At 38.4% G+C, this 72,089-nt stretch overlaps 3 protein-coding genes across 13 annotated transcripts in view; 2 read left to right on the plus strand and 1 right to left on the minus strand.

The window, feature by feature from the left end:
* LOC115214346 (myb-like protein D) overlaps positions 1-2,405 on the minus strand; it is a 16,972-nt gene extending 14,567 nt beyond the window's left edge. The window contains exon 1 of one of the 2 annotated variants that reach the window (XM_036505065.1): positions 1,697-2,405. The gene's annotated coding sequence lies outside the window, so the exon portion shown is untranslated. The remainder of the gene's footprint in view (positions 1-1,696) is intronic. The other variant, XM_029783531.2, reaches the window with a different exon arrangement.
* A 14,428-nt stretch (positions 2,406-16,833) lies between these two features.
* LOC115213972 (eukaryotic translation initiation factor 5B) lies at positions 16,834-51,493 on the plus strand. Of its 9 annotated transcripts, XM_036505057.1 has the most exons (21): positions 16,834-16,975; positions 24,341-24,544; positions 26,726-26,809; positions 27,739-27,789; positions 32,316-32,351; positions 33,239-33,286; positions 33,421-33,486; positions 36,064-36,102; positions 37,935-37,991; positions 38,109-38,174; positions 38,892-38,930; positions 39,961-40,008; positions 40,146-40,207; positions 41,846-41,882; positions 42,517-42,573; positions 42,691-42,756; positions 43,644-43,700; positions 46,176-46,235; positions 49,782-49,984; positions 50,540-50,687; positions 51,334-51,493. In XM_036505057.1, exons 2-21 carry the CDS (start codon positions 24,364-24,366, stop codon positions 51,387-51,389), a joined length of 1,461 nt encoding a protein of 486 aa, XP_036360950.1. In that variant the 5' UTR covers positions 16,834-16,975; positions 24,341-24,363; the 3' UTR covers positions 51,390-51,493. The 9 variants fall into 9 exon arrangements, with proteins under 9 accessions (XP_036360950.1, XP_036360952.1, XP_036360951.1 ...); XM_036505059.1 differs by lacking the exon at positions 46,176-46,235; XM_036505058.1 differs by lacking the exon at positions 43,644-43,700.
* Positions 51,494-60,692: 9,199 nt separating this feature from the next.
* The window catches only part of LOC115214504 (transmembrane protein 237-like), a 19,023-nt gene continuing 7,626 nt past the window's right edge, over positions 60,693-72,089 (plus strand). Inside the window, exons 1-3 of one of the 2 annotated variants that reach the window (XM_029783704.2) lie at positions 60,693-60,976; positions 64,636-64,900; positions 66,311-66,635. In XM_029783704.2, the coding sequence (XP_029639564.1) occupies positions 60,728-60,976; positions 64,636-64,900; positions 66,311-66,635 (839 nt within the window). In that variant the 5' untranslated portion in view covers positions 60,693-60,727. The remainder of the gene's footprint in view (positions 60,977-64,635; positions 64,901-66,310; positions 66,636-72,089) is intronic. The other variant, XM_036505066.1, reaches the window with a different exon arrangement.

Consider the following 72,089-nt stretch of genomic DNA (forward strand, 5'->3'; position numbering starts at 1 on the left):
ATGCTCTGGAACCACATCATGTTTTATCCCAAAGAAATGCAAATTCCAAAGATGATCTAAAATAGAAATGGAGAGTTCTTGGCAAGTTGAACCCTGGACATAGGAAGGCACCTGACTGTTGACGATTATGTTGATGATGATGATGATATTAATAATAAGGCAGGTTTATAAATTACTTACAAAGTTGTAATTGTTATTATTAGTATTATTATTAAAGTGGTGAACTGGCAGAATCATTAGCAAGCTGGGCAAAATACTAAATGGCATTTCGTCCGTGTTACATTCTGAGTTCAAATTCCACTGAGGTCAACTTTGCCTTTTATCATTTCGGGGTCAATAAATTAAGTACCAGTGAAATTGTGGGATCGATGTCATTGATTAGTCCCCTTCCCCAAAATTTCAGGCCTTGTGCCTTTAGTAGAAAGGGTTATTGTTATTAAAGCACCATCCGACCGTGGCCGTTTGCCAGCCTCGTCTGGCACCTGTGCCGGTGGCATGTAAAAAGCACCCACTACACTCATGGAGTGGTTGGCGTTAGGAAGGGCATCCAGCCGTAGAAACATTGTCAGATCAGACTGGGCCTGGTGCAGCCTTCTGGCTTCCCAGATCCCAGTTGCACCGTCCAACCCATGCCAGCAAGGAAAGCGGACGCTAAACGACGATGATGATGATGATGATTATTACTGAGTGCATGCCATCAAAGTGACACTGGGGTACAAGTATACAAAGCCCAGTACATCCATCATGACTACCTGTCTGATAAGGGTACACCAGGCACATGCATCACAACCATATGTGCATGACATGGTGATCTCATATCAAGATAAACAGCGCATGACCTTGCAGGTGGGGCCCAGTTAGAATTTTCTTCTGGTCAAGTAACCCATCCCGCTCAAAAGGTCCCTGAATAAGGGTTGTTTAAAGATGTTGAACGAAACACCCATGTTTCCAGAGGTGAATTATTCAAACACCAAAGAATTCCTCTCAACACATGGCTATGATGCTCCCCAACTACTTCTGCTCGTGATCAGAGATGCACATATCGTCAGCCACTAAGGGACATGCCCAACTGGTTAAGGTCAAACAACTGACAAGCAAACCTGGGGTATTAAGCAGAATATTTGCTGTAGCCCATCTTTTATACCAAGACAAAACAATGTACATGATAACACTTCCAACTATTATTATTATTGTTGTTGTTGTTGTTGTTGTTGTTGTCGTTGTTGTCGTCGTCGTTGTTGTTGTCGTTGTTGTTGTTGTTGTTGTTGTTGTTATTATTATTATTATAATTGTTATTATTATTATTATTTCATGGGTAATAGACCAGTTAGAATGTCAGCTATTTACTTAAAATACCTTATGCTTTTCTAAAACCCACGGAGGTGGACTTTGACTTTCCTTCCCGGTTGACATCACTTCTCATCCTTTCTTTTATCATACGTACAACGGTCGATTTAATTGGTGTTTGTACTCTTAGGAACCAAGATTTGCTAAATCTAACCATCACAACTAGTAGAGGGTTAACAGGGTAGTTTCTAAGGAGGGAGTTTGTTGATTCAGTGAAGAGGCTAAACACATGAACAACAACACATCGAATAGAGGAAGAAGAACAACAGCAACAATTATATAAAAACACAAAGATTATGAAAAAAAGAATAATAATAATAATAATTAAATAAAAGAAGACTTTACCTACCCTTTATCTTACAAGACATAATATTTATCAGTTTGTTTTGTTTGAGTTGATTTTGTCCATTCTTCCTGTTGTATATTTTATCTTCAGACTCTCTCCACTCCAAGTAGCTGGCTTATTCATGTCCGCATAACTGGATTTAATCAACTTGTCTTCATATTTTTAAGAATGTAACTTGAGAACAAGTTCGTACTTGAATTCCAACCTTCAGCATTTCCCCTGATTTCTTTTGTGTAATTATAAATGACACAGCTTGATCTCGTTGCAACATTCTTATAGTTAGTTACCAACATTTGACAACAGATTGATATGAATAATTGGTGAACCCATAACGAGCTGTCATCTCTTGTTCTTTATTAGTTTTTCATTAGCTGCACTGCTTCGGGTTTCGAGTAGTGTTTGCCAACAAATACAACAAATCCTCACGTTAGTTTAATTCATCTTGATATATTCATTTACATACAAACACACACAGACATATATATATATGCATGTATGTATGTGTGTGTGTGTGTGTATATTGTGTATGTGTGTATAGAGGTTTATTTTAAGGTAGTGATCCGGCCAATCAGGTTGTTGAATTTGCTGTTCTCAGCAGTAACTGCAGTCTGTATTAATAAATATTGAACAACAGCTTCTGTTGGGAGAGCAGCGAGACTGAGTGAATGTGGCTGTCAATGTATGTGTAGATGTATGAAGGTGGATGTGTATTTATATATGTGTGTGCTCAGGTATATGTATTAAGGTGTATGTGTGTTTGCATGTAGAACAATAGCTGTGGTATATAATAATAATATATATTAAGTAATATGTGCCTGGATGTGTTTAGCTATGAAAACAGTCTTTTAGTAAGGCTTACGGCTGTTTAGCCCCAGGTCAGCCCCGATGTACCATATCTTTGACCAGAAGCATTCCACTTGTGAGTATCAGGCTTTTTGTACATCTGAGGCTAAATTTTCTAGCATGTCCTTCTATTTTAAGATAATAGAGTGCAATCTGAGGAAATATGGCTGCTATTTCTAGAAGATCATGTGGCCAGGTAGAAGCTCCCTTGTAGCAGTGATGGTAGTAACAGTTAGTGTGGTAGAAGTGGTATAATGGTGTAATTAGAAGTTAGTATTGATTTGTTTTATGAGCCACAGATGAATGAGTTGATGGAGTCTCTAAAACAACCAGGCCAGAGATTGAATGGACGTTCATTTCCTGTCCCTGGCATTGAACTGAATCCTTGTCCAGGACTCTTTCTCATAAATGACTCAGTCCATTTAGCTGTAAGTAGGTACCATGGCTCACTGCACTAATCAATTGCTTGATGAAGTCAATGAGAAAGTTTTGTTTGCTTGCTCTATTAGAGGAATGGGGGGGGGGTCTTTCTGTGGGTTTAGGTGAAAAGCACATGGCCTGGTGGTTAGGGTGGTGCACTCATGATTCCTAACCCTAACCCTAAGATCATGGGTTCGGTTCCTGGACTGGGTGGTGCATTGTGTTCTTGAGCAAAACATGTCATTTCACATTGTTCCAGTCCACTCATCAGTAAATGAGGAACCCTGGGTCCAGCTGGTGACCCTTTCAGAGGGAACATTGTGATTTCAGTCACTTATTTGCTATAGAAACCGGATGACAGACTCTGTGAGTCTGAGGACTTGAGACAGTCCAGGAGCGATGATGGTGACGGTGGTGAGCTTAAGCCATGGTAATTGTGCTTATAATGTGACCTTCCCTTCAATTCCATCACCAACACCACCACCACCATCACCACAGCCACCTTCATCCTTAGTAGATCTGATAATAAACTGTTTTTCTTTTGATGAGACAAGGATAATTTTGAAAAAGAAAAAGAAAAAACCCAGTATAACTAATTTTCATGATACCCGTATATTACTGGTATTTGTTTCAACATCCCTGCGAATGAAGAGAAGCAGAACTGTCACTGATGTGATCTGAGAATGGTATATATGAACCATCTGCAAGTGTGTCATGAGTTTTTGAGGTAAGTAGGAAAATGCTGGAATATTTAATAATATAATAGAATATAAAGCAAGACATGACAGAGTCGGCCAGTATTTACATTGGACAATATGTCGGCATTATAAAATCAAAACCGCTGACAAATGGTATAAACACCATCCTGAAGCTGTGACTGAGGGAGAAAATGTGTAAATTCTATGGAACTTCCCCGTACCGACCGACAAGACTATAAAAACTAATAAACTGGATATTATAAAAGATCAGGCAAAAAAGATGTGTTTATTAATTGACATGAGTATCCCTTGTGATCACAATATAGCAGTGAAAGAATTTGACAAGATGAGTAAATATAAAGACCTGCTAATAGAAATTGAAAAAATGTGGCATCTCAAGGTGACTACAGTACCAGTGATTGTAGGATCTCTAGGAATGATAAAAAAAGGTACTGAAACCTATTTGAAAATGATACCAGGCTTACCATCCCTACAAGAAATGCAAAAAATCATGTTAACAGGAACGGCTCATGTACTGAGAAGAGCATTATCGCTGTAAAAACAACATCCATTCATGAATTTATTTATTTATTAATTTTTTTCAATACATATTTTACCTGTGAATTTGCGACAAGCACAGGCAAGGGCGTTCTGGACCAGGGTTGGGGGGTATCCTCAATGCCTGAACAGGTGGGCCAGGTACTGTGAGTGGGTCTCAAAATCCTGGTCACGGCTGCACAAGCGTCGGAGGCGGAGGAACTGGGAGCAGGGGATGGCCCATTTGGTGTGGAAGGGATGGGAGGAGGAGAAGTTGAGGTAGAGGTGGGAATCCATGGGTTTGAAGAAGGCAGAGGTGGTGAGAGAGTGGGAGGGGTGGTCAATGGTAAGAGAGATGTCGAGGAAGTTAACAGAGGTGTCAGAGATAGTAGAAGTGAATTGGAGAGAAGGGTGGAAGTTAGAGAGGAAAGAGATGAAGTGGCAGAGTTGTTTGCGGGAGAGGGAGGTGGCACCTATGCAGTCATTTATGTAGTGACTGTATAGCTCTGGAATCGGCCCGGAGAATTGGGAGAATGCTTGGGCCTCAATGTGGCCAACAAAGAGGTTGGCAAAATTGAGGCCCATTCTCGTTCCCATTGCGACCCCAGACAGCTGTTGGTAGGTATCCCTGGCGAACGTAAAGCAGTTGAGGGTGAGGATGAGCTCTGCCAGGCGGAGAAGGGTGGGGGTGCTGGGTGTGGGCTCAGGGTGATGGTTGAGGAAATATTGGAGGGGGCTAAGAGACCGTCGTGGTGTGGAATCACAGTGTATAGGGATTTGATGTCTAAGGTGAAGAGGAGGTGTGAGGGGCTGGGAGGGAAGGAAAAGGAATTGAAGAGATGAAGGGCGTGATTAGTGTCATGTATGTGGGATGGGAGGGCAGCAACTAAAGGGGACAGGATGCAGTCAAAGTATTTAGAAATGAGTTCGGTGGGACAATTACAGGCAGAAACAATGGGGCGGTCAGGGTTATTGGGTTTATGTATTTTGGGAAGGAAATAGATGGTGAAGGTCCGGGGTGTTTGGACGATGAGGTTGGTGTGGAGAGCAGAAGAAGAGATGAGGTCGTAGATGGTGAAGGACACTCGCTGTTGGTAGGAGGAGGTGGGGTCAGAGGGGAGTAGGCGATAGAAGAGGGGATTTTGAAGTTGGCTGAGCGCTTCCTCTCTGTATAGGTCTGTGCGCCACACCACTCCACCTTTATCTGCCAGCTTCATGACAATGTCGTTGCGGTGACGGAGGTTGCAAAGGGCAATCGATTCAACACGAGTGAGGTTGTCTTGGAGAGATCTTTTTTTGAAATTGAATCGGTTGACCAATGCACTGCATTCGTACACAAACAAATCTAGGCTACTGAATTGGCCTGGAGGTGGCGTCCAGTTGGATAGGCGATATATATATATATATATATATATATATATGTATATATAAAAGAAGAAAAAGAAAATGGAGATTGGGCAGTTAACAATTGTTTACTATTAACAGCAAATTAATCATCGTTTGCAGCTGTTTCAATTAATACTCAGTAATTAATATTAAGTAAAATTAAATTTATGTGACCTGAGCATAATATCTTCAGAGGGAAAAAATATATCTTTGAATGTTTTATATGTGTTTATGGATTCATTATAGCAAACTGACTGATACGGTTTATGATTTGTACTGTTATATGTTCAGGTGAGGGGTTTACAGGTTGATTAGAGATAAGATAGAGTGGTAAATAGAATTAGAACTATGAATCTTTTCCTTTTGAACGGCAGATGTCAACACAATTTCTAGTTAACTAAACACTTTTAAACTTCGTATACTGGTAGAATGTGTTTATAAAACATCATTTTCTCTTGGTTTTATTTAGAAAATTCTATAGTTTGTAAGATATTTCGTCTGAAAATCTAAGCATTTCGGCAATTTTAACCAATCGATTACCTCCATTCAACTAAAATCATTTGCTGCGTCTAAAACTGAGACAACATCCTGTAACTAACCCTGAACCTCCCCCCTAACCCTAACCCTAAGCCTTTTTTTTTTCTTAATTGTTAAATTAATTTAATTCCATTGCTTTAGTTTTTTTACACGCGTAACAATTAAATTAATTTAACAATTAAGAAAAAAAAATTTAGGGTTAGGGTTAGAGTTAGGGGGGAGGTTTAGGGTTAGTTACAGGATGTTGTCTCAGTTTTAGACGCAGCAAATGATTTTAGCTCAAAAGAGAGCATAGGATTGGTTAAAATTCGAAAAATTAAACTACATTAAACAAACAAATTACAGTTTTCTCAAGAAAGCCAAGAGAAAAAAATGTTTTATTTTGACACATTCTACCAGTATACGAAGTTTTAAAGTGTTTAGTTAACTAGAAATTGTCTGCCGTTCAAAAGGAAAAGATCCAGAACAATAAATGAACAAATTAAATAGAGATGAAAGAGGAAATTTAAATATAAATAAGTTAAGTTTATAGTTAACTAACAGCAGCTAATCCTGGTTTCACCTGGTTACTTTGGATGATGCGGCTGTAAAACCTGGTCTGTGTAAGCATTCGACTTGTTTGGGCATGCTTAAATTAAAAGACAATTTTAGAATGACTTTTTTCTGTCAAAACGCTAAAAATAACTGACTAACAAAAGAAAAAACCTACCGAGATTCAACCAAATCAAAAACTAAACCCAAATACTAAGCAAACAAAGATGAACCATCCCACTTCCATGGCGCACGCATACACACACACACACGTTCACACCCCCTTCCCTTTACATACACACATATATTCACACAGAGTTGAAACGCTGTTTGATTTATTTTTCATTGCACAATTTTCATCATCCCACCACCAAGTATGACATCACCCCTTCCTTCCTTATTCATCTATCACTCCTTCTTTTCTCATTCATAAACACAAGAGTATTATTATAGTAGATTATCTTGGTAACCATGGGAGCTTTGGAAAAATACAAAGTCTGGCAACAGTGCAATTCCACCCAGCCATTTGACCATGAATCCCAAGACATGTATAGATAAAAGAATGGAATATTCGTTTATAAGGTATAAATAAAGAGAAGAGCAGAGAGTATTTTTTGTCTTGCGTTTTAGCGTTTCACCGTTAGAATCAACATCAAAAAGAAACACAAGTAATAAAATGGAAGCTTATTAGTTTTAAAAATATCAGTGAAAATCAATATCCTATGGAGGGCATAGGGACACAGCATGAGATGCAACCTTTTCCCAACATCTCTTTTGGTCATCAGCCAAACTTCAGGTTTCGCACCATCTGCCTGTCTGTCCAATTTTTGAGGTTGTTCAACCATTCACTTCATGCTCTTTTAATGATGGTTTGTCCATGCATGACCATCAAATATGTACAGCGATTTCTTACTTTGGCACAGTGCCACTAATTCAGAAAGCATAGTGAATTGGTACTTCCACTGAAGGAATGAAATGTAAAGTCAGCTGAGTAGGACTGGTACTCAAACCCTAAAGAAAATTGGTTATAGACTGCAAAACTTTTCCAGCTTGTTCTCTATTGGCAAGAAGCCTTGTAATTAGACTGAACAATCACATACATACTTAGGACCTACATGGACAGAGGGGAAAAGGTATGTACTGTCATAGAGGTCAGCTGTCCGGCAGATATAAAAATCTCTTTGAAAATCAAAGAAAAAGAGGATAGGCGCAGGAGTGGCTGTGTGGTAAGTAGCTTGTCTACCAACCGCATGGTTCCGGGTTCAGTCCCACTGCGTGGCACCTTGGGTAAGTGTCTTCTACTATAGCCTTGGGCCGACCAAAGCCTTGTGAGTGGATTTGGTAGACGGAAACTGAAAGAAGCCCGTCGTATATATGTATATATATATATGTGTGTGTGTGTGTGTGTCTGTGTTTGTCCCCCTAGCATTGCTTGACAACCGATGCTGGTGTGTTTATGTCCCCGTCACTTAGCGGTTCGGCAAAAGAGACCGATAGAATAAGTACTGGGCTTACAAAAGAATAAGTCCCGGGGTCGATTTGCTCGATTGAAGGCAGTGCTCCAGCATGGCCGCAGTCAAATGACTGAAACAAGTAAAAGAGTAAAAGAGAGAGAGTTATGAACAACTGCTTTGAAACTTCCAGCTTCTATATCCAGACTATGAATTCATATTCATACCAATAATTGGAGCACTAGGTTTTGTTAGTGAAATGCTTAAAGGAGAATCTGGATAAACTGGGATTTTCAGAGAGAGAAACAGACCTAATTCGTACATTTCAAGTGCAATCTGTGAGTGGAACAATAAAAATATGCAAGACTTTTCTAAAGTTCCAAATGTGAATTTGTCTGTGTTAACTACATCCCAAAGCTGGAGCCGTGCATCTTTGTTGGAAACCGGCTCCCTCCTCAGATAGTGTATCTGATACACTATCTGAAATAAAAATGAGGTAGTCTTGGCTGGAATGTCTTTTACCATAAGTTTTCTGATCATTTAACTGGAGCTAACCAACAAACCAGAACTTATACTGTTTCCTCTGGAGGTTTAAATAAATGCCACAACAACAATAATAACTAAAACAGCACTAGTTTTCATCCAACCATGCCGAACAGTTGCTACAAATAGCACGCAGTCTGTTCTGTAAAGTGGTTGGCCCATAGGAAGGGTACCATGCCAAAGCAGACAGAGCCAGGCACATTCGTCTGGTTTGCAAGATCCTGTCAAACCATCTAACCCATGCCAACATAGAAGGAGGACATTAAACAATGATGATGATGATGATGATGTATATCTATTTCAACAGTAAAGTAATAGATATACATCATTATCATCACCATCATCATCATTGTTTAATGTCCTCCTTCCATGTTGGCATGGGTTTAGATGGTTTGACAGGATCTTGCAAGCCAGACGAATGTGCCTGGCTCTGTCTGCTTTGGCATGGTACCCTTCCTATGGGCCAACCACTTTACAGAACAGACTGCATGCTATTTGTAGCAACTGTTAGGCATGGTTAGATGATGATCATCATCATTGATGATAAGCCCTACCCCATCTGCAACAATCCCTTGCTCTTCCCATATACCCTTACATCTACCCATTCACCCTTAGTATTCTTTTACTCCCAGGGTCCTCCCTTACAAACCACCACTGCCATCTTTATCTCTTTTCAGCTGCTCTTGCAGAATATGAGTAGCCATGTCACTTCTCATGGAGTAAGAAATCTTTTCTCACAAACCACCACACACACACAGATGCACACGCACACACGTACATACACACACACACAGGTGCACACGCACACATGTACACACACACATATGCACAAAGAAATATGTTGGAGCAATGGACAACTCATTTAAGGCCAGGCTAAATGACCTTCTTTTAGGATCTCAGAGAAGCTCAACATTACCACATTAGCTAGCTATATATGACAACTAAAAGGAGTGAATGCCATATAAAGTTAGCAGGAAGCTGCTGGAACAACCTGAGTCTGACCTGAATAGAAGCAGACAGTGCAAACTTTACTTAGCTGAAAATACAATGACACAAAAAAATTCACACAATCCAGTTGTCTTCCTGAATTCAAAGAGTGAAACGTTTAGCCACTGCCCCTATGACAAAAAATTCATGGTGAAAAAGTGGTTTACTTGTTTGTGGTCTTGAGAATGGAAAAATCGTATGCAAGCACAGTAGACCCATTTTGACCACAGCTGGAACTGTACAAAGGGAGGTAATTCTTCTTTCCCTTTCAGTATTTTTCACCATCAAACTGACCAAGACTGCATATTTGCCTCCATCATAGAGTGACCAATGGTTCCACATCTATAATGCGCTAAACATAATAGACGATTTCTCAGACTCCATTAGCCATGGACCTATAACCGCTTCTCAAACTGGAGATAGAAAACCGTTATGGTCAGTTAATTTTATAAGCAAAAATATAAATTTTGTTTGAGCCTTAAATCGGACGGGTTATTGTACTTAGACCAGTCCAGATCAACAAATTTTTACAGTCCTAAACGACGAAGGGGGATCACCACCCTTAGGTTGGTTCCTGTCCACGACTATTTTTTATATGACCCTAATCAATGAACGGGAAATCACACACCTGCATTAGGTAGCGTTTATGATTCAGACAAGGACTGTAGATCTCATTTCTGGAGTTTGAAATGATCCTATGAGACTCGTTTGACCCAACGACCCTTTTAAACTCCAGAAATGAGATCTACATCCCTTGTCCACATCTTAAACGTTACCTACTGCTAGTGTGTGATTTCCCGTTCATTGATTAGGGTCATATAAAAAATAGTTGCAGATAGGAACCAACCTAAGGGTGGTAATCTCCCTTCGTCGTTTAGGGCCATAAAAATTTGCTGTTTCAGACCGGTCTAAGGGCAGTAACGCGTCCCATTTAAGGCTCAAACAATATATTTTTTGTTCACAAAATTAACTGACTGTAACGGTTTTCTATCTCCAGTTTGAAAAGAGGTTGTATGTCCGTGGCTATTGCAATCTGAAGAGTCATCTGTTAGGCTTAGCACTTTATAGATGTGGAACCATTGGTCACTCTATGATGGAGGTAAATATACAATCTTGGTCAGTTTGATGGTGAAAAATACTGAAAGGGAAAGAATTGCCTCCCCTTGTACAGTTCCAGCTTTGGTCAAAATGGGTCAACTGTGCCTGCATACAACTTTTCCATTCTCAATTCCACAAACAAGTAAACCACTTTTTCAAAATTAGTTTTCTGTCATAGGGGCAGTGGTTAGATATCTCACTCTTTGAATTCAAGAAAACACCTAGATCATGTGAATATTTTTGTGTCATTGTCCTTTCAGCTAGGTAAAGTTTGCACTGTCTGCTTCCATTCAGGTAAGAATGTTCTAGCAGCTTCCTGTTAATTTTATATGGCATTCACTCTTTTTAATTGCCATATATAGCTAGCTAATATTGTAATATTGTGCTTCTCTAAGATCCTAAAAGACCTGTGATTATTTAGCCTGGCCTTAAATGGGTTGTCCATTGCTCCAATATATTTTTGTGTGTGTTTGTGCGTGCGTGTGTGTATGAGTCCTTTGTTTAATGCTGCTACTTTTGGACACCATCTCTGCTTCATAGATCGCAGCCTCAGTGTTGCATTGACCATTCACAGAGCACTCACTGCTAGCCCTACATGAGCATCTTGCTTCTATACAGGGTGAGGGATGTTCACTAATATCCTTTCTGTATGTGAGAGAGAGAGAATGTGTGTGTGTGTGCATTGTCATCATGATCTTTTAAGATTTTTCTTCCATGCTGGTAAGGCCTGGATGGATTGACAGAATTTGATAGGTTGGAGGACTATCTCATACTCAAACAATTGCTTTGGCATAGTTTCTGTGGTAGGAGGTCCTTCCTATTTATTTCTTTATTGCCCACAGGGGGCTAAACATAGAGGGGACAAACAAGGACAGACAAAGGGTTTTAAGCTGATTACATCGACCCCAGTGCATAACTGGTACTTAATTTATCTACTCCGAAAGGATGAAAGGCAAAGTCGACCTCGGTGGGGTTTGAACTCAGAACATGACGGCAGATGAAATACCACTAAATATTTCACCTGGCATGGTAATGGTTCTGCCAGCTCACCACCCTGAGGGAGACCCTTCCTTTTGCCAACCCCCTTATATCATATACAGGTTGCTTTTTTTCATGGCACCAGCATGAGTGACATCACCAAGCAGCTTGTGAGACTATGATCTCCTTCAAGTGGGTCGGATGAAAGATGAGAAGGAGGCAGATTAAAGCTTGATGATGACTGGTTAAAATATGAAGGTGTGAGAAAAGGTTTCTTACTCAATGAGAAGGGACATGGCAACTCACACTCTGCAAGAGAAGCTGAAAGTAATCAAAGCGGAGCTGGGAAAAGAGATAAAGATGGCAGTGGTGGTTTGTAAGGGAGGACCCTGGGAGCAAAAGAATACTAAGGGTGAATGGCTAGAAGATGTAAGGGTATATGAGAAGAGGGAGGGATTGTTGGAGATGGAGTAGGGGTTGTCATCAATGATGATGATGATGATGATGATATATATATATACATATATATATATACATACATCATCATCGTTTAATGTCCTCCTTCCATGTTGGCATGGGTTAGATGGTTTGACAGGAGCTGGCAAATCAGAAAAATGTGCCTAGTTCTGTCTGCTTTGGCATGGTTTCTACAGCTGGATACTCTTCCTAATGCCAATCACTTTACACACACATACACATGCATATATATATATATATATATATATATATATATTCTATATATAAAAGGCAGTTTGTCTGTCTGTGTGTCTATCAGGTTGTACCCTCACCCTGACCATGGCTTTCAACTGATTCTGATGAAACTTGACACACACATAGCCCAATATCATAATTCAAAACTAACGCAGCGAAAATTTTGAAAAGTTCCCCCAGTTCTGAAAAAAAATCGATAAATTCGACATGGGGTCGAGAATCTAAGCTTATCATATGCAACACATTTTCTGTTGTAGTTTTCGCAACTTGCAATCGATTTTCACCAAACTCATGGTGAAGCTTAATGTTACCCTAAGGAACTTAATTCTGACGTTAGTTTTTCATGCAATACCTTACCATCAGAAAAAATCGATAAAATCATGCCATTTTGGGAAATCACGTTCAAATTCAAGATGATATATTTTCGACAATATCTTTACCAAATTGGCAGGAATTTTTTTTGAAATTCACAGCGAGCATCATGTCTGCTCCAAGGAGCTATATGGCCCTTTTGATTCCAATAGGATACCTTATTACTGGAAAAAATTGGTTATTTACATCATATGTGGCACACATAGCAAACCGATTTTTCTGCGATATTTTTTGAAAGTTCATAGATTTTCCCTACACCGATGTTGGACATCAAGTTTGCATTAAATGTCAAACTAACGACCTTTTGTCAATGCAGTTAACACGTATTGGGAGAAATCGACAAAACCATATCACTTTGAGACCGACCATGATTATACAAAATAACGGTTCAATGAGTACAAAAAAGGGTAAAAAGGTAAAGGGCATTGCTTATTGACAAAGTTTCTTACATACCCGGGCTATGCTGCTAGTATATATATACAGAAGGTCTGATCGAAAGGTATTGGGACTGGTGCCTTAAAAATAAAACTTCAACACATTTCGATTTGGCATTTAACTACCTTTGAAGTTGTTCCCCTTCTGAAGCTGCACATTTTATCCAGCATCTTTTTAATTGATGGAAACATTCCTGGAACTTTTTTGTTCATCACATTCTCTTGTACTTCCTCAATGTCTTAAAAATCTTGTTGGTGCGAGGGGGGGTGTCTTCCACTGTGAAGGCTGAGCCTTGGTTACGGATCATAGCCATTGACACCTGACACCGTTTGTCACCTGTTATGACCATTTTCAAAAGTTTCCATCTTCCTTGACACAATCAAAGAGATCCATCGCAGCTGTAGCCTGATCTTCATCTTGAGACAACCACTCGCTACACACTTCATTTCCATGCACTGCTATAAACAATGGAAATGAGTGAAAATGTTATAACTTAATGTATTCGTGTGGCAGAGTTCAAGGTCAATCTGTGCCAAGTAGTTTCACTCTGCATATTTTACCTCTGTTACCATAGAAACAGTCTCACTACTTTTTGATCTATATCATCCTCATCCACATCATTTAATGACTGTTTTCTATGCTGGCATGGGTGAGACGGTTTGACTGGAGCTGGAAAGCTGCACCAAGCACAAGATGTATATTTTGTCTTGCTTTCTTTGGATGGGTGCCCTGCCTAACATGCCAACCACTTTATAGAGTATAGTGGGTGCCTTCTACATGTTACTGGCATTGGTACCTTTCATGTGTCACTGGCATGGGTGCCTTTTACGTGTCACTGACATAGGTGCCATTTATATGTCACCAGCATAGGTGCCTCTTACGTGTCACCAGCACAAGTGCCCTTTTATGTGTCACCAGCACTGGTCAGGTAGATAAACAGACAGACTGACAGAAAGAAAGAAAAACAGATAGACAGAGACAGATAGATAAACAGATAAATAGATAGATAAACAGACAGAGACAGACAGATAGCTAGATAGATGGATGGATGGACGGATGGACGGAGGGACAGACAGACAGACAAATAGATAGATAGATGGTTAAATAGATAGATAAATAGACAAACAAACAATAAATAGATAGATTGACAGACAGACAGATGGCTAGCTAGACAGACAGACAGACAGATAGATAGATAGATAGATAGATAGATAGATAGATAGATAGATAGATAGATAGATGATAGATAGATAGATGGTTAAATAGATAGATAAATAGACAAACAAACAGATAAATAGATAGATTGACAGACAGACAGATGGCTAGCTAGACAGACAGACAGATAGATAGATAGATAGATAGATAGATAGATAGATAGATATAGATAGATAGATAGATAGATAGATAAATAGATAGACAGATAGATAGATAAATAGATAGTTAGATAGATAGATAGACAGACAGACAGACAGATAGATAGATAGATAGATATATAGATAGATAGATAGACAGATAGATAGACAGACAGACAGACAGACAGACAGACAGACAGACAGACAGACAGACAGACAGATAGATAGACAGATAGATAGATAGATAGATAGATAGATAGATATACAGACAGACAGATAGATAGATAGACAGACAGACAGACAGACAGATATATAGATAGATAGATAGACAGACAGACAGATAGATAGACAGACAGACAGACAGACAGATAGATAGATAGATAGATAGATAGATAGATAGATAGATAGATAGATAGATAGATAGATAGATAGATAGACAGATAGATAGATCAATATGTACTTCACCAGGCATGAGATAACTTATCTAAAAATTCCTTGTAGTACCGAACAAATAGTTAGAGATTTATTAGTGCTATGACAACAATGTCTGTATGAAGGAAATAGAATAAGATGCAGGACCCTTGAATTTATCATAAAAAAAGCGGACATAGAAGTTTGTCTGTATGAAAATATACGTGTACGTAGATATATGTGTGAAAGTGTGCGCGTATGCATGTGTGTATGTGTGCACGCACACATGCATATATGATGTCTTGCAAACAACTTGCACATGCAAGTGCTACCAGTCAAAAGCTCCGTATACCGGAAGCCAGCAAGTGTATGGGGTCATCAGGAGAAAATGCGCGCCGTTTCGGGGCCTACCTCTCGACGGCATCAATGCGCACCGGCCCCCCTCACTGATATGAAGCCCTGCTTGCTAGATCAGCTGGTTATCAAATAAAGCTCAATATTCTTCTAGCCATCGCTCATCGTCTCTTTTTAACCAAATCCAGTGGCTAGCCTTCTCCACTGTAGATTGGATATCAGTCATGGTGGTATTGACTTTACGATGAGTTAGGCCTAGCGATAACATATATATATATATGCAAGTTTGGTTTCCCTCAAAAAATGAAAAAAATGGAAAGATGGTCAGAGTAATAAAATCATTCCACAATGCTAAGATGTTTTCCATGATGAAAAGTGGTTCAGTTGCTGATTATTTCCATATAAAGAATGGAACCAAGCAGGGTTCTGTAATGGTCCTTAACTTATTTGCAATCTATTTCTCAGCCTTGCTGCAAACTGCATCCAGGAATATCGATGAAATTGTGCATATCCAATTTAGATCAGATGGCAATCCACAACACCCCAGGACCAGAACCAAATTCAGGGAACAACTTCTGTGAGAGTTTGCGTTTGTAGATGGTTGCGCTTTGATAGCATTTTCTCTACAGGACATCCAAGTATCAGTTGACTGTTTTGTTAATTCTGCCAAATTCTTTGGTTAAACCATCAGCTTGAAGAAGACTGAGGTATTGCACTAACCAGCGCCTGGTCGCCTTAACACGATCCTATTGTCCTAAATGCTGTGCCAAAATTTTGCTACTTAGAAAGCATTCTGTCAAACAATATCTCTGAGAAACCATATTAAAATTTGTTGGAAACCATTATGCTTAAAATTTGTATAATTTATTAAGTTCTACTGTCTAATTAATGCTGTTAATGACCTAACACTTGAACTAGGATCATTATTTTTAAAATACGGATTTTGTCTTTAGGCGCGTTCTATAAATAAGCTCGTGAAAAGGGCGTAACGCTTACATATTTTGTAATTAACGAAATAATATGGATTACATAGGGACATAACTACAGATGTGTGTCCTTTTATGCACTTTGTTTCTTTATGACTTTCTGAAAAATGCATATTTTTTATGAAATTTTCAACAAACATGTTGTGGATTACGATTATGTCTGAATTTGATGTAGAAAAAAAAAAAAAAAGATTGAGGTGGGGTCAGAAAAATCACACACCTAGTCTTTATTTGCTCATACGTTCTAATGGGATGTAGGAATAACCCGATCCCTTTTTGTTTCTCCATTAAAATCCGATATACACTATCTGAAACTGTATTTTTAAAAAATATTCATTTTCCCGTAAGTTATGAGAAATCAAAGTCGAAGATGGGCAAGGCACACAACTGTACTAATGCCGATTTTATTTAGCTTTAATAACGTAATTAGCTTATCAAAAACGAATGGTCGTTCTTTTCTGCTCGTTTTTGCACTATTTCGATTCCCTGAAAAGGCAAGTGCTCGAAAATCTAATTTGAGTTTTTCGAACTCTCGGGTGTCACTGTGCACGCTTATCTCCCTTGCTGTCAAGCCGCTGACAAGTTGTGTCCCTTTATACTGATTCACTGCAAACGTGTAGCAGCTCTTCCTTGGCTCCTCGCTTCCAACAAAGTAAGTCGATTCTTGCACGTTTTTTTCTCATTTTTAAACAAATTCTTTTATCTTAATCCAGCCAAAATTAAGTTTTTAAAACTATATTTGTTCCAAAGTCATAATTCATAAAATTGCTCATGTGAAACTATGCTATCTACATAGAAATATATCCTGATGTGTGCAGGAGTTTCCATTTGAATATTAATTTGAAATGGAAATGTGAAGTATTTCAAAATCTAGGTCGAAATTATTATTTAAGAAATTTGCAATATTGTATCTTAATTATTGATAATTCGAATACATCGATACGGTTCCTGGCTGTAGTCACGTGTAACTGTTTTATAACCAGAAACTAGAACAGAACAAAAGGGGTTTAAACCACAAATGATAAAATATTTGTGGTTAATTATTTAGGTTAATTAAGAATATTTAGTTTGTTTCTCAGGTTGGAATTAACTTTTATTGAAAATATTGAAACTGTTTCAGTAGTTGGTTTGCTCTGAATCGAAAATTATTAAACTTTATATCCTCTCAGATAAGAACTTAATGCAAAAGGCTTTTAAAAAAACTGATCTCTCTTCATGAGGCAGCGTTATGATGAGAGAGAGTCTCTTGACATATTTAGTTACATGGAGAGGTGGAAAGGGTTAGTAGGATGAGAGTTAGGTGGAATTTCGACAGCTCTCTCTCTCACCGAAACTCTGCCGAATATGGTATTAGATAGGATTGACTGATTTTTAATTAAGCACTTGTTAAATGACCGTTTAAGTTTAAAATTGGAGAATCCAGTGAGGTAGATTTCTAAGCGATCACTCTATCTGCTAGAAATAACAGCCAGATTTCCCCCTCGATGATATCCTATTGTCTTAAAGTAAGGGAAGTACGTTGAAACGTTGAACTTATCCAGTTTAACAGTAGCAGCTGGTCATTGGATGTTTTTAGCAACATCTATTGTTGCAAATATTCAAAGTGTCTGATCTCATCTGTCTCTTCCACCATCCTTCCCGCTGTCTCTGAGACCCCATTAAAAAGGTCATGGGCCTGTCCTTCCTCATGTGACTTTAATGAAATAATATAAAGACTCCAGTCACGCTGCGTTCTGGCAGAGTCACACAAACTCCTCAATCAGGGATAAACGTGGCAACTAAGAGGCAATCCAGCAAGATCAGTATTTCTCATATAGGTGCTGCTTCGAAAATATATGAGCGCCGATAAGCCTAAAAAATTTTAATACGAGAACAATTGAGATAAGTGGATTTTCACAGGACAGTAGTGATGGGCGGTCTTTATAGACTGAGAGATTAGATTGACTCATATAATAATACTTAGTGCATAATTTTAGGATTGCAACGAGTAAAGTATCAGATCCAACAAATTGGGGACGAAGTAGGGGTCCGTTGGTTGGAATTCGTTATTTAAACCTAAGAAACTACTAGCATTCGTGAGCCTTCATAAAACTCTTAAACCAGAATACAATAGGAACAAGAACGTCGTTAAATTTTCTCGTGTAACAAAAACTAATGCTTTAAATATCTATATTTAATTTTTTTAAAGTATAAAATATGTAATTGTATATAAAATATATATATATTGAGCAAAGATATGTAATTGTATAAAATATATATTGAGCAAAGATATGTAATTGTATATAAAATATATATATTGAGCAAAGATATGTAATTGTATAAAATATATATTGAGCAAAGATATGTAATTGTATATAAAATATATATATTGAGCAAAGATATGTAATTGTATAAAATATATATTGAGCAAAGATGATATTGTTTGATCGAATATAAAGATCAAGTGTACAGCATTCGTGCATTGGCCACTAAACACGTAATCATGTTTTTCACAAAGAATATGTTCAAGTCGCGACTATATTGGGAGAAACAATATTGTTACATATTATGTGCGTGTCTGTGTGAATGAGTTTGGGTTTATTTTTTTCTTTTCCATTGAGAAAATTTATTGAAGTTCATGTTTGGTTCGGTATTTCTTTTGAATTTCTGGTCTTAACACGAGGGATCGTTACAGTCTTCGTTTGCCTGTTTCCAGTGGTCACTGATCAAACAGACCTACCGTATGTAGGAAATATATGATTTGCTCTTCCGTCTCAGGTCAACTGGATAGAGTTATGGTACACGGGTAACCTGCTCGACGAAGTATCACTCCAGATCCTCATCTGTATCGTGTTTTCTTATGGCCGAGGACCACATTTCGATATAATGAGCAGAATTACATGTCTATAATAGTCTAGACACGTTGCATTACATTCACAGATTCTAGTGAGTGTCACCGTGTCAAGTGGGTGAAGTGGACTTATTTCTTATTCCTCTCTTTGTGTTAGTGTACGATCTTGTTACAGAATTAGGGTCTACTGAGCTAAATCTGTGCATTACAGCCATATCTGTGCATTATATTCTTTATGCTTGTTTAGGCTGAATGTAGGAAGTAGTGTTTTAGGATGTTGTAGCAGTCTTTTGGAGGGGTTTCAAGATTTCTTTTTTTGTAGTGACGGACGGGGCTGGTGTTGAAGCTTGCTGTAGAATCATTCTGTGCCCGTCGCATGTCTGAGAAGTCTTTTAGTTTTAATATTTTGGAGCTTCTACAGTTTTGCACCACATCTGTTACGTTTTTCGTTTGTCACCTAACAATTCCGCCTTTTCTACACTTTTCTGCTTCCCGCCCACATGGTTTGACGCTGCCTAACTTCTGTGGCCACTCGACCTGTTAGAAATAGCAGTCATATCTTCCTCAAAATAGTTCGAGTCACTTTTATTTTACAATTGGCTTCAATTTCCTGTAGAAACTACTCTTCTGAATGTTACCCTCCTGTCATTCTTTGTTGAGCACATGTAGCAGACTTCATCCGGAGTTGGTGCTACTGTTTAATGAGATTCCTATCACAAATGTTGACACTGTATTAGAACGATATTTAAAAAGTGCTCCCAAAACAAGACGTCTCAGGCTTTGCATAAGCTGTATATTTTTATATTTCGAATTGTACTTCAATCTGTATCAACACCTAGTTCAATACCTCCCTGGGGTCCTGCTTCATATTTGGAAACCACGGGAGTTCTTCATAGCTTATATAATTTCTGTGTGTAGCTCTTGTATACAGGTGTCAGGATGAAGCGGGAGTGTGAGAAAGCAGAATTGTTCCAAAAGGAAACCCATGAGAAGTGAAGGAAAGAGACCAGGTGGTCTTACCTTTTGCCCCTGGGTAAGAGGTTAGCACCTCATCTGGGACGCCACGGTCTGTGACTCCCACATCTTGAATACGCGGTAAATGGGAGGGTCACAGCTGCCGTAGCGGAACGGAACAAAACCCTGAAGTATCGGGACCTGGCAGTGAACTATCTCTTTGAGCCCGTGGTATGTGAGACGTTTGGCGGGGATGGACCGCTAACGGTGAAGTCCTTGCCATTGTTGGTAGCTCGCCTTGCCGAAGTGTCAGGTGATGCCCACAAGGGTGCTTCGCTGTTCCAACGTCTTAGCCCGCCATCGCCCGTATTAATGCCGCGAGCGTGTTGGCTTGCTTCCGTTGAACCTTGTGGTATGCGACCAGTTAAGGCACTCGCTGCTGCGTTGATGTTGTTTACCCCCCCCCCTTTTTTTTTGCTTTGTTCTTCGTTTGTATAAATTGTGCAGCAAATTAAATGTTTCTTAGAGGTAAAAACAAACAAACACAAAACCCATGAGGTGAGGTACGAAACTCTCCTGGCGCCATTTTATTTATTGTGGTTTTGTTGTTGAGAGATTGAAGCCCCAGGTAGAATTGATATAGTTCATGAGGAATCTACCTTTTACTTGTTTCAGTCATAGGAGTATGGCCATGCTAGGGCACCACGTTTAAAATTTTTTCTCGACCCTAGGATTTATTTTGTTGCCTGGTACTTGTTCCATTGACCTCTTTTGCTGAATCATAAGGTCACGGGGACGTATATGGGCTTCCACATAGTTTCCCCTCTACCATATTCACTTAGAAGTCGTTGGATGGTACGTTGCTAGAGTAGAAGACGCCCAACGTGCTGTGTAGTGGGACTGAACTTGAAGCCACGTGGTTACAAAGCGTGCTCCTTAACCACTGTACACCATCGTTAAGTGTTCCTCTTGATCAAAAGTGGTTCTTGAGATCACTCGTTGTTAGTTTGTTTTGATTTCAGTGTCGTAAATGTGGGGATGCTGTAACTTCTACTCTTGTTGTCTTTTGTATATCAAGTGTGATGGTTAGATATGATGTCCTCTTGTGCTGCTGGTGAAGATCTGGTGTATGCAGCTGCTTTAAACCTGTTGTTTTCGGTCCAAGTTTCTTAGTGATCAAAGTATTTTCATAAGTTTGCCCTTAATGTCCATGCTTGATTTCAGACTTTTAGTTAACTCTTGAAGTAAAGATTTTTGCCAACATACATGGCAGTCCTCATTTAGGACGAATGTTGCTGTAATTTAGCCCCAGGAGATATCATCTCCAGCTGGTTATATGACACGATCTTGTCCTTATATTTTCAAACAAGGGAATCTAGCACCCCCACTCAGCTCAAAACAATATCTGTGTATCGCAATTTCCAGGTTATTTCCCTTCATCAGCACAGAATAATTGTTCGGCTAGAGGTGGTACTGCCAAATTCCCATTCGAAATATATAGTTTTCAAAGTGACAACTAGTCACTGATCTATAAATTAGAAAATTACTATTTTTTAAAATCTCACTACGAGAGAGATTAGTTAACCTTTGTTTCATTTGTTCTCAGTGATATAAAGCCTTCCTTTCATTAGGCCTAAATTACTCTCATCATCATCGTTTAACGTCCGCTTTCCATGCTGGCATGGGTTGGACGATACGACTGAGGACTAGCGAACCAGATGGCTGCACCAGGCTCCAATCTGATCTGGCAGTGTTTCTACAGCTGGATTCCCTTCCTAACGCCAACCACTCCGAGAGTGTGGTGGGTGCTTTTATGCGCCACCGGCACGAGGGCCAGTCAGGTGGTACTGGCAACTCTAAGGTTGAAAAAAAAAATGATAATGTGCATCATATACAATGCATAGACACCAAGGAAATAAATATGTCCTGTGTATCACATGTGATACAAAGGTTCAAATAAGGTTAGTCATTTGTGCTGTAGTGTCTGGATAGAGGTGGAAGGATGTGAATGTTATTATCCTCTCTGTGTATGGTTGTCTGTATGTTTTGTTGGTGAAAGGATGGATCCATGTCATACTTCATGCAAGAAATTGCATAGCCTTGGTCGCCTGACTGGTAGTTGGCTAGCTTGTATTTTGTGTTTCTTGAGTGGACAGTGGTGAGTGGAGTTAAAAGGTTTGTTAAGAGAGGGCACTAGTTGTGACCCTTTCAGGTCTGAGTGTGGTGGGAGGCTATCCTCAGACTGGAGACCTGAATATGTTTGTTGCAATGGACGCTACTTGAAGACATTCAGGTGCACTGTTGTGCCCCCTTCTTTGCAGCCACTTTCATCTCATTTGTGTCTTTGAGTTGTTGTCCCCCAAAACCAAACAAGTAGAAGTCAGAGAGCACCAGATCCAGGCTGTATGGTAGAGGGTGGCGAAGACCATTGATCAATCCAATTTAATGATTGCCTGATTTATTGCCAAAAATGTGAGATTCTTGTTTGGTCTTTTCTTCCTAATAGTTTCCCTAAGCCTCTTGGATATTTCAGTGCTTCTTTTGCTGTTCACATTGAAGTTACATTCTAGATCCTCCAAGAACATATTGCTATGATTTTCTGTGCTAATTGCTGGCTTTTGAACTTCTTATGTCTTGGAGGAGAAATATGACACTATTCCGTAGACTCAACCTTTGTTTCCACAAAATAAATACAATCGCATTTCATTCCCTGTCCTCAGATTGTAAAAAAACCTGACCCCATTGACTGCAAATGCAGATCAGAGCAGACTTCTTGCCTTCTTTCCTTCAAATGCCAAGGTAGCCCCACTTTGCATAGACTTTCCGATACCCAAAATCTTTCACCATCTTCTGTTATGCATTATGACCACAGTCCGGTTGTGCAGAAAGCTCATGGATTGTGACATGTCTCTCTGTGCAAATCAATTTGTCCACTTACAATTTGTGTCAGTGGTTGCAGCTGATGGTCTCCCAGCTGTGTCGCTCGCCTCCAGTGCTGGCTTCCCCTTCTTTAAACTTCATCCATTTCTGCACATTGGTCTTGTCAATGGTGTCATCTCTGTAAACGGCCTGTTGCCTTTTGTGGATGTCAGGCAGTCTGCATCCCTCCTTCATGAAGAACTCAATGACTGCTTGCTGCTGCTATTTGGAACCTATTCTTTGCTTGCAATGAAGAACAACAGAAAGAAGAGTTACTGTAGAAGATGAGTTACTCTGCCAACAAATTTGCCATTTGAATGATTTGTGTCAGTTAAGATTCTGTCTCAACATTTTTGCATTACTTTTAGTTGAACCTCATATTGGACCATTGGGTCTCAGGAATGTCTACATTATTTCACATTTATGTGATAACAAGATAACATATTTAGGCTTAACCAACGGCTTTTAGCAGTGACTATTATGTCACATTTATCATTATATGGAAGAACAAAATATGGTAGGAAACGTTTTGGCTCAGCCGTTTTAGTGCTGGTTGATTTGATGCTTGTTTGGCATCAGACTCTTTAATGTTTCCCTGCCTCCCTTTCTCCCCCTTTTATTATATGTGTGCATCTAGTGATGTGTAATCTCTCTCTCCAATTGGTAGGTTAGTTGATGAAGTTGCCATTTTAAGAAACCCGCTAATCTCTTTTTTTGGTTTTGCAATTAAAAAATTTTTTTTTTTAATGGTGAATTTTCCTATGGCAAAATATCCTACAACAGTGTATATTTCTGTGCATGCACACATGTATTTGCTTCCAATACCAAACTGCTATCTACAAAACGGGTTATATGTCCAGTCAGCCATGCCAATTGGTTGATGCCTTAACTGCTGTTTAGGTTTTTATCATCAAAACGGCATGGCTGTGTGGTTTGTTACTTTGCAACTATCTGGTTCCACAATCAGCCCACTGCCTATTCATCTTGGGACATGTCTTATTACACAGCCTCAAGTTGATCAAAACCTTGTAAGTGAAATTTGCTAGTCAGAAACTATGGAGAAACTTGTTACAGAGGTTTTTTGTTCTTGGTTGGGTAGACTTACCCTCTCCACCATCACCTGATGTATGAGTGTCTTTAGTTGTAAGCATTAAGGCCATGCTTCCCATTTAACAATTACTTTCTGTTATCTTACCAGACTCAGAGACCTGAGAAAAGTCAAGCATGATGCCTGACTAAGTGATTTATGAAATAAGCCTTAAATCGTAGAAATCTGTAATTTCACTTAGAATTATTTTTTCTTTTCTTTTTAAGTTCTATTTTAGTTACTTCTGAAAATGGCTAAAGATAAAAAGACTAAAACTACTGAAGGATGCGAAAAAGCTGAAGTAAATTTGAATTCTTCAGCTGTTAACAAAAAACCCCAAAAGAAAGAACAAAAAGGTCCTAAAGAGAGTAAGGTAACTGAAGCACCGTCTCAAGGGAAAGATAAGAACGTCAATGCTGTACCAGCATCAGGTAAATATACCATTTGTAGATTTTGATTTACCAGTTTTCTATATAAAAAAAAGAGGGACTGTTTTATTACTGGTAAATGGAATTTGTTGTGTGTGAGAGAAAGAGAGGTAAAAGAAGTAGAACAAAAAAAGAAATATAACTGGCAAAGAATGAGCAATAAAAATACTGTGTTTACTCAAATATGAGTAGAACTGTTTTGTACTTGATTTTAACTGTTAAAAATGGGGTGCAATTTATATACGGGACAAAGCTTTTAACTATGTGAGGAAAAATTTTGTAACACTAAATATGGGGTGTTATTTATACATGAACAAATATGTTTCAGATTAAAGTTGGTCCCTTTAGTGTTATCAATAATGTTGTTGTTTTTACAAAAATAAAATAACTAATCAAACAAATGAGCACAACATTAACACTGGCCCTTTATCTTGGAGCGTTATCTATGGGGTTTGCAGGAATTTGTTGCTAATTTCTCTTACCTAAGAAGAGATAATGGTTTGTGCTGATGATGGGCTTAGTGATGACAGTGTAATGCATATCTCTGCTGTGAGAAATGATTGGAAGGGCAGCCCGTGGCTTTGAAATGCTGCCTCAGAAAAAAGAGAAAAAAACCTTGATGAGTACAATAACTATGAAGATTGTCATGAGGCCTGCAAGGCTAAGCTGTTCCTTTAGAAGGGAAACGAGCCCTAAAATGTTGTTGCTGTTGTATATCCTTGACTGACTTCTACCTTTTTTATTGATACTTGCATAGAAGCTGAAAGTGTTTGCTTTCTCAGTGGTTTGCACCTATGCTTCCCAGGTATCTCTTTCACCAAATATTCCCAGTATCTCTAAAAACTCAATCTCTTGTTCATCTTTTGAGCCCATCCATACTAGAGACATCCATGTAATAACATCCAATTACTTCTTTGCAATGATATCACATTGAAATTCTCTGTACAACAGATACATCTCCACACATTCTGTTGTTGGTTAAGGGTCAAGATTTTAACTGATTTTTATGTTGAAAGATGTGAGAATATTACATTTTAAAAAAATGGACCTCTTGGATCAACTTTGTCTTTCGCTCTTTTCTGGGTTGTAGAAGGGAGCCAATCCAGGATAGTGAGTTGGCAGAACTGTCAGGGGATTGGACAAGATGTGTTGAAGTACCTTTGTGGCTCTTTCCATTCTAATGGTAATATGTGCAGTAGAAGCCTTTAAGCAAAGCCTTTCCTTTGGACAACAACTTCTGGCATGAAGATGGCATTCTTGCATTTATAGACAACTGCTAGTCTTTCATACAACAAAACGTTGACCAAGCCTGTACAGACATGACTTCTGGAAATGTTAGATGTGCAGTGTGCTTGTAAAAGATTGTGATGGTTCGTGGCTTAGTGGTTAGGGCCCTAAGATCATGAGTTCGATTCTTGGTGGGGCACTGAATCCTTGAGCAAAACATTTTATTTTACATTGCCCCAAAATGAGTTGTGCCTATAATCCAAAGGGTCAGCCATGTCACATTCTGCGTTACACTGAATCTCACTGAGAACTACATTAGGGGGTACATGTGTCTGTGGAGTACTCAGCCACTTGCAAATTAATTTCACATGCAGGCTGTTCTGTTGATCGGATCAACTGGAACAGTTGTCATCATAACCGGCAGAGTGCCAATTCATTCACTTGTAAAAGATATCAATTATTATGTTCTTAGTGTAAGGTTTGTTTCATGACTACATCACAGATTAGAAAAGGATTATAAGGCGGTAAGCTGGCAGAAACGTTAGCATGCGGTATTTCGTCTGCCGCTACGTTCTGAGTTCAAATTCCGCCGAGGTCGACTTTGCCTTTCATCCTTTCGGGGTCGATTAAATAAGTACCAGTTACGCACTGGGGTCAATACAATCGACTTAATTCGTTTGTCTGTCCTTGTTTGTCCTCTCTGTGTTTAGCCCCTTGTGGGCAGTGAAGAAATAAGAAAAGGATGGTCATACCTGGAATGCTTTTGTTGCTTGCAATGTGTGCTGTCTACTAGTAGCTATGCAAACTGGTCAGAGCTGTGTCTAGCCAGGATCATTATAGAAACTGCTCACCTCTCAGTTGGTTTTCTGTTACACTATCAATAGGATTTTTATTTTCTCTGCTGTATTATTTCACAAAACTTGGTAACATTTTTTAATGAAAGGCTTTTTGTTTTAGATGCAGAGAAGAAGAAGAAGCAGCAAAAGAAGAAACCGAATGGACTTAAGGCAGAAGACGGCAACACGCAAAATCATGTGGAAGGTGTGTGTGGGATTCGGTTTTCTTGTTACTAACATAATTGTTCAGTTCTATATGCCCACAGGCTTATGGCATAGTACTTAAGAGCGCGGGCTTCTAACCCCAAGATTCCAAGTTCAATTCCAGGCAGTGACCTGAATAATAATAATAATAATAATATCTAAAAATACCTTAGGAATGAGAACCCAGGTTCAAAATTTCCCCAAGGCTCCTGATGAAGGCTGGAGGGTATATCAGCTGAAACGTGTTAACAACAAACAAGATGAGGACAAATATCCGTCAAATGTAAATAATGAACATAATTGTTGTTATTAACATTTTATTGTCCATTTTCAAAGTTAGCATGTAGTAGTAGTGGTTGTTTGACCTCAGATCAAGCCTGGGTGATCAATCAGAGCTAACTTGGGGGCTAAACAGCAACAATTGCTAACCCTTAAAAATAGACTGTCCCGGTTTTCTTTTAAGGCTTTAGTAGAACTACATTAGGCCTTTAGCATTTAAACTGGTCATGCCAGGCCCAAATATTTTGCTTGTTTGGTGTTTAAACTGGCCAGATCTGGCTTCTCACATCAATCCCACAATGTCATTCTAAAAATATGCAAATCACATCATTGAAATTTTGTAGCTACAAGATAATAATGCATGATTAATTCCAAAACAAAATCAATAAATAGGCATAACATTTGGTAGAGTTATCTGAATGCTGGATTATCTTAATCCGTGGTCTTATATAATACAGTTTCATGTGCCCTGACAGATCACTGCTATTTCTAGCAGGTTGCATGACCACATAAGAGTCTCACTTGCTGACTCCTCCTAACCTAGGTTTATGCATCTCTTATACAGTTGAGTTTTTTTGTTATCTCATCTGTGACCATCATCATCATCATCGTCATCATCAACCACAAACGTCTTTGTATTTTTCTTTGTAGGAAATGTGAAAGCACCAAAACAAAAGAAATCTGAAGAGAATGCGGCGGGTGGTAGGTGGCTTTAACCATTTAAATATATTATTGGGAGTTTCTGTGAATAGGTGCAGGCATGGTTACACAGTTAAGAAGCTCACTTTGCAACCACGTGGTTTCAGGTTCAATCCCATTGTGTGGAACCTTTAGCCCCTGGCTAACCAATACTCCATGCAAATTTGATTGACAGAAACTGAAAGAAAGTTGTGCATTGTGTGTGTGTGTGTGTATATATACATACATACATATATATATATATATATATATATATATACATACACACACACACACACACATACACAAAGAAAACAGAAAATGGAGAAGTACTGATTAACAGCAATTGACTTACATCAATTATTTAATTCAATGCAAATAGACTGCATCCCATCTAACAGCTGTTTCTGCTTCCAGTGTTATATGGTTTTGCCATTGATATTCAAAATATGTAAAAATATTAATCATATTTGATAATAGAACCAATCTGAAACAAGGAGCATCATATGATTAATATTTTTACATATTTTGAATATCAATGGCAATACCATATAACACTGGAAGCAGAAACAGCTGTTAGATGGGATGCAGTCTATTTGCATTGAACTAATAAATAATAATTGATGTAAGTCAACTGTTGTTCATCAGTACTTCTTCATTTTTTGTTTCTTGATAAACTCATGTTTATCCTTGTCTTTACCTATAACTTATGAACATATGTTCGTATATGTATGCCCATGGTTAAACATAGGTAACATACCAATAGTGTAATGGATACTTCTATCCCTTAGTTATTTTTAACTTCTAACTCAACTAACCTATATATGTATATAGATAGATGTAAGAATTTACTGTGGTCAAGGCTGTATGGCATTTGATTATAAATAAATAAGATAAAAAATACACCAATGAATGAAAAATATGTAAACGCACGAGAGAAAAGTACAGGACAAAGTAGCAAAAGAAGATAACTCCCACATCAGTTATCAGACAAGTAATAAACAGTCTGACAACTGATGAGTGAGTTGTCTTCTTTTGCTACTTTGTCCTCTACTCTTCTCTCTTGTGTTTACATATTTTTCACTCGTTGTTGATGTCCTATACACAATGTGTATTTTTTAAATTTTATATATATTTAATAATTAGGGTTCAGCAAAGATTTGCTTTACCACATACCGAAGTTTAGAAATAGCAGCCAAAACCTTAGCTATTTCTTCTACTTTAAAAAGGGACTCCCGGAGAAACCAAAATACTTGAAAACAATCCATGACCAGATATTGATTGATTTTCATTACTTTCCTCTGCCTATGTGGATTGTTTTCAAATATTTTGGTTAGCTAAGGTTTTGGCTGCTATTTCTAAACTTCGGATTGTGGTAAAGCAAATCTTTGCTGAAGCCTAATTATTAAGTATTATTTAAGTTTACCGTGAAATGGTCCTTTTTTCATGCTGAATTCTACTTGGTGAAATTATTGATTACCTCTTAATTAATTAATTTTACCCTTTGTTATTATTGATATATACATATATATATATATATATATATACACACACACATACATACAAGGTGGCCAGGCCAAATTTGACAGTTTACATAAAAATAAAAGAAAACATAAAATCCCATCCACAGATAAAAGTATTTTAAAAAATCAAAAAAACATTAACTAGGTTATGGCTGAGAGATAACAGTTTACTCAGAAGCTGCCCTCAACTTCCACCATGGCCTTAACCCTTTCGTTACCAAACCGCCCAAAGCCGCCCGAAAAAAATTTTGGTTTATGAAACCAAACCGCCCAAATTTACCTATTCATATTTAAATGAGAATATCAGAGCAAATCTCTTCAGTACATTCGTGAAAACACGTATTATACTTCGTAAACAGTTCAACTACAGTTTTGTACAATAATCGAAGTGTAATTTTAATTCCGTGAATTTTGGGAGATTTTTTTCCGAAATTTGTTCCTATTGTGTTTTCAAAATTTGTAATTCTGACAAAAAATGGATACGAATTTCATTATATCAAGCAGCGAGTCAGAATTCGAAGGATTTTCTACTGAAGACCTTCATAAATCTAACTCTATGACTGAAAAAAAAAAGCACATGGTATTTGATAATGAATTTGATGTTTCATTTTCCGAAAGTGAAAACAGTGAATCTGAGATCTCCGATAGCGATAAAGAAAACGAATTGGCACCTGAATGGAGTGAAAATTTAAAAACTGTTTCTTTCGGTGATTTTTCTGCAGAAACTGGACCAAGCCACAGACTTTCCCAGAAGGGTAAAGCCTTAGGCTATTTCTATTTACTTTTTCGAATGAGCCTATTTGAAATCATTACAGCGAAAACGAACCGTTACGCTAAACGTAAACAAAACGAAAGAAAGGATAGTTTGTTATTTCCCACAACCTTAAATGAAATTAAGACTATTTTGCCATAAATATTATTATGGGTATCAGAAAGTTACCCAGAATAACAAATTCTATCGTAAAATTTTGTTGTATACCCAATTGAATATTAGCTAATATTTTCTATAGCGATGTTTGAACAAAATTTTAATAATTTTATATTTTGTGGAATTTACCTGTATCTACCTGCAAATAGAGTCACTTTGTGACAAAAATTATAGTATAGAATTGGTTGAGAATATTTCATTAAATTATCTTCCAAAAATCAGATTAATATATCGATAAATAAAAAAGTTATAGTTGTTTAATGAAACCAGACTAAATTTATGATTACGTTAGAAATTAATTGAAACACATAAGGGGTGTAATTTGGTCAGAAATATAGTAACGAAAGGGTTAAGATGGCTCAGAAATCTGGTGCATACATTTCTCACTCTGTGCCTGGGAAGATATTCAAACACTTCCTTGATCTTGGCTACCAGCAGGCAGAGCGATTGGTGTTTTTCTCAACCGTGCCCCACACATAGTAATCCATGGGATTGCAATCAGAGTAATTGGGAGGGGGGGTGCAGAAGCAGGGGCGTGTGAAGCCTTAGAAATTCTCCAACAACCACTTCTGACTCTTTCTAATGGTAATGCAAAGAGCCACACATATGGCCTTCCAGCAGCAACCCTCTCCAATCAGGGGCTTGACCACAATCTCCAGCAGATTGACATAATGGCCTGAATTGAGCCTAAGACCCTGTTCAAAGACGTAGGGATGAATTCCATCATTTGGGTGCAGTGAGAACGCCTTCTGTGTCCCTTCCTGCTGCCCATGGCTTCTTAGTCTCTGTTGCAGCTGTCCATGTCATGTCCTACAGCCGTTACAGTGTCCAGAGCATTGAGCAGCAGTCATCCTCATCATTTAACATCTATTTTCCATGCTGGTATGGGTTGGACAGTTTGACTGGAGCTGGCAAAGCCAGGAGCTACACCTGGTTCCATTGTCTGTTTTGGCATGGTTTCTGCAGTTGGATGGCCTTCCTAGTGCCATCCACTTTATAGAGTGTATTGGGTACTTTGTATGTGGTTCCAGTAGTAGCAGGGTCACCAAGTACCTTGCAACTGGGAGTTGGGGAAGTAGAATTAAGGGGCTGTGGCTTTGTGCCAGTTTAAAGATTTAAGGTATAGAAGATATAGGTGTCTTGCTGCAGAGTTGATTCTTGGCCACCCCAGTTGGAAAATAAAGGAGAGTGAAATGAAGAGAGTGGTAGTGAGAGAGATGATGGTGGGGATGTTTCAGGACATGCCCTCAAGGGACATTGGGGATGGCAAAGATAGGGGAGGTGACATGGAAACTTGGGCTGGGAGTGTGGGCAGGATGAAGTGACTAGCAAAAGAGAAATATAAGAGAGGTTTGGGGGCAAGGGTTGCATCACATATGTAAGGATGTTGAGGGTGATAGCAAGAAAGTGAGGAGTGGATGACAGAGAGCAGCACAGAGAAGGGAGGTGTTGTGTGGACGCCCCCAGACGACGAAGTAGGCTAGCCTAATACATAGATATAGAGGGAGAAGTCTAGACGTCTGGAATTGAGTAGCAGTCATAGTAGACTAGAACAGAGAAGAGTAGTAGAATTGAGTAGTAGAAGGCACCCGAACGTGTGACATAACAGGGAGAGAAGGCGCCAGAAGGAGGTGATTGGTGGGAACAGTAGGAGGGTGGGTGGGCAAGGTAACTGAGAAAACCAGGGAGTGTAGTATGTACCTATTCTGTTCTCAGGTGATTGAGGAAGTGATGAGTGTTAAGGGATGAAATGTGGGTGGTGGCAGAAGAAGGTTGATGTTGATCTGTTAGAGATCTGTTTATTATTAGGCAGCATGGGTACTTCAGCTGTAGTTTGCAGGCAGGGGACATGCCAGTGTCTGCAACAGAAGTTTTGGCTCTCAAACATGCTACAAGGCAAGGCCTGTGTTTAGCAGTCTTTTACTAAGACATACTCTCAACCTAGAAATAGGTGCCATCTTTGGTAAGGGGCATCGTATCTATATAGGGGTTAAGCAGTCTGATGGTAAATAACATGTCCAGAGAAAAATATTACTTTCATTCATTTATTTAAGATAATAATACTATTATTATTATTATTAATTTCAATATTATTGTAGAACTTACTAAAAAGAAAACGCAAAAGCAACAGAAAGGTAAGAATTTTTAATGCTTTCTTTTATGAGTCTCTCATTTTGACCCTCTGGCATTTAAACTGGCCAGATCCAGCCTCTCACTTCTATCCTACAATGTCAGTCTAAAAACAAACAATCAAGTCGTTGAAATCTTGAAGCTACGAGACAGTGCAGAGCATTACACTTGACAGAATCACCTGAATGGGTAGCTTCTCCCTTCCATAACTGCTTTTGGAAATTGGTCTCAAGAAAAATCTATTAAGATAATGTAGAGTTTGGAGTTGCTAAAAGAAAGCAGGAGAAATGAACCATTCAAAAGAAGTCTTGTCACGATTGTCAGAAATAAGCCTATCAAGTTTCTGCAAGTGTGTTTTAGATTCTGGTATCAATGTCAGATTATCCTATCAGAATAGGATAATCTGTAGCCACAGAGAGGAGGATATGCACATTCACCAAATCGTGACCCTTTAGTATTTAAACCAGCCATAATCGGTCAAAATATTTAACTTGTTTTATGTTCAGATCGGCCAGATCTGGCCTCTTGCACCTCCTCTACAATGTCATTTCAAAAATAAACACTGACATCATTGAGTCTCAAAGCTATGGAGATAATGCGTGATGTAAAACAATGTGAATAAATAAACATTACATTTAACAGCATAATCAAATGCTAAAAGGTTAAAGCTATAATGCTACAGAGCTGATGCTTAATAAGGTCAGTAGGCCTTTGTAGTCCCATGTCTTTTGGAATGTAATAGAAAGTTGGAACCAGTTTGGCTTTATTATTTTGTAATTTACGTCAGATATTTGTCAGTCTCATTCATAACAAACTGAAGCCATTGTGCCATAGTAACAATTGTGTTAATTGGTTTTATGCTATGAATATGTTTTTTTTTTCTTTCTTTCAGAAGCAACAACTCCTACACCAAAGACTGGGCAAACCAATGCTTTAAAAGGTAAACAATTTTGTTGTTGTTAGATAATTTTAAATGTTAATGTTGCTTCTACATGTTGTGCCTAATTAGCACAAACGTCTTCGATGCAACGGCTTCCACACTTTAGTGTTTTCTTTGTTGTTTTTCCTTTATAGAAAATGGGAAAAATAAGAAACATAATACCAGTGGAGGAAATGTGACAGATGGATCTACTGGAGAAGGTAGAATAATATTTAGCTACTGAAATATATATTGCTGCTTTAGAATTTTAATTTAATTTGCATTAAAAGAAAGCAAAACAAAAGTTCTAAGAAATTGATGGCATCAGTAAATTACTTCTAATTCAAGCCCCATTAATCAGGTTATCATCTCATTTGGTGCCTTAACCAGTTTGTTCTTATCTCATTTATGTTGGCTGTGTGGTAAGTAGCTTGCTTACCAACCATTTGGTTCCGGGTTCAGTCCCACTGCGTGGCACCTTGGGCCGACCAAAGCCTTGTGAGCGGATTTGGTAGACGGAAACTGAAAGAAGCCTGTCGTATATATACATCATCATCATCCTCATTTAACGTCCGCTTTCCATGCTAGCATGGGTTGGACGGTTCAACTGGAGTCTGGGGAGCCCGAAGGCTGCACCAGGCCAGTCAGATCTGGCAGTGTTTCTACAGCTGGATGCCCTTCCTAACGCCAACCACTCCGAGAGTGTATACATATATGTGTGTATATGTTTGTATGGCTGTTTGTCACCCCAACATTGCTTGTCATCCAATGCTGGTGATTACGTCCCTGTAACTTAGTGGTTCAGCCTAAGAGACCGACAGAATAAGTACTAGGCTTACAAAGAATAAGTCCTGAGGTCTAAAGGTGGTGCTCCAGCATGGCCACAGTCAAATGACTGGAACAAGTAAAAGAATAAAAATCCACCCCCACTCCAGAACCAATTCTATTCCTCCTCATCTTCCTTCAGCCCTCTGCTCTTTCCCCTCTCCTATACTCAATCCTTAACACCTCCAGTCCTCTGTATCACTTCACCTATATTCCCTCCTGCTCTGTACCTTGAGGGTGTGTCCTAATACACATCCATCACTCTCTCTCTTAGCCTTTCTCTCTCTCCCTGCTTCTCCAACTGGGCTGTCCTTGTAGATAGGTGCCTTGTAACAAGGCACCTATTTCTGTTTCCCTCTGTTATTCTTTTAACTTCTCATCAACTGGCACAAAGCTACCTCCCTCAATATTGCTCCCACCCCTCACCCTCACTCGAGGGAACTTTGTTTTGTCTTGCAAGATTTTTTGGTGACCTTGCTGGGTACCACATAAAAAACATCTAGAACTCTTTGTAAAATGTTTGGTATTAGGAAGGGCATCCAACCATAGAAACCATGTCTAAACAGACAATTGGAGCTTGATGCAGGCTTTTGATTTGCCAGCCTTTGTCAAACTGTCTGACCTGTGCCAGCAAGGAAAATGGATGTTAGATGGTGTTGATGACGATGTCCTGAGAAATATCAGACCAAGAACGGTTGGTTAAATTCTGTTATGACATCTTAAGGTACAAATAAAATTGAGGATTGATGAGAAAACTCACTAAAGACACCTTAGATATTCACTTGGGGCTCAACTGTATAATGTGTTTATTTTGTATAAAGAATACAACATATTAACCCTTTTGTTACCAACCCAGCTGAAACCACTTCTGGCTCTGAGTACAAATGTCTTGATTTCATAAGTTTTGAATTAAAATCTTCCACCAAACCTTACTCACAATTTATGTTCCTAACACTAGCTGTTATTTTACTAAATTCTTTGTTATATTTAGAATTAATTGAAAGAAACACAGAACATTTCAACAGAAATACAGTAACAAAAGGGTTAAGATCCACTGAAATTCTTAGCCATGCGATCTCCTTTCTGCTGCTCTGGGAATATTTATCAACAAACTGTATAGTGTGGGAAAAAAGCATTCATCGTCATCATCATGTCGCTTCTACATGTGTGTCTGATTAGCACAAGCATCTTTGATGCAACAGCTTCCATATTTTACTGTTTTCTTTTGTTGTTTTTGCTTTATAGAAAATGGGAAAAATAAGAAACATAATAGCAGTGGAGGAAACGTGACACACACGGCAGTTTCATGTTTTTTTGTGTGTGCAAATTTGTGTATGTGGTGCTCCCTAGCAGATTACTAACGCAAGGGAGGATAATCATTCCTTCAACGTCTTTGGCGGAATTAGAAGATGGAATCAGAAAGTTAGCATTAAGGAAAATAATGCATTGGATCTGCATATTTATTTGATTTGTTGGTTTCTTGATGTGAAATAATGTTCATATGAGTTGTTATAATGTTTCTGAATTGCTTGTTATCATTGTTCTATTCAGCAGAAATACACTTGTTGCTAACAATCATTGTAGACTCAGTCAGTCAACAAATAAACTTCACGAGGTTTTGCAATGTTGTGAGAGAACATCCCTGTTATTATTTTTTATTTTTTTATTAGCGTTCAACTCAATCACTTTGCCTGCATCAAATGGAATTTGGCAAGATCTGCTACCAAGATCCCATTCCATTATTTCTTTTGTTTGAGCCTGGTGCAGCCTACTGGCTTGCCAGTCCCCAATCAAACTGTCCAACCCATGCCAACATGGAAAACGGACGTTAAACAATGATGATGATGATGATTTTCTTATGCAATCCCATACTGTGTCATCCTGTACCTTCCTAGAACTTTTTTGTCAGTCATTGTGATTATTATTGTTATCATTATTGTTATTATTATGATTTAATTTCAATATCATTGTAGAACCTGTTAAAAAGAAGACAAAACACAAGCAACCGAAAGGTAAGGTTTTCTTCTCCGTCTAATTTCATATCCTTTCATATTCATAATTGCTTTTGAAAATTAACTTCATCTGATATTTGGGTCTCGGAATATATCTAATGAGTTCACAAATGGAGTTTGCTGCAGTTGCAGTGGAACAAGTGACTGAATACATTAAAAGAATCAATTTTTATTAGTTAACTATTTGTCAGAAATGTGTTTGTGGAGGCACATGGCCTAGTGGTTAGAGCAGTGGACTCGCAGTCGAGGGATCGTGGGTTCGAATCTCAGACCGGGCGATGTGTGTGTTTATGAGCAAAACACCTAAGCTCAGAAGGTCATGGCGAAACTTCTGCTGACTCTTTCGCCACAACTTTCCTCCTGCATCTTGCAGCTCACCTGTGACGGACCAGCGTCCCATCCAGGTGGGGAACCTATATGCCAAGAAACCGGGAAACCGGCCCTAATGAGCCAGGTGTGGCAAGAGAACAGAAATGTTTGCTTGCTTGCAGGTCGAGAGTGCCAGTATTTCTGGATCCAGTTGGCAATTAGTTTGTTGAAAGCTGCATATAATAAGTAGACAACACCAAACAAACATGTAAACAGGATTTGTTATACCACACTTGGCATAAAAAAGATGTTCACACGTCATCATATATATATTTAGAATCAGCAAGATGAAAATAGTTTAATACAACATGCTAAAAACTGCCTATCCAAAATTTAACACTGGGACTGGTTCTGGGTTTAACATAATGAATGTGTGTGTGTGTGGTGTCATGTCTGAAAGGAGTGTGTGTTCATAATGTACTCAAGAACATGCTGAATTTGGTGCTGAAAAGGGCTATTTATAAGTTATGTTTGACCCTTTCGTTACCAACCTGGCTGAAACTGCCTCTGGCTCTGAGTATAAATGTCTTGTTTTCATAAGTGTTGAATTAAAATCTTCCACCAAACCTTAGTCACAATTTATATTCCTAACACTAGCTTAATGATAACTAAGTTATTTTACTAAATTCTTTGTTATATTTAAAGTAATTTCAAGAAACACAGAATCTCAAAATAAATACATTAACGAAAGGGATAAGGAAACTTCTAGAACAATCTGGAGAAGCCGTCTTGTGGACACTGGCCACTGGTAGGGCAATAGCTTGGCTGCACACCTGATCAAGCCATTGCTGTGTCATGACATGAAAGTCATAATATGGCAATGCAAGTTCACATCCTGCTACCAGTTCATCTACAATTTGTGAGAGATTGTTTTAGATTTTGTTAGCTGAATGTTTTAGGATTCCATGTAAAAGAAGAATATTTATGTGCTCAAAGGTGGTGGCCACAGCAGCATCTTTAAAGCTCCATTGCAACAGCATTGAGGCTTAGTAAGCAGTGATTGGTGAGCATTTTGTAAAATATTTATTTCTTTACTACCCACAAGGGGCTAAACACAGAGGGGACAAACAAGGACAGACAAAGGGATTAAGTCGATTACATCAACCCAGTGTGAAACTGGTACTTTATTTATCGACCCTGAGATGATGAAAGGCAAAGTCGACCTTGGTGGAATTTGAACTCAGAATGTAACGACAGACGAAATACTGCTAAGCATTTCGCCCAGCGTGCTAACATTTCTGCCAGCTCGCCGCCTTTATAAAATATTGTCATCTCGTGTGCTGTGGATTGTAATGCAGTGTAGGAACAGATCCGACATATTTAGTTTGTAGGTGACCAAATTAAATATTTGTCTGGCTCTAGTTCTACTTGCTTGCTTCAGATGGTTGAATCTAGTATTCCATGGCAATAATTATGATAATTGGTGGTTTTTATGCTATAAATAAGTTTCTTTTCTGTTTCAGAAGAAACAACAACTACAGCAAAAGCTGGGCAAAACAATACCTCGTCAGCTTCAAAAGGTAAACAGTTTTATTTCTGTTAAATAACTTTAGATATTAACATTTGAAGCATTTGTGTCTAAATAGCAGAAACATCTTTGGTATGACAATTTTCCATCTTTTATTTTTTCTTTGTAGAAAATGGTAAAAAGAAGAAATCCAATAACAGCGGAGAAACTTTGCAAAACGGATCTGCTGGAGAAGGTAGAAAACTTATTGAAATATTTTGTTGCTGTTTTAGAATTTTGATTTAGAATACATTAAAAGAAAAATATCAAATCAAAAACTCTAGATAAATTGTAGTTTTCTTTAAGATGGCCTTCAATTTGTATATCATTAAGTAAGAGCCAGCTCTGTCTGCAACATTTGACCTCTTGTTACTCTTTCTATATAAGGCAGTCCTCAATTTCTAGGGCAAAGAGCACTCCTCTTATGTGAGATTGATGGAATTATGTCACTTTCTGATGATATATTTGTAAGAGGCAGCTCGAAGGCAATATGTGAAGTATTAGATTGTATAGTTAGATAACTTGTCCAGTGAAATATGTTTTCCTTTAAAACAACAAAATAGCAAAGGCAGAGAGCTTCTTGCAAAAAGGAAAAGTTTAAAAAGTATTTCAGGTGAATGGAGTAAAGAAGTGTGAATATGTGCAGAACCATTGATGTTGATTGTTGAGTGCAGACGGGTTGGTACTGTATAGACTCACATTTCTTGACTACATTCACTCCTGACAATGGGCCTTTACACCTGAAATATATGAAGTTTAATGAAGTTGTCCCTTTTAGCATTGTAAGAAGCTCTCTGCCTTCGTTATTTTGTTATTCTACTTCTTTATCATATTGCTCCAAGGTGGCTGTCCTGCTCTTCTTTCTTAGCTTTGCTTATTTATAATATTATTCTTCATTTCAATATCATTGTAGAACCTGTTAAAAAGAAGAAAAAACACAAGCAACAGAAAGGTGAGATTGCTCTTCCATTTCTAATTTGATGTCTGGTATCTTAAAAGTTTTCATGTTTTTTCACACCTGTTATGAGTTGGTATGGTTTGCTGCAGTTGATGGGAAAGATTTAAAAAGAAAAAAAACTCAAATTTTTGTTTGGTTACGATTATCAGAAGTGAGTTCATCATCATCGTTTAACGTCCACTTTCCATGCTAGCATGGGTTGGACGATTTGACTGAGGACTGGTGAACGAGATGGCTGCACCAGGCTCCAATCTGATCTGGCAGAGTTTCTACAGCTGGATGCCCTTCCTAATGCAACCACTCCGAGAGTGTAGTGGGTGCTTTTATGTGCCACTGGCATGAGGGCCAGTCTGGCGGTACTGGCAACGGCCATGCTGAAATGGTGTCTTTAAAGTGCCACCTGCATAGGAGTCAGTCCAGCGGCACTGGCAACGACCTTGTTCGAATGTTATGTTCACATGCCACAGGCACAAGTGCTAGTAAGGTGACGCTGGTAACGATCACGCTCAAATGGTGCTTTTTACGTGCCATCAGCACGGAAGCCAAACAGCTGCTCTGGCAGTGATCCCGCTCGGATGGAGCTGTTTGCGCTCCACTGGCACGGGTGCGAGTCATTGAATTTGGTTCAATTTCAATTTCCCCACATCTATAATTTCTGAGAATAGTTTTAGATTTTCTTATCTAACTGTAATAGGATTTCATCTGAATATGGATCTTGCTCACAGCATATAAGGGAAGGACCTGCACACTCCGCAAAATGCTAGCCCCGACATCTCTCAAACATTGCTGAGAATTAATAAGCAACAACTGATGAACATTCTGTAAATCATTATAGTCTTGTATTTTGCACAAATAATAGAAAGTTACAACAAATTTGTTTTACATATTTCATTTGTTGGTTACCGATGAAATACTGTCAGGTTATAATTCTACTCATTCATAACAAACTGAAGCCATTGTGCCATAGTAACAATTGTGTTAATTGGTTTTATGCTATAAATATGTTTTTTTTCCTTTCTTTCAGAAGAAACAACTCCTACACCAAAGACTGGGCAAAACAATGCTTTAAAAGGTAAACAATTTTGTTGTTGTTGTTAGATAATTTTAAATGTTAATGTTGCTTCTACATGTTGTGCCTAATTAGCACAAACGTCTTCGATGCAACAGCTTCCACACTTTAGTGTTTTCTTTGTTGTTTTTCCTTTATAGAAAGTGGGAAAAATAAGAAACATAATACCAGTGGAGGAAATGTGACAGATGGATCTACTGAAATATATATTGCTGCTTTAGAATTTTAATTAAGAGAAAAAATGCAGCAAAATGAAAGCTCTAAAAAGTTGCTAAAAGTTATCATTAAGCTAGTGTAGAATTTGAATACCTTCAAGTAAATTGTATTTGATCCATCTGTGGACTTTGTGTCAGCTATCAAATAGTCTTTGATTCATTATGAAATGGTCCAAAGCATTCTCTTATTTGATTTAATCACTTGCCTCTCAGCCAAATTTTCATTTTAATCCTTCTTTCACTTTTCTGTGCTAATGTGTGTGTGTGTGTGTGTGTGCATCACAATATTGTCGCAAGATTTAGTTTTTTTCTCATCTCATCTTTACACAAGGTACAAACACACACACACACACACACACACACACACACACACACACACACACACACACACAGTAGTTCTAGAGGGAGCTTTTTGGGAATATTTATAAACAAATTTTTTAATGTGTAAAACTGTTAACCTTCAGTCTTCGTTTTACATATTACAAACATATTTCTAATGTAATTTTCACATATGTATTACAAGCTGGTGGTGAGGGACACAAAAACTAAGGAAGCGTGACGACTAGATCTGATGGCTTCTTCTCTGTCACCTCTTCAGCTCCCTGTGGAACTTTTGACCCATCAACATGTCTTTGATTTCTTTCTTTTTGTCCTCCACAATCTTCAGGTACACTTCCCATTTTGTTTCAAAGGTTGCTGAGAGGGTTCTCAGCTTTACCCGTTCCTAGAAGATTAGGATCTTTAAGGATCATTAAACACTGAGTTCTAATCCTGTACCCTGATACGAGAAGGTGCTCCAGCCTCTCCAGTAGTGCTTTAATCTGTGAATGTCCTCACTCTTCCTTTACTCTAAATAAATGGACATCTTTTGCTTTCTGTGGTTTTCTTAGCAAGAAATGTTTCTCTGCTGTAGATCTGCTAATTCTATGAAGAAACCCCAACCTAAAGGATTTGGCTTGTGTTTAGCAGTCTTTTAATATTATGCCCACAAACAAGTTGTTGGTGTTATTTTTTTAAATGTCTGAGAGAGCAGCATACCCAGATGTGGAGATTCTGATAGCATAGGTTCTGAGATTATGATGGCATTGGTTCTAAACTTGTTCAGTGAATGTCCATTTTCCCTCCTGACATGTGTTGGTCTGACAGGAGCCAACAAGCCAGAGGACTGCACCAAGCTCCAATGTCTGTTTTTGCATCGTTTCTACAGCTGGATCCCTTCCTAACGCCAACCACTTCCCAGAATGTACTGAGTGCGATCACCAAGTAATTTCCAGGACAAGATCCTCCTTCAACTGAGGGAGGAGTAAATTTGAGGGATATGGCTTTATGCCAGAAGGTGAGAGGTGTGCCTGAAATGCCATCATTTACAGGACATTAACCACCAGTGTTGTTTCTTTCTTTAAACCTTTCCATTGCAATTAATGGTTTTTGTTACAGTTAATTTTGAAAATAGGAAAAATTTGTCACGGGATTGTCAATGGAGTTCCAACCAACCATAGGTTGGTCAAAGGATCATGACAATGAGAGATTAAAGTCTGAGAGAGGGACAGGAAGCTGGTGTTTTGCTGTAGGGAAGTGTATTGTTTTATAATTGTTTATTATTATATTTGAATTTCAATATCATTGTAGAGCCTGCCAACAAGAAGAAAAAACACCAAAAAGGTAGGGTTTTATTCTTCTCAAATTCTATCCTCTTTCATGATTCTGTCGTTCAATTAGCATATTAAAGTTATATGTGATTTTTTTTGTTTTCATGTTTACTTTTTTGTTCTTTTGGATATTAGCTCAACCGATATTTTGGTCTCAAAAAACAAATCTAATGAATTCAATATTGGTTTGCTACAGCTGAAGGGAAAAAATGAGATTCAACATTTGTTTGGTTACCCTTGTCAGAAATGAGTTCATCTTCAGTTTCTGAAAAGTTGTTTCAGATTTTGATTTCTGAATGTAAGAGAAATTCCATCTGAATATGGTAACAGGCACTGAGAGAAGGAGATGCACACTTACCAAGATATTGGCCTCAGCAGCATCTTTAAAGCTCCATTGCAACAGCACCGATGCTTAGTAAGCAGTGATTGGTGAGCATTTTGTAAAATATTGTCATCTCGTGTGCTGTGGATTGTAATGCAGTGTAGGAACAGATCCGACATATTTAGTTTATAGGTGACCAAATTAGATATTTGTCTGGCTCTAGTTCTACTTGCTTGCTTGCAGATGGCTGAATCTAGTATTCCATGGCAATAATTGTGATAATTGGTGGTTTTTATGCTATAAATAAGTTTCTTTTCTGTTTCAGAAGAAACAACAACTACAGCAAAAGCTGGGCAAAACAATACTTCGTCAGCTTCAAAAGGTAAACAGTTTTATTTCTGTTAAATAACTTTAGATATTAACATTTGAAGCATTTGTGTCTAAATAGCAGAAACATCTTTGGTATGACAATTTTCCATCTTTTATTTTTTCTTTGTAGAAAATGGTAAAAAGAAGAAATCCAATAACAGCGGAGAAACTTTGCAAAACGGATCTGCTGGAGAAGGTAAAAAACTTATTGAAATATTTTGTTGCTGTTTTAGAATTTTGATTTAGAATACAATTGCAGCATGGAAGGTGTTTGTAAGTCATTTAAGAAACACACAAAAACCGTTCGATTCACTTTAACATTTAAGTTTAATTTGTCAAAATATTTTCGGCGCTTTAAGACCGCGACCTGTTCACTGTGCTATGCAAGTACATCTCCGATTTAGAATACATTAAAAGAAAAATATCAAATCAAAAGCTTTAATAAATGAATGAAGTTATTGTTAAGGTAGCCTTTAATTAGTGTCAAATAATCACTGATCTGTCACCAAACACTACAAGTCATCATCTCATTTGATGTGTCCTTGAATAGTTTCTGTATCTACAAAATTTAATGTTCATCCTGGGTCGTCAAGTTGCATGGAATTGATTGCCTTAGAAACAGCAAAGTATTTTATTGGGACTTTTGCCACTTATCGCTTTGTATGAGGTTGAGTATACCTCATACTGCTTCTGTGTTTAGTGAAGCTACTAATGGGTAGGTCAGATTTTCTAACTCTTCCACTGCTAAAAACAAAGAAACAATAATTATGCAGGGTTCTTAATTTCCGTTCCCAAAGATTTCTTAAATAGTTTGAAGGATAATTCTTCTTCCTCTATTTAGTGTCAGACAAAAGTTACTAATCTGTTTTCCGTTAGTAAAAAAGCTAGATTTATTTAGATAACTTATTTTACAACTAAGTATGCGGCCCTTGTTATATTTTCCTTTCATTCAGAGGAAACAATGAATCATAAAAACCAAGAAATAGTTCAGACCATTTTCAATGTTATCAACCTGATGAGATTTGTGCCTAACGATCCTAAGCATCTGCTTCAATATTTTACTATTTTCTATGATTTGTACAGAGAGTGCAAAAAAGAGGAAACGCAAGATCAGTGAAGAAAGTGTGAAAAGTGGTGATGGTAGGTTGCTTGTTCATTGGAATATATTGCTGGCATTGTTTTACTTTACTATTGTGTGATTTAATATACGGAAACACTGGACGCGGTCAATGAAATTGACTGGGAGAAAGCTATTTTAGCCCTGGATTGCCATACCTAACCTGCCACATTCTCACATTAAATAAGCAAAGTGTAAAAAATAAAAAGAAATAGGATATATATATATATGTGATGTATGGTTAAAGAATTTCTATAACATTCCCCACCCCACCCTAATATAATTTGATTCATTTGCAATCTAATTGATTATATTGAAGATGAGCATTAATTACAGTGTAAAGTTAACTAGTTATGCTTCCGTAAAGTTGAGGGTTTTAATTCAGTTTTTTTTTTTTTTTTTTTTGTAATTTTGTGGTGAGTTGATTAATGTCCAAAATTCATTTTTATCCATTTATTAGTCACAGTACAATGGCAAGCGAGAGCATTTCTGTTTAGTTTTGTTTCATGGAAGTTTAGGAGTTTCACTTGAAGCTGGTGCTTTATATTTCTGCTTTAATGATGGAACATTAGCTTCAAATAAGATTGTTTTCTCCAAAGTTATGGCTTGTGCTTGTTGTTAGTAAAATAAAATAGACATTAGAATTTGGTATTAAAAGTGACTCAGATACTAAGAGAGTAGCTAAACCCTTTCGTTACCAACCCGGCTGAAACCATCTCTGGCTCTGTAGTACAAATGTCTTGTTTTCATAAGTTTTGAATTAAAATCTTCCACCAAACCTTAGTCACAATTTATGTTCCTAACACTAAGCTTAATGATAACTAAAGTACTTAAAGTAATTGAAAGAAATACAGAGCATCTCAAAATACATAGAGTAACGAAAGGGTTCAAGCAAAAATCAGTCTTTTCTATAGATTCTTTATTTTCAGGTGTTTTTGTTTTCTTTTTCTTTGCTTTTGCTAGTTTTATTTGGCCAAAGTTGATTTATATTCACCATTATTGTAGTATTGTTAGAGATTATCCTTGTTTACCCCAGCTGAACAAGAGTTGAGGATGCTTATGATCAAAAGCATTTTCTCATGACCATCCAGTCTTTATAGGGGGGTGGGGTGTCTCAGATTACCATATGAGATGCATCTCAATTTCTAAAGCAGATATGCAGGAAAAACGGTTTTAGTAGATTAAAGCATATAATCATCCTTATCATCATTTAACGTCCGTTGCCCATGCTGGCATGGGTTGGACAGTTTGACCAGGGCTACTAAGCTGAGAGACTGCACCAGCCTCCAGTCTGATTTAGCATGATTTCTATGGATGGATGCCTTCTTAATACCAGAGAGTCTCAATTTTACATATAGGGCCCAGGGGATTTTCTTCAGCAAGAAAGTATGCCTTATATGCCATCAATTACGGGACATTGTTTCTTTCTTTAAACCTTTTTGTCACCATATTTGAGTTAATCCTTGTTTATCCCAGCTGAAATCACAATCAAAATCAAATTCGCTGATGTGGCTGATGACAGCACCACCTGAATGGCATGGGTGCCAGTGGAACGTTAAAGCACCATCCGAGTGTGATCGTTGCCAAGGCCGCTGACTCAGTCATGTGTTGGTGGCACATAAAAGGCAACATTTGAGCGTGATTGTTGCCAGTATTGCCACTGCAGCTGGACTGGCTCCTGTGCAGGTGACACCTAAAAGACACCATTTGAGCATGGCTGTTGCCAGTACCGCCTGACTGGCCCTTGTGCCAGTGGCATGTAAAAAGCACCCACTACACTCTTGGAGTGGTTGGCATTAGGAAGGGCATCCAGCTGTAGAAACTAACTCTGTCCGATCAGATTAGAGCCTGGTGCAACCATCTGGTTCGCCAGTACTCAGTCAAACCATCCAACCCATACCAGCATGGAAAGCGGGCGTTAAACGATGATGATGATTTCTGTTGCAATAAACTGCTTTTGTTACAGTTAATTTTGAAAATATGAAGAATTTAATAAAATTACTTTGTTGTAATAAAACTGGCGTTTGGAACATGGAATTTTGGTGGAAGAAGGTTTTAATTCCGAACATTTTTAAAACGGAGTTTGGGTCATAAAATCAGAAAGTGTTTCAGGTGAGTTGGTATGAAAAGGGTCAAAGATGGTTGGGTGTGGGTCGAGGATCAAACAACCATCCAGAGACTTCTTTATTAACTCATTTGTGAGGGTGTAGTGTGTTGGTGTAACAGACCTAAAATCTTCAGTGAGTGTTTGCTGGGAGTCAGTTGTAAGCTAAGATGTAGAGTGATGATGATGATGATGTAGATTGATGATGATATGTGGTTAAAGTTTGTAATTTAGTGGAAAATGTCAGGAAAAACTGGTTCATATTTCATTATATAGGTTTATTGATCATTGGGAAATATTTGATCAGTTAGGTCTGTTAATTGAGACTTGAACCTGGACACCAACTGGACGGTTGATTGCTTTCTACAGCAAAGCTTTTTGTTGGTTCTTTCAGACAAGAATAAAACCACCAAACCAAAAGGTGCACAAAGTGACAACTCACCTGCAGCAAAAGGTAATCGGTGTTGGTGCTTGATTGACCATTTTCCTGTTCACAACTATTTCCACAGTAATTCTTACTCTGGAACTGTCTCCATTCTATGTAAATTCTTTCAGGAAACAATACAGTTGTTCTAAAAATGAAGGAGCCATTATGTGAATTTCTTCATGTTGTTTCAGTATCAAAGTGTTTGTAGGACTCCACCGCTAGGAAAATAGGTTCTTCCAATTCATAACAGAAAATCCGTTTGTCTATTTCTGAAAACTCTTGGCAGTCTTTGGTATTTTTGCATAAATTTCTCCCTCTTCAATATTGATGCTTTTATTTATCTTCAATAAAACTGAAACAGCGTCTTGCAATATTTTTAATATTCTGATATCCTGAGAAGATATCCTTCAAATTATTATTGGACATTTAGTGTGAAAGTGTGTGTGTAGTTAGCAAAAATAATAATGATGGAAAAACAAAGGCATGGCGTGGGGTGCGATGCACACCCTGTGCGCAGAGAGATCTTCTTGCTTTTTAATTGAACTGAATTTTTTTTTAAGCATCACCATTATAGGTATTTGGTATAAACCTATAGGTATAGGTATATAGATACCTATATAGGTATTTATACTTTGGTGAAATTAAGGAATCAACTCGTAAATAAATGAAACCCTCAAATCCATCAGTGTACACACACGCAGTCACATATCTATGCATGCATGTATATGCACACGACTACATGCATAGGTACACCATGATCTATACACATGCAGATGAAGGTCAGTTCATATGAAAAAGAAAGTGAACAAAATATGACCACTTGCTTATTGGGAAAATTGTAAGTCCGATTTTTTTTTTGTTTTTGTTAAATAATCAAAGCAAATGTTCATCATTTCGAACCACTCACCCAATGAGTATTTCTGTCAAATCTGGTGAAAATCCGTTCAGCCGTTTCCCAGTAATTTTGCAAACACACAGACTAAGACGAGTGATTATAACCCCCTGCTTTCACTTGCGCTCACTGGGGTGAGAAGGGGGGGGTGGTCAATTTCATCAACCCCGGTGCTCAATTGTTACTTAATTTATTGACTCTGTGAAGATGAAGGGCAAAGTCAACCTCAGTGGAATTTGAACTTAGAAGATAAAACCTGAGGAAATGTTGCTAAGCATTTGGTCTGCCATGCTAGCAATTCTGTGCTGCCTTAAAAATAATAAGGGAGAGAAGGAAATCAGTTGGTTTTATTTTAAATGTAAATCGCATGCCAAAAGTTTATAGCAATTATAAAATCTTTTGTAATTAGTTAATAAACGAAATATATAATGTGATGAAATAGATGTTTTAAAAGAATTAAGATCAAAGCACAATTTTAGTTGTCATGAAATATTTCATGAGAGGAACTTATGAATATGAGATGAACATCAACCACTTAAGTCTTTGTAACTTAGAACTTTTTTTCTATTTTTAACATTTTTCATTGAAAAACTAGAATAGGTATTGTACTGCAAACCAAACTGGGAGTTCAATACTTCAAAGTTGAAAGTGAACTTGAAACCTTTATTTCTTACAAAGGATTTTGTATTTTTTTTCTTAGATCCTTTTGAGAAGTATAAACTTTTGGTTATGGAATTCTCCTCACAACTATGTAATTATTGGCTTGGTTCCATTGTGGTGCATCTTGAGTAAGAATTTTCTAGTTTAGTCTTTGATTGATGAATACTTTGTGAGGGAGGTTTGGTTGGTGGAAGCCTGCCACACATAATACACGCATTCAGTGTGTGTATTGATGGTTGATCAAGCCATACCCAATGACTGGTGTAGCAATATAATTGTCAACTGCTACAAGAGCAAAGAAGATGTCTAAAAGAGAAATGGTTATAGGGGAACCAGACTACTGAATCAGGTTATGAAGGGGTCACAGCACAATTGACCCTTGATAATGTAGATCTGGATGAGATGCCTGAAAGAGGTACCACAGATATAGTCTACCTGGTGAGGCAACTACAGCAGAAATAGTTGGCTAAATATATACTACTCCTGGCTTTCATTGGTATGGAGAAGGTGTTTGACAGGGTGCTATGTTCAGTAATGTAGCAAGGTGTAGATGAAATGGCTCATGATGGCTGAGGTAGCAAGGTGTAGATGAAATGGCTCATGACGGCTGTGCAAGCTATGTACAAAGTTGTATTAAGTGTTGGTGAGAGTCAGCAATGATTTCAGAGAGGGTGGGAGTCCAAACTCAGTCTTTAATCCTTTCCTATTCATCATAGTCTAGTGGCCATGCTGTTCATGGACACTGATATGCTGATATTCTAGTTCCCACAGCTGAATCTCTGAGACAAGGCAAAAGAATCAAAACCTAGAACTGAGAGGTTTCAATGTAAACTTAGCAAAGATGAAGGTTTCAGTAAATAGAAAAAAAAGACAGTTATTCTTGGGGAAATGGCTTTGCTTGGTATGCAAAAATGGAATAGGTATAAATTCTGTATATTGTACATACTGTAAGGCAAGGACACAGAAGACATGTAGTGGAATCACAGGCAGACTAACAGATAACAAATATTTAAAATATTTTCAAAGTATGGATGAAGTGAGGACCCAAATATTGCTTCATAATTTTTGTGTGAAGAAGAAAGAATTTCATAACACTATCTTCATCTCTTTGAGAAATTACTTAATGGAGAAATTCTTTCAGTATATTTTTTCACTGTAGGAACAATCTAGATGTTTCTGATTTTATTTTTTGATATTTTAACTGTTCACATTATGAAATTTTAATAATTTTTTTATTTAATGTTATAGATAATAACATTATCTACATATGTGATGGATGCTCTGGCGCAGTACATACTGTGAGCACCCCAGAAATAGATTGTCTTAAGATAGCTTTTGTTAGCAAGATGTAATAGGAGGGAAGGTGATTGCTCTGAAAGTATAGCAACCAGGAGAAGAACAAGTGAGAAAGTTCAGGGAGTGTTTGCAGCAAAGGCGTTTTTTCTTGGAGAGAGGGCAGATTGTATGATGCATGTGTTAGGAGTGTAGTGTGACATGGGCTTTAAATGCAGAGGACTTGAGAAAACTGGAAAGAAATGAAGTGTTGTTGGATGTGAATGTGCATGAATGACATGGTACAAGTGTGGTGAGAGAAAATCTGGGCAGAAGAGGAATCAGATGTAGTGTGCAAGAAAGAAGACTGCACTGGTATGGACATGCGATGCATATAGATAAGGACATCTCTCTTTATTTAGAAGTGCCGATCACTGAATGTGGATGGAGTTTGCAAAAGGGGACCCAGGAAGATTCAGTACAAAGTAATGAAGGATTTCAGGACCCTGTGGAGGAGATAAGAAGTGACTGGGATGGCTGGTGATATGTGGCCCTTGAAGAAACACATCCAAATTGGCACCCATCAGCTGTCTGCAGCTTTCCTTTGATTACACCACTTCTCCTCGCCATCCAGAGCCACATCCTTCTACTCTCCTCTCCAAGCTGTATTTGCTTTAGTTTCAACACACAGTCTCAGATGAAATCCCTTGACAGCTTCATGCATTTTCAAAATATAATTTCTGTTTTAGAGAAAAAGAAGAAGAGATCTAAGAGAAGGAAGGGTTCGAAGGCTGATGATAAACCCAAAGAGATGATTTTGGGTGAAGATGAAGCAACTACAGAAAAAAAGGCGAAGCAATTCTTAAATGTTTGGTACACAAATAAGACTGAATGGAATTTTGTAAAAGCCCGTCAGAACTGGTTGGTTCATCATATGTATGATCCTGAAAAGGTCAGTTTTCATGACATTTTAACTTCCTTGCTTTAACCATTACAAAATGGTCACAGTTAGTGATTTATTAATTACCATTGAATATTTAATATGTACAGGTGTAGCCCTCTGGTGTAGGAATTTGCTTCCCAACCACATGGTTTCAGGTTCAGGCCCAGTGTGTGACACTTTGAGCAAGTGTCTTATATATATATATATATATATATATATATAAGACCATGCCCACCACAACAGAATCGAGATCCTAAAACGAAGGTGCCACATAAAAAGCGTTGGTGTGGATGCTGGTACCATGTCAAAATCACCCAGTATACATTGTAAAGTGATTGAGATTAGGAAGGGCCTCCAGCCATAGAAACCACGCCAAACAGACTTTGGAACCTAGTATGTCCCCTGGCCATGCCAGTTCCTGTTGAGCTGCCCAAACCATGGCAGTATGGAAAACGGATGTTATATGTTGATGATGTTCTTAACCTAATCCTAATCTTCCAGCTTTTTTCCCTATAAATTCAAATTCTATTGAAATTATCGTTAATGTCCTGCTTATATTTTCAGATCCCTGACACAACATTTCAGACTTTACTCAAGTACCTTGCTGGCATGAAAGGTCGTAGCCGAGAGGAAACTAAGAAGCAAGCACAGAGCTTGTTGGATGCCGTTACCAAAGACAAAAACGCACTTCATAAAAAAATCAAGTTGTCTGGTAAGTTAAGGATTCCTGTATAATTTACAGATTTTTAATTAAAAATACTTTTCACCTGAAAGTTTTGTAGTCTGCTGGAGGTTGAGGAGTTTTCATGTTAAACCATTGAGAGATTCTACTAAATGTTGTGAATGTTTATAACGAGTCATCCAAGTCAAGTGAGTTCATCATCATCATCATCATCATTTAGCGTCCGTTCTCCATGCTAGCATGGGTTGGACAACATTTTGGCACACAGCCATTCAGGCACAATTTTCGTTGCGTCTTGCAACCTTTTCAATAGTCTTGACTCTTGAGTTTATTAAAAAGGTTGCAAAATGCAACGAAAATTTTAGGAAAATAAAAATAAGAAAAAAAGTGGAAATTTTACCGGTGAATGTGTTACATTATAAGGCACAAAAAGAAAATGACTCTCCCCAGATACAACAGAATACATTCACGTTGTTTTGAATTAATCATCCATTATCTTGTAGCTTTGGGATTTTGATGATGTGAATGTTTAATTTTCGAATGACATTGTAGGGTTGGTGCAAAAGGCCAGATCTGACTGGTTAACTACTAAAGGATTAAATATATTTTATCAAATGACTGAAACAGTGAATGTATTGTTTGCAATTTCTCTTTCTAATTTTCTTTTCTTTTGTAGGGGAACCCGGACTTATTCAACGAACCAGAGCTGAACAAGTCATCCAAATACTGTAGCAGTCCTTACAGTCATAGGCATTGTCAAAACATTTGATATTTTTTTGTCATTTTTGTCTTTTGGCAATTAAAAAGTATGTTTTAAAATACCTATTCAATGCAAACGGTTTCTTTTGTTATCAATCATCAGAGTGTGAATTAAAGACACAAAAGCAGGCAGCTAGAATGGTCTTGTGCTTTACAGCCCACTAAATATCAGAAAACATTATTTTCAGCCATAAATACGAAACTATGTTTGCCAACATAACACGGCAGTCCTGGTTTAGGACGAATTTCCTTCTTTGGACACTAAACTCTGCTTGCGAAGACCTGTTGAGGCAAGTGAAATCAAAATCAAATTCGATGACTGGCATCTGTGCCAGCGGGGTGCAAAGAGCACCATACGAGTGTGATCGTTTGACAAAGTGGCTAACTGGCTTCCATGCCAGTGGCACATAAAAGGCACCATTCAAGCATGATTGTTACCAGCGTCGCCTTACTGGTACTTGTGCCCGTGCTAGTAGGGTGCCAAGAGCACCATCCGAGCGTGATCGTTGCCAGAGCAGCTAACTGGATTCCGTGCCGGTGGCATGTAAAAGGGCACCATTCGAACGTGATTGTTACCAACGTCGCCTTACTGGCACCTGTGCCGGTGGCATGTGTAAAAAGATTTGATCGAGGTCATTGCCAGTACCGCCTGAATGGCCCCCATGCCGGTGGCATGTTAAAAGCACCCACTACGCTCTCGGAGTGGTTGGTGTTAGGAAGGGCATCCAGCTGTAGAAACTCTGCCAGATCAAGATTGGAGCCTGGTGCAGCCATCTGGTTTGCCAGCCCTCAGTCAAAATAATCCAATCCATGCTAGCATGGAAAGCGGACGTTAAATGATGATGATGTTGCTGTAATTTAGACCCAGGGGACATCGTCTGGGGCTAAATTACTGCAACATTCGTCCTAAACCAGGACTGCTATGTTATGTTGGCAAATAATCTTTACTCCAAAGTACTGAATATTTCTCTTTGAGAGATTTACAAATAGTAATTTTATGTGTTTTGTGTCTTACAGGGGTTTGGCGAAACGAAATTACGCCCCCTAAAGCGTACTTGGGGTTTCAATGGTTAAAGCAGTGGCTCTCAACCAGGTTTTACCTATGGATCCCCTTCGCTCTTATTTTATCAGATGCACCCACTTAACCATTCCATATTTAGAATAGCCTCTTATATTTTTATAATTAAATATTAGGAATTGCGTAAAATATTGCTAAAATATCTTGTGTATTGTTGATGCATAGGCAATTTACTGCAGATAAATTTTAACCCCAAAATCTCCAATGGATCCCAGTTGCAAACTGGGTTTAACCCTTTCGTTACCAACCCGGCTGAAACTGGCTCTGTTGTACAAATGTCTTGTTTTCATAAGGTTTTAATTAAAATCTTCCACCAAACCTTAGTCACAATTTATGTTCCTAACGCTAGCTGAATGATAACTAAGTTATTTTACTAAATTCTTTCTTATATTTAAAGTAATTGAAAGAAACACAGAGTATCTGAAGAGAAATACAGTAACGAAAGGGTTGGTTGGAAAAAGTCTCCGTCTCATGTCTGTCCTCCGAAGGAAGATAATTCTGTTTTTATTTGGTATTTATCTCCTCTCTCTCTCTATGAAAGACCATGAAGTTCTTCCACCTGATGACGGGTTTTAATTTTAATCCTGCAGTTGAATTGTGTGACTGCTGTGCATATGCTTCTAAATGTGTACGGCCTAGGGGTTAGGTTGTTGCACTCGTCATTCCAAGATCATGCTTTCAATTCCCGGACCACGCAGTGTGTTGTGTTCTTGAATAAGACCCTTCATTCCACGTTACTCCAGTCCACTCAACTGTCAAAAACGAGTCACCTCGTAGCAGATTGACGTCATGTTTAGGGGAAAGATTTTGGTCACTTATAAGTCATGGAAACCAAGAAAGGGGTCCTATGAACCCTAGGACTTAGTAATGTCTCAGGGACTATTTTTTACTGAACATATAAGGACTACGGATGGCAGCCAAAGTTACTTTACAGCTGTTACACCACAGTCAATTCTGAGTTCAAACACAGCCAGACTCAACTTTTCTCTTCATACTTCAGGAAGGAAATAACAATTAAGTACAAGACTTTATTCTTTGCAGTATTTCATCATCATCATCATCATCATTTAGCGTCCGCTTTCCATGCTAGCATGGGTTGGACAGTCCAACTGGGGTCTGGGAAGCCAGACGGCTGCACCAGGCCCAGTCTGATCTGGCAATGTTTCTACGGCTGGATGCCCTTCCTAACGCCAACCACTCCGTGAGTGTAGTGGGTGCTTTTTACGTGCCACCGGCACGGAGGCCAGTCGGGGCGGCGCTGGCAGCTGCATATTTTAGTACCTAGTTTTTGAACCCTGTTGAGATCAACCTTACTTTCTGGAATTGGTAAAATATGTCCCAGTCAAATAGAGAGGATAATTTACCCCCCCCCCCCTCAATTTGTGGCCGTGCATGCAAGTGTGTACAGTAATCCCTCGCCATTTGCAGTTTATTATTTAAGCTTATGTTGATTCTTCTGTCGTGTTTTGCATTTATAATAAAATAAATATATGCAAATTATAAAAATAATTTTAAAAAATATACAGGTGCAGGAGTGTCTGTGTGGTAAGTAGCTTGCATACCAACCACATGGTTCCAGGTTCAGTCCCACTTCATGGCACCTTGGGCAAGTGTCTTCTGCTATAGTCTCGGGCCAACCAAAGCCTTGTGAGTGGATTTGGTAGAAGGAAACTGAAAGAAGCCCATTGTACATAAATATATGTGTGTCTGTGTTTGTCCCCCCCACCATCGCTTGACAACCAATGCTGGTGTGTTTACGTCCCTGTAACTTAGCAGTTCAGCAAAAGAGACCGATAGAATAAGTACTAGGCTTCCAAAGAATAAGTACTAGGCTTCCAAAGAATAAGTCCTGGGGTCGATTTGCTCAACTAAAGGCAGTGCTCCAGCATGGCCGCTGTCAATATGACTGAAACAAAAGAATAAAATGTACCGTTTCTGTTTCGCAGATTTCCACCTATCATGGGGTGGTTTTGCAATGTGACACCCGTGATAGTTGAGGGATTATTGTTATTGTAATTTTCAAGTTAGCAATTGAATGGTAAAATCAGAAGAGAAGATTCCACACAGTTTCTACAAATGCATTTAAACATAAGAAAGGATATAGTTTACATTACGGTATTTAGTTTCATTCATATTTTAAAATTTAAATCCTGCTGGCATAAACTTTGGCATATTTCTCATTGAGATTGATAAAATTGGTTCTAATTAATTTGGTGGTGTCAATTAAATCAATTATTTATCCAGCTGATAACAGTTTGTAGATGATTAATAAATCATCATGGAAGGTTTGCAGAAATGGTAATGCAGTAAGAATTCGGTTTTGTTCATTTACATTCTTGAGTTTAACTTCTCTTGGAGTCAATTTTATCTTTCATCTCTCCAGAATCATCATCATCCTCGTTTAACGTCTGACTTCCTTGCTGCTATGGGTGGGATGGTTTGACAGGAGGCAGAAGCTTGCACCAGGCTTCTGTTACTGTTTTGGCAGGATTTTTACAGCTGGATGCCCTTCCTAACACCAACAACTCAGCAGAGTGGACTTACTGCTTTTTATGTGGCACAAGCACAAGCGAGGTCAGTTTTGGCAAGGTTTTTACAGCTGGATGCCCTTCCTAACACCAACAACTCAGCAGAGTGGACTTACTGCTTTTTATGTGGCACAAGCACAAGCGAGGTCAGTTTTGGCAAGGTTTTTACAGCTGGATGCCCTTCCTAACACCAACAACTCAGCAGAGTGGACTTACTGCTTTTTATGTGGCTCAAGCACAAGCGAGGTCAGTTTTGGCAAGGTTTTTACAGCTGGATGCCTTCCTAACACCAACAACTCAGCAGAGTGGACTTACTGCTTTTTATGTGGCACAAGCACAAGCGAGGTCAGTTTTGGCAAGGTTTTTACAGCTGGATGCCCTTCCTAACACCAACAACTCAGCAGAGTGGACTTACTGCTTTTTATGTGGCACAAGCACAAGCGAGGTCAGTTTTGGCAAGGTTTTTACAGCTGGATGCCCTTCCTAACACCAACAACTCAGCAGAGTGGACTTACTGCTTTTTATGTGGCACAAGCACAAGCGAGGTCAGTTTTGGCAAGGTTTTTACAGCTGGATGCCCTTCCTAACACCAACAACTCAGCAGAGTGGACTTACTGCTTTTTATGTGGCACAAGCACAAGCGAGGTCAGTTTTGGCAAGGTTTTTACAGCTGGATGCCCTTCCTAACACAACAACTCAGCAGAGTGGACTTACTGCTTTTTATGTGGCACAAGCACAAGCGAGGTCAGTTTTGGCAAGGTTTTTACAGCTGGATGCCCTTCCTAACACCAACCACTTTACAGTGTTGACTGGAGGCGTTTTAAGTGGCACCTGCACTCTGATAGGGACACCAAGTACCTTGTTTGGTTCATTTCTTACATAATCTCTTAAAAATGGTAACCTTAAAGTCATAAATATGATTAGATTAGTGTTGAATGTAAATTCCTGGAAAGCAAAGTCTATTTTTTTTGTTTCAATTCCGAAAAAAAAAATATTTCTCTAGTAAAACAGTAGAATCTTTGTTTTGTGTTAGGGAAAAGTTAATTCAAATACTTGAAATAGCGGATTGTGTTTTATGCCACAAGGAAGCAAAGAAAGAAAAATTAGCGAGAAGGCCTTTCGCTGTGGGAATAGACTCAGGTGAAAATTCTAGGCCAAATGTGTGAATGCAGAAATTTGCATTTATTAATATAGATGCACGCGAACACACGAATACAAAACAGGTTGGGGGGGGGGAGATAAAGTTTAATTGCAAAAAGACAGGTGAAGGGAAGTAACTCTTTAAAATTCGATGAATGGAGGTCGGTGAGTAGCAGACAAAAGCAGCTCGTTAGCAATTGATGTATAAATGTTAGAAGGGCAAAAGCGCAGCCCACCTACCTCGCAGGTCCTGCTGTGTTGTCGATCTTGTCCAGGTGAGATATATTGGTGAGACCCTTACCTGCTTAATTTCTGGCCAGAACCTGATTCAAATTCATCCAACTCATACGACCACCACCGTCTGTCCCAAGCTGCAGCTCTAAACTAAAAAAAGGACCAATCTAGTCGTCCTTCTGCTCATGTGACGTCACTGATTCTAAAAGCAGCAAGGCTTCCCCCTTCCCAGCCCCACAAATAATTTACTGAGGCTCTGTGTCTGGAAAAATCACGATCAGGAAGGGATTCTTGGAAAGTTCTGTTGTTCAATTCCATCAAGTACAGTAACTGATATATATATATATATACATAAAAGTTACTATATATATAATATATATCAGTTACTATTTATAAATATATATATATCAGTTACTATTTATAATATATATATATATCAGTTACTATATATAAATATATATTATATATATAAAAGTTACTATATATATATAAATATATATATATAAAAGTTACTAATATATATATATAAATATATATATATATAAAAGTTACTATATATATATATATATATATATAAAAGTTACTAATATATATATATCAGTTACTATATATAAATATATATATATATATCAGTTACTGTATATATATATATATATATATATACATACAAAATATTGGTGTTCACAGATGATCTAAACGATTATGTATACTAGGTAATTGCTGTAACAGATTACTAGGGCTTCAAGATGGTAGTTAAGGAGCCATTACAGATTTCCAATATAAACAATTGTATGTATATATATATCTCCCAGATGGAGACAAGTACCAATGTCCCTATGTTGCAGGCATGAAGCCATTGGTAGCCTTGTTAATGTGAAGACTCAGCAGAGAAATGATTGAAGAACAATATTGATTATCAAACACGGCCGATGCCAGCATGAAGCCATTGGTAGGCTTGTAACCCACAAATAAAGTGTACAAGTATACACACACCCATTTATATATAGTTTAAAAAAAAAAGGAGACAAAAAACAACAACACTGCAAAGACATGGTACAGGCAAAGTATTATGATACTCAGGGAAGGAAAGAAAGGGTGTTTTGTGTTTCAAGCAAAGCTCTTCTTCAGAAACAGAGACAGATGAAAGTCCATATATGCATACATATACACACACATTTATTTGTGGGTTAACAAGCCTACCATTGGTTTCGGGCTGAGAATACCCAGAAATTATCAAATGTGCCTCATTACTGATAACGAACAGCTACTGAACACCTAGGCTAAGATTTGAAAGTGAATCCACATTTTTCCACATTGTCAAATAAGTCCTCAGTCTTTCTGCACTAAGAGATTAATGAGAGTGATTTGACCACTTGGACCTTTTTTGAGACATTCCTGGGGTCAAAACTGATAAAATGAAGAATTCCATTGTTTTAGCTTGACCTAATTTAATTAGAGAAGTTACGAAGACACAAGCAAATATCTATTTCTTTACTACCCACACGGAGCTAAACACAGAGGAGGACAAACAAGGACAGACAAACGGATTAAGTCGATTACATCGACCCCAGTGCGTAACTGGTACTTATTTAATTGACCCCGAAAGGATGAAAGGCAAAGTCGACCTCAGCGGAATTTGAACTCAGAACGTAACGGCAGACGAAATACAGCTAAGCATTTCACCCGGCATGCAAACGTTTCTGCTAGCTCACCGCTGTGAAATATCAGTTGATCTCTTTAGGTAATCCAGCACCGAGCTGAGGAGAAAGCTTTTCCTTTCTCTTTGTGGTCAACCCATCTCCAGTCAAGGGCTAAGTTGATTAATGTTTGCAAAGTTAGACCTCTTATCATTTCTATTTGCATACAATCCTTTTATTCTGTCTTTCTCTCTAGAAGTCACAGAGATTAACACATAAAGCACGATGAGCCATGATTGTGGGTGTTAGGCACAGGTCAACTGGCCACAATTGTGGTCCAGATAAATGCATTTAATTTATGGACGTTTGTTGGGGTCTAATGTCACTCGAACGCTCCGATACTCCCCAGAATGCAAGAGGACTATTAGTTCAATTAATAAATTTTCTGATGATGTAAAACTTGCCACCATTATATACTAAGAAGATATTTTAACTATTTTGGGTTTTTGTGCATGGTAGTCTCACTTTCATAAAATTTGCTCGGCAGTACATGCTATGTAAGAGCAAACCCCAGCGTTTCATGGGTTAAATTAACTACTGTCATGCAGAATGAACTGGAGATTTACAAACAAGCTGTCTACATGCAAACAACTTGACAAAGTTGTATCATCATCATCATCATCGTTTAACGTCCATTTTCCACGCTGGCATGGGTTGGACAGTTTAATTGGAGACTGGCGAGCCAAGAGGTTGCACCAGGCTCTTGTCTGATCCACCAGTGTTTCTACAGCTGGATGCCCTTCATAACACCAACTGTTCCAAGAGTAGTTTTTTTTACGTGCCACCGGCACAGGGTTCAGAGGGGACTGGCATCGACCACGATTGGATGGTGCTTTTTACATACCACTGGCACGGGAGCCAGTGAAGGCAGTGCTGGCATCGGCCGTGTTCAAATGGTGCTTTTTATGTGCCACTGGCACAGGGATCACAATTACAATTTCCATTTGATTTTGATGTACTTGACTCAATAGGTCTCCTCAAGCACGGCATGTCCCCCTACGACCCAAGGTACTTTTTGAGTGGGCTGGTTATGCGACACTGGTGTAGGTTACAGCTGTGAACTAGTGTAACGATTAATATTATAATCAACTTAATAAACGACCATCTTGATAATTAATATTGTTATTCAATCATTTCTCTGCTGCATCTTCACATTAAATTCCATCGTTACATACTCATTTATGTCAAACTACAACTAAACAGATCTGGCAGAAGTGAACAGAAGTCACTGACAATAATAAAATAGGAGGAAATTAAAATAAAAAAAAAACAATAACAGCATTTGGTATACATTGGTGCTAACATTCACAGATAATTATTAGAATTACTCTCTTAAACCTTACACATTATGTTTGTTAATTTATTTTTGAATGGGGAAGAGAGTCTGAAGAAAAGGTTGTGTCCATGGTCTTTACCTTCTCTCCTGAGACCAGAACATGAGATTATCAAAGGAATTCTATCAATAACTCGTTTCGGATCTTTTCCTTTTGAACGGCACTTTGTAACATAATTTCTAGGTAACTAAAAAGTTTTAAACTTCGTATACTGGTAGAATGTGTTTATAAAACATCATTTTTTCTTGGCTTTATTGAGAAAATTCTATAGTTTGTAAGATATTTCGTCTTTAATTTCGAGCATTTCGGCAATTTTAACCTATCGCTGACCTCCATTTAGGTAAATAACATTCTGTGCATAATGAATATGTCCCTCGTTTAAGAAACAGATTGGGTTTATTTACATTTGTGAAGAAAAAAAGATACCCTTCCCCAACCCCTAACCCTAACCCTAAATCAGATTGAAATTCAATAGATTGATACTAGGGCCATAATTATAGGTGACATTTTCATTTGACACTGCTAGAAAAAAATCCCATTTTCCGTAGCGGTGTCGTATGAAATTGTCACCCATAATTATAACCCTAGTATCGATCTATTGCATTTCAATCTATTTTAGATTTAGGGTTAGAGTTAGGGTTGGTTAGGGGTAGGGGAAGGGTATCTTTTTTCTTCACAAATGTAAATAAACCCAATCTGTTTCTTAAACGAGGGACATATTCATTATGCACAGAATGTTATTTACCTAAATGGAGGTCAGCGATTGGTTAAAATTGCCGAAATGCTCGAAATTAAAGACGAAATATGTTACAACATATAGAATTTTCTCAATAAAGCCAAGAAAAAATGATGTTTTATAAACACATTCTACCAGTATACGAAGTTTAAAACTTTTTAGTTACCTAGAAATTATGCAACAAAGTGCCGTTCAAAAGGAAAAGATCCCTCGTTTCTGTTTTTATGTGCTACCCATGTTACTTATTTGGATAACATTTATTTCTGTTGTATTTGAGGAAATTTTGGCTGTTCAAACAAGAGAACGTGACATTTTAGTCTATGAAGAATTATTAAAAAATGTTTCCCTACAAATATATTTTAGAAACGAAGTATTGTTATTTTACTCTAACAAATATTATAGTTGGTTACAAACATTGTTGTAAAGATTTATAACGAGAATAATTTTGATTTCTGTCAACTATGAATATTCGGCCCAATATTCACGGGGGACAGATATGGAAAACCGGTTAGTTTTGGTATGACACCGGTAATCACTAAGAGTTGCCAAGTAAACAAAGACAACATGGAGGATACAAGTGACAACCAGAGTTCTCGAAAGTTGCCTCCAATATCACCCCGGTCTCTCCCTTTAACAAAACCACCCCGTTCGACATCGAAGGGCAAAGTGAATGAAAGTTTTACAAAATCCCCACCTTTGAAAGAGAAACCAATTCCCTCCCCGCGCAGAAATAGCCGCCAGTTGCCCCCTTTGCAGGCCTCGAACGAAAGCATCTCTGAAACAGCAACTAAGAAGAAAAAGAAGAAAAAGGTTGTAAGTGTTAATGTATACTTTGTAAGTGTTAATATATTTATTGGATTGATGTGTCTCAAATAGTTGCTCGTGGATAAAAGAAGAAAGGACTCCCTCGTTGTTTCCAAATGTAGGATACAAACACAATTTGGAAAGATCTCCACAAAAAATGGGAACTCGTAACGTACGCTGGCGTTTCTTTATGACTTGATAAAATTGTTAGAGAAAAAATAATTCTGAAGTTTCAGGCAAATCTCTTTATTTTCGGAGACCATCAGTAATCTTCTTAAAATGTTAGTTTGTGGATCTGGTCCACTGGCCAAGAATAGGGGTTTTCAGTGAAAGTTTCGTCAGTTTGCATCTCGTTATTGGCACTGTGTTGTTTTCACCGAAACAAACCATTGCTGGTTCAGTGAATTGGGGCAGAAATGTGGAAGAGACAAAATTCTGAGTTGGACGACGTTTAATAAATTACTCACTCTCCCGATAAACTAAACAATCTTAATAGAAAGAAAATTAGGTAAACAATGTAGTTAAGCTTTATGATAATTCAATAATTATTAAATTGAAACCATCGTCATTTAATATCCATTTTTCCCCATGGCTGACATGGTTGGATGGTTTCATAGAAGCTGGCAAGCTGCACCAGGCTCCAGTTATCTGTTTTGGCATGGTTTCTATGGCTGGATGCTCTTCCTAATGCCAACCACTTTACAGAGTGTACTGGGTGCTTTTTATGTGGCGCCAGCACGGGAATGAAAATTAAAAAAGTTAATCTGAATAAGGAAATGTTCCCTCTCCCCATAAAATAAATAAATGATAAATGTATAAAGAATTCGAACCACACCCAAATAAGTTTTGTGAACAATGCAGTAAATAGCCAAAGGAAATGGTGAGGATAGCAATCTTTACAGAACTGAAACAAACGAAGCTGTTTATGTTGTACAAACTTTGGCTGTTGTTGTTTTTGTAGGTCCACCCAAACTTGCTCCAATGGTTCTGTGGTAATTAGGTAGCTGATTAAATATACCTCCACCTGATTGGGGGTCATACCCCACATTTCAACATGCAGAGAGGAATCATATGATGAGATACGGTGTGACGGTCTGGACATGTTACAGTCTCTTTACTGCTTAACACACAGACAGAATATTAATAAGAGGCATTGTCATCATAAAATGTCCAGTATTCCATGCTTGCATGGGTCAGGCGGAATTTTCACTCAGGCAGATTTTCTACTGATGGATGACCTTATTGACATCAACTCTCACTTGCTTCCAAGCAAAGTGATATTTCTCCATGGCCTGACAGAACACTAGAAACACTCAGCATCACTTCCATGATGATGATGCTCAGTTCCAACTGTCAGGTGATTTCTAGACAAGGCTGCACTCAAATGCACACACATGATGGGCTTCTTCCAGTTTCCATCTACCAAATCCGCTTACAAGGCTTTGATGGACTTGGGGGTATTACACAGTGGGACCGAAGCCAAGACGGTATGGTTGGGAAGCAAGCTTCTTAACCTTGTGGCCATGTCTGCAGAGGAAAACAACTGCTGTGCTCCAGGTTCCCTTCAGCTGCTGCTGCTGCTGTGCTCCCCTCCCCCACTTCCCAAAATCTGGTGGGTACAGAAATGAAATGAACAGCAGGGAGACTGAAATATGTTCTGAGACTCAGCCTGGAAGAGGCATAGTTTCAGCGGAAAAAAGATTTGTGGCTCTAGAACTGCTTGATATGAGCTGACTTGGGGACTCCCCCCCCCAGCACCACCACTACCAAACGAAAGCATAAGTAATTCATCACTTTAAGCAGTGGAAGCACTGTGGTATTGATGAGTGTTTCATTGATTTTCAGTGATGAGTTCAATCCTTACATTTGGCAAAGTATTAGAATTCTGATCTCATTGTAGTTAACTTTGCCAAATGTATATCTCTCTTTCTGTCTGTCTATCTATCTATCTATCTGTCTGTCTGTCTGTCTGTCTGCTTGTCTGTCTGTCTCATCATCATCATCATATGTCTATCTTGCATGTTGGCATGGGTTGGAGGATTTGACAGGAGCCGACCAAGTGGAAGACTTACACGAGGCTATTGTGTCTGTTTTGGCAGGATTTTTACAGTTGGATGCTCTTCCTAACACCAACCTCTCAGCAGAGTGGACTGAGTGCTTTTTATGTGGTACCAGCTGTGGTCAGTTTTTGGCATGGTTTTTATAGCTGGATGCCTTTCCAAATGCCAACCACTTGACATTTTATATATATACTTACATATATAAAATTCTTTTTGAGAATGTTAAATCTCAAAGCAGATAAAGCTATAAATAATAGCATGTAAATATCATCATCATCATTGGGTTGGACAGTTTGACTGGGCTGGCATGCTGGTAAGCTGCACCAGACTCCAGTCTGATTTGGCAAAGTTTCTATGGCTGGATGCCCTTCCTAATGCCAACCACTCCAAGAGTGTAATGGGTGCTTTTACATGTCACCAGCATGACACTGGGGTGTGTTTATGTGTCACTGGCACGGGTGCCAATTTATGTGACACTGCTATCTGCCATGGCTGTGATTTTGTTCAGCTTGATGGGTCTTCTTCCCAAGCATGACATAATGCCAAGGGTCTCAGTCATTGCCTCCATGAGGCCCACCACTTGAAAGGACGTTGGCCACTTTGCCTCCATCAGGCCCAACACTTTGCCTCTGTGAAGCCTAAAAAAATTCTTGGGATAGAAAAAAATCAAAGACCTTTGCTATCCAAAGATAGATATTTACATATTAATTATAGCTTTATCTGCTTCAAGATCCAAAACAAGAATTATTTCACATTCTCAAAGTTTCTGAATTCTCATGACATCTTCATCATCATCATTTAGTGTCCGTTTTCCATGCTGGCATGGGTTGGAAGGTTTGATAGGAGCTGGGAAGCCGGAGAGGTGCATCAGGCTCCATTTTTCTGTTTTGGCATGGTTTTTGATGCTAATCACTTTACAGAGTGCACTGGGTGCTTTTTGCATGGCTCCAGTACAGGTGCTTTTTATGCGGCTCCAGCAGGATCACCAAGTAGCTTGCAAAACAAAGACCTGTTAGTTGAGAGAGGGGATAGAACCAAAGGAAGGGGCTGTGAGCCAGTGAGAGGTTAGACTACAACAGAGGGACAGAGATAGCTGTCTTACTATTGAGGATATAGTGGAGGCGCAATGGCCCAGTGGTTAGGGCAGCGGACTCGCGGTCGTAGGATCGCGGTTTCGATTCCCAGACCGGGCGTTGTGAGTGTTTATTGAGCGAAAACACCTAAAGCTCCACGAGGCTCCGGCAGGGGATGGTGGTGATCCCTGCTGTACTCTTTCACCACAACTTTCTCTCACTCTTACTTCCTGTTTCTGTTGTACCTGTATTTCAAAGGGGCCGGACTTGTCACTCTCTGTGTCACGCTGAATATCCCCGAGAACTACGTTAAGGGTGCACGTGTCTGTGGAGTGCTCAGCCACTTACACGTTAATTTCACGAGCAGGCTGTTCCGTTGATCGGATCAACCGGAACCCTCGTCCTCGTAACCGACGGAGTGCTTCCACTATAGAGGATATAGTGGAGGAAGCACCGCCTCCTACATGTTATTTTGCATGCACACACACACACATACAAATGTATTGTATTTATTGTAAAACTACCATCTTTACAGATTGATTCTCAAAGTTCATCTGGTGAAACATTACAAACCGAACAAGACATCAATAATGGTAGTCAGACGAGTGTTGTTCCCAAGAAAAGGAAGAAAAAGAAAAAGCAAGAAGAGATGCAGTTGTCGAGTACCCTCTTGAATTACCTGGGTGGCATGGAAGAAGATGTTGTTGAAAATAAAGAACCAGCTGATGAAATGGTTCAGCCTGTAAAAAATGCCATCATCACAAGTCAACCTGTTGATAAGCTATTTATTGAAACCAAAAGTATGTTAGCCTTTGAGTTTTTTCTATCTTTATAGTCAGGTATAGTCATATTTAACATGCTCATGTGCATTTGAACATGGAAAGACAATACACTGCTCAAGTATCTTGACAGAGGACATTCTCCTTATGAGTGTAAACATACCACCAGGCCACGAAGGACATCACTGGACTGTAGGACACATGCATTTCTGTGTCATTGCACTTCATCAGCAATGTATGCTGAGCCATCATTCATGGCCACTGAGAGCTGGTCGCTCTGAGAATAGAATATTGTACATTTGGTGTTGTGAGAAAAAACTTTGAGCATTTATTTATTCACCGAATCCATTACATCCCCTCCTCCCTCCAAACACACACTTCCTTGTGTAATCTGCTCTGCACGAAAATGAATGTGAAATGATGGGTTCAATCATCATCTCCATCATCATCATCTAACATCCATTTTCCATGCTGGCATGGGTTGGACGGTTTGACAGGAGCTGGCAAGGCTGGAGAGCTGCACCAGGCACCAGTTGTCTGTTTTGGCATGGTTTTACAGCTGGATGCCCTTCCGCATGCCAACCATTTTACAGAGTGTTTTGAGTGCTTTTATGTGGCCCCAGCACCAGTGGACATCAGTATGAATGCTTTTTTACATGGCACCAGCACGGGTGCTTTTACGTGGCACAAGCAGGAGTCCTTTTTATGTGGCACCAGCACAGAGATACAGTAACAATAACCAGAACATCAATATATGTTAATACTCCATACAACTGAGTAATTATCAAAAGAGTTGATGTAGCATTATGTGTGTTTTAAATGGACAAAATCACACTTGTATGCAGAAATTGTCAGGAGTGGCTGTGTGGTAAGTAGCTTGCTAACCAACCACATGGTTCCGGGTTCAGTCCCACTGCGTGGCCTCTTGGGCAAGTGTCTTCTGCTATAGCCCCGGGCCGACCAATGCCTTGTGAGTGGATTTGGTAGACGGAAACTGAAAGAAGCCTGTCGTATATATGTATATATATATATATGTGTATTTGTGTGTGTGTGTTTGTCCCCCTAGCATTGCTTGACAACCGATGCTGGTGTGTTTGTGTACCCGTCACTTAGCAGTTCGGCAAAGGAGACCGATAGAATAAGTACTGGGCTTACAAAGAATAAGTCCCGGGGTCGATTTGCTCGACTAAAGGCGGTGCTCCAGCATGGCCGCAGTCAAATGACTGAAACGAGTAAAAGAGTATATTTTAATAAGAACATATTTTTTCAAATTAGTTCATCTTTGGATGAGGTCAATTTAATTGTGTAAACCTCTTATAGATATTAATTTAGTGTCTGGTAGATAAATAAATGAATGAAAAATTATTTAGTAAAACTTGATAAATTTACTTAACATGTCTTCCTCTTCACGTTCTTCTTTTTTCTAACCAGGGAGTTTCAAGACTGAAGTTAAGAGCAAACTTACTGCAGATAAAACAAAAGAAAAACTGAAACTGGAACAATATGGTGATGGTTTTGTTACATTGCCACAGACCTCCTTAGAATTTGCTATCAAAACTCATCGTATGTGGCAGACTTTCTGTTTGTTCTTCCATGGCCTCACGGCAGGAATTGGTCTGTGGCAGGTTGTCATTGTATATATATTTGAATATAACCATCAACAGGAGTTTGTAGAGAGTTACAAAATAATGGCCTTACCTGTTCAGAGTTTATTCTATGGCTTGTTAGTTATCTGCTTGGTTTCTGCATGTGACAGGTAAGACAAAATATTCTTTCATTGTTTCTCTTTGCTACGTGTGTTAGCTGACTGCGTGAGGAGTGGGGGGGGGTGACTGGTGGAGTTGAGGAATGAAAATGTATTTCTTGGGTTGCATGAAGAACTAACTGAAACCTGCAAACATTTAAACTGCCACCAGCACTTTATATGTGAGACTAGCACCTGTGCTTTTTATATGGTGCCAACACCAGTGCTTTTTATGTGGCGCCAGTTATCATCATCATCGTTTTCTGTCCATCTTCCATGCATGCATGAGTAGGATGGTTGACAGGAGTGGGCCATGTAGAAAAACTACCTCTAGGCTACTGGGTCTGTTTTGGCAGGGAACAGCTAGATGCCTTTCCTAACACCAACCACTCTGCAGAGTGGACTCAGTGCTTTTTATGTGGCACCAGCACAGGCGAGGTCAGTTTTGGCAAGGTTTTTACAGCTGGTTGCCCTTCCAGATGCCAACCACTTTACAGTGTGGACTGGATGCTTTTAACGTGGCACCAACACTGGCAGGGTAACCAAGTAACTCACAAGACAAGGAATTATGAGAGGGACAGGGGCATTTGAGGAGGGAGAACTTGTGTCAGAGGATGAAAGTTTAGAATGTGACAGAGAGACGGAAGCAGGTATCTTGCCACAACAGAGGGGTCATTAGAGGAGGTGAACCAGTATCAAATGATGAAAGGTTAGTGTGTAACAGGGAAATAGGGAGGCAGAAATAGGTGTCTTGCTATAGAGGAGGTACATGGTTACCCAGTGAGAGAGAAGAGATAAAGAGAGAGAGGTTAGAAACAAGTGTGCTGATGTAAAGGAGATGCTTGGTTGCCTAGTCAGAGGAAAAACAAGAGAAGGGGAAAGAGAGAGAGTGTAGGAAACAGCAAAAGTGTAAGAGAGAGCAGGAGAGAGATGGCGTAGTGCTAGGGTATTACTCACAAGTAACAAGAATATGAGCATAGAACCTGGTTAGAAAAATAGGGTGCTTTTTATGTGACACCAGCACCTGTGCATTTGCAAATGTCCCCCAAAATTCACTCTGGGTCCCAAATATGAATTTGGGATTATATTACATGCTTTAATATACTAAAACTTTTTAGTCTTGAACATGTGTTTCTGAAATCAGGATGTGTCTGATGTGTGTGTCTGTGTGTCTTTTATGTCATCAAATACAGTAATGTGATGTGCTGTCAACTTGTATGAAAGGCATAAAACAAGTGACCTGAGAGAGCAGCTTGGCGTTAAAAGCATTTGTGGACGTCTGTAGAAATGGTAACTGTGTTATTACAGGTGTACAGGGTTAATGGATATTGAGGAAGGTGACCAAATGGCATTTATTGACTGTCAAAGGCAACCAAAGAATGCAGTCAAGAAGATCAGTTGTCTGTGTGTTTAGTCTGTGATGTAAGCTGATGCAGGGTTGTGAGGAATGGCTGTGTGCCATACTGTAGACCTTTCCAGCCCATGTTAGAATGGGAAAATGGTTGTTAAAATGTTGCTGTTGTTGATGTTTTTGTTCAGCTTCAGATCAGCCCTGATCGGTTGTGGTCAAAAGCATTCCAACCATGACCCTTCAGCCTTTTAAAGGTATACCACTTAAGATAGATGTGATTTGAAGGAGATTTGGTTGCTCAATCAAGCAAATTGAGAAATCCTGTAAAAGGCTCCCTCCTTACTTTGGTAATGCTGTCGAGTGTAGTGGTAATGATTTATGTATCAATATCTAAATATGTTCCATTATATATATATTTTTGAGTTAGAAATCAGAGAGATCTAATGGATGCAAATTAATTAATTAATCAATTAATTGACATATTCGCCTACAATTGCTTCATTTCTCAAATAAGTTTAAAATAACAAAGCCTTTTATTATGTCTATACATTCTGAGTATTCCAAACATATCCCAATGTAATCCTTGTATTGTCCTTTGTACACCCTGATGAGTTTCCATCCAAAGTATTTTAAAATGCAAAATTATACATTTCTATATGTTTTGTAATTTTAATTTTGTTTGTGAAATGAAACAATTGTAGGTGAATATGATGATTAATTAATAGATTAATTTGTATCCATTAGATCTCTGTTTTCTAACTCAATAATAATATTTGATATTTTACAATATTTTTTTAATATATTCATTGACGAAATACCTCTTCGAAATTTGATATATTAAACCAGTGTATCTTGGAAAATATCCTCATTGTGGCTATATATATATATATATATATATATATAATACAAAAAATGGGACAATAACACAACAGGCGATAACAAGATATCCAGACAGATGATACAAAAAGGGACAAGAAAAAACAAGGACGGGTCATTCAGAGTTTTCTTTCATCAGTCGAGTTGCAGATTATCTTTGCAGTTTTGGCTGGTTATACTCGAGACTGCTCCAATCTGGTCAGCCCCAAGGAAAATCTAAGCTACTAGATTCATATATATATATGTCTGTGTATGTATGTATGTATTAAGTATGTTATAGAAAGTATGGGCTATTTATGGAGTGCTCATAAAGAGCCAATGTGAAAAGATACAAAGTAGAGGAAAATGAAAACGCAAATCTTAGGCAGTCAATGAAATTCCCGAATGCCTAAATGAAGATATTCAATCAATGGAATTGAATGATATATATTTATACACATCAACATAAATTATGCATGTATAGGCGTAAAGATTCTCCGAGAGTGTGAAGAATAAAATTAAACATACATAAAAATATAGAAGAAATATAAAAGCACATATAAAATCACATATAAATAAAGATTACATGTAAAGAGTTATGCGTGATAAATATGGGAGGTGCAAAGTGAATGAGGGGTTGATAAATAAAGGAATCAAAATGTCAACCTTCAAAATGACAAACTCCCTAAATCGTCTAAAAATTCTAAAATACATCTAAGATATGAAATAGAAATGATACAAGATGTCAAGTTTAAGAACAATAAAAAAAAAAAGATCCAAAGAATAGGAGGGTGTTCCATCTATGGCCATTTCAGGGGTACATTACTGGTCAGGGTTAAAAATTAAAGACTCCATATATGCGATGTCTCCATCATCAGGATGATGTACTCCTTGGTGGATTAGTTCTTTATTAGGCACGAGGCCCAAAACACAGAGAAGACAGTACTGGTGGGGACATAAAACATAAGACAATGAATGAAAATGAGAAATGTACAAAAATGAAGATGGACGTCCTTGCTTGAGCCCCACCCTCAAGCAATCACGTTTGCTGTTCTTTACAGTTCATTTAACGATTTCAGTATGGAATCATTGTATCATGTACAGATCTAAGTCCTCATAATTTACCACTGGGGGTAGGTATTTATACCTTACCTTCTCTGGTGTAAAACGTATAACATTCCCGTGATATTTTCTTAAAAATTCGTATCTCTTCCTGTCCCCTAAGATGCATTTATCCTCCTCCATAACAGTCAGCTTCAACTCCAATTGTATCCTTGAATCTGTCGATGGTCTTCTCTATTGCTTCACTTGTTTTATAAAATAGCAAATTTCCTGTCTTCCATTCCAAGGTCTAATCTTCCATTTTTGTCTTCTTGCTGGGAGTTTCTTTGTTGCTTTCTCTGGTAGATGTTTGCTGTGGTGTGTTGCTTTCTGTCACTGCTTCTATTTGGTTACTTCTTTTCTTCTTCTTTTTTGAAGCTTTACGGGACAAGTAACCCTTTTTCTGGTGACCTGAGTGTAACAAGTTGGATCTAATTCATTTGTATTTCTTTTCTATTCTACTGTTTCTGCTGCACCCTTGTGCTCTGTTGGGACTTCTACCTCCTTTCCTGGTTCTATTGTACACATCCATAGCAAGTGAGGGGTCTCCCCTCCACAGTTATGTTTAGTTTCTTTTCATCCAGAAGTTCAGTTATTTCTGGTATTTCGCTTATATCTACCTGTGTTACCTGCACTATTAGCTCTAGCCCGTAGCCCCAACAGTTTAGCTGCTGACTTCTTGTTGCTTGAACGATGCTGGGCTCTTCCTTGGTACTGGAGAGGACAGCCACCGCTATCCATTCCTCCTTCATTTTAGGAGGAATCCTGCCAACCCTTACCCTAGATATTCTTTTGCCCAGGTAAGTTGGCAGGAGCAACCATTCTTCGTTTCCTATAGGTACAAGTGGAGTTCTTTACTGCCTCTTCTATGGAGGCAAATCTCACCTCCACTCTACCAAATTTCTTTCCACACGTGTAAAAAGTCACTTTCTTTTTTTATGCACTCTAGATACCCAGGTTGAGGGTCCTGTATATAATTGTTCTTTCTCCTACTTCTGCCAAAAACTCTTCTGGAGGGGTCAACTTTACTTTACCCCCAATCCTTTTCTGCATACTTTTTGCATACTTCTGTAGCTTATCGAGAGATAACAATACCTCTCTCAATTCAAACTGTGTTTCATTCTTTTTTCCTGCTACTACTGTGTAGTTTCCGTTTTTTTTCTCTATTCCTGCACAGGGCACCTCCACATCCATCCTGGGGTGGGGGTGGGGAGAGAAATAACAAGAAAAAAAACAAGCTTGCTTAACAAGTTATGTGTTCCAAAAAACATTAAAAAATCCAACAAAACAGTAACAATTTTTAACAATCAACAGTTCAAATATTCTCTAACCTTGGCCGAAGTCGGACAATCAAACAATTCACGCGTAATTCCAAGACAATTTTACTCCTTGGTGGTTGCCATCATACTTCTTTTTTTATTACCCTTAAAGGGACCCATAGAGATGGTTTACAGTACAAAAGACAATACAAAACATAGACTTGGGGAACTAAAAATTACAAAAAGGAAATCGAGTAAAGAAGAAAAGATAAAAGAAACAAATGAAATTATGAAAGAATGATAAAAATGAAGTGCAATGCCCACTTGACCCCAAAAGTTGATTGGTTACGTTTATACATTTTTTTTTTTTTACAGCCTTTCCTCCCATTTTTTTTTTTTCAATTTTTTGAAAACAAAAAAGTTCCCATGCTCATCATCATTTTTTTCTTTACTTTCCTATCTCCATTCTTCTTAGTTCCTCATATTCCACTACACACGACAGAGTGTCACGCAACTATATCCTGTCCATCACACTCACAAACCCACCGAATGTGTTCATAAATCTTTCATACCTTTCATCCTGCACTATAATTCCTCTATCATCTCCGTCAAATTTTTCTCTGGGTAGCTTCACCCTCACCAGTCCTTTCCATTTTGCTATTCTTTTTCCCACCCCCCACACTCTTTTCGTAGACTCTCAGGAATCCCTTATAATTACATTCTTCTTCTTCTGTTGTTTTTTTCCCCCCTACTGCTTGCATATTTTTAGGTTTAGGTTGTTCCCTACCTTTTTGTGGCTTCTTCTCGGTTTCTGTTGCTGGTCCCTGCAAATGTTCTCTTGTTTTAGCTTTCTTTCTTCTTTTGGGGCTGACAAACCCATCACTCCCCTCCTTTGCCTCT

The sequence above is a fragment of the Octopus sinensis genome, linkage group LG7 (assembly GCF_006345805.1).
Source record: "Octopus sinensis linkage group LG7, ASM634580v1, whole genome shotgun sequence".
NCBI classification, from domain to species: domain Eukaryota; kingdom Metazoa; phylum Mollusca; class Cephalopoda; order Octopoda; family Octopodidae; genus Octopus; species Octopus sinensis.

Bases quoted from the DNA above. Each gene is read 5' to 3' on its own strand.
- LOC115213972 (XM_036505057.1), top strand. From the start codon at position 24,364: ATGGCTAAAGATAAAAAGACTAAAACTACTGAAGGATGCGAAAAAGCT. The intron at 33,287-33,420 runs GTAAACAATTTT...TTTCCTTTATAG, and splicing joins GCAAACCAATGCTTTAAAAG to AAAATGGGAAAAATAAGAAA. The intron at 38,175-38,891 runs GTAGAAAACTTA...ATATCATTGTAG, and splicing joins AAACGGATCTGCTGGAGAAG to AACCTGTTAAAAAGAAGAAA.